This window comes from Mercurialis annua, linkage group LG3, assembly GCF_937616625.2.
Source record: "Mercurialis annua linkage group LG3, ddMerAnnu1.2, whole genome shotgun sequence".
Taxonomy (NCBI): Eukaryota; Viridiplantae; Streptophyta; class Magnoliopsida; order Malpighiales; family Euphorbiaceae; genus Mercurialis; species Mercurialis annua.
In genome coordinates this window covers 64,986,244-65,058,332 of record NC_065572.1, presented here as the reverse complement: position 1 = coordinate 65,058,332, position 72,089 = coordinate 64,986,244, and the positions used below count along the sequence as shown (strand labels likewise).

General features: G+C 32.7%; 5 protein-coding genes and 1 non-coding gene across 9 annotated transcripts in view; 1 reads left to right on the top strand and 5 right to left on the bottom strand.

The window, feature by feature from the left end:
- The window catches only part of LOC126671124 (uncharacterized), a 5,714-nt gene extending 168 nt beyond the window's left edge, over positions 1-5,546 (bottom strand). Inside the window, exons 1-2 of the mRNA XM_056104941.1 lie at positions 5,383-5,546; positions 1-2,152 (exon numbers count right to left, since the gene is read on the bottom strand). The exon at positions 1-2,152 is cut by the window's left edge and continues 168 nt beyond it. Coding sequence (XP_055960916.1) covers positions 1-1,756 — 1,756 coding nt within the window. The 5' untranslated portion in view covers positions 1,757-2,152; positions 5,383-5,546. The remainder of the gene's footprint in view (positions 2,153-5,382) is intronic.
- A 14,799-nt stretch (positions 5,547-20,345) lies between these two features.
- Positions 20,346-22,767, top strand: LOC126671125 (transcription factor TCP5). Its single transcript, XM_050364845.2, has 2 exons — positions 20,346-20,780; positions 21,397-22,767. The coding sequence occupies exon 2, from the start codon at positions 21,433-21,435 to the stop codon at positions 22,444-22,446; it is 1,014 nt and encodes a 337-aa protein (XP_050220802.1). The 5' UTR covers positions 20,346-20,780; positions 21,397-21,432; the 3' UTR covers positions 22,447-22,767.
- Positions 22,768-29,050: 6,283 nt separating this feature from the next.
- TRNAT-CGU (transfer RNA threonine (anticodon CGU)) lies at positions 29,051-29,122 on the bottom strand. Its single transcript has one exon. It is a non-coding gene; the product is annotated as a tRNA-Thr (tRNA).
- Positions 29,123-30,894: 1,772 nt separating this feature from the next.
- LOC126671122 (protein LONGIFOLIA 2) lies at positions 30,895-37,089 on the bottom strand. The gene is made up of 5 exons (XM_050364837.2): positions 35,867-37,089; positions 34,955-35,025; positions 32,665-34,740; positions 32,432-32,582; positions 30,895-31,954 (listed from the first exon to the last, which is right to left on the bottom strand). Exons 1-5 carry the CDS (start codon positions 36,015-36,017, stop codon positions 31,119-31,121), a joined length of 3,285 nt encoding a protein of 1,094 aa, XP_050220794.1. The 5' UTR covers positions 36,018-37,089; the 3' UTR covers positions 30,895-31,118.
- Positions 37,090-45,096: 8,007 nt separating this feature from the next.
- On the bottom strand, positions 45,097-50,916 carry LOC126671123 (uncharacterized). Of its 2 annotated transcripts, XM_050364838.2 has the most exons (7): positions 50,829-50,916; positions 47,822-50,613; positions 47,649-47,730; positions 47,414-47,480; positions 46,259-46,444; positions 46,090-46,150; positions 45,097-45,710 (listed from the first exon to the last, which is right to left on the bottom strand). In XM_050364838.2, exons 2-7 carry the CDS (start codon positions 50,412-50,414, stop codon positions 45,562-45,564), a joined length of 3,138 nt encoding a protein of 1,045 aa, XP_050220795.1. In that variant the 5' UTR covers positions 50,415-50,613; positions 50,829-50,916; the 3' UTR covers positions 45,097-45,561. The 2 variants fall into 2 exon arrangements, with proteins under 2 accessions (XP_050220795.1, XP_050220797.1); XM_050364840.2 differs by lacking the exons at positions 45,097-45,710; positions 46,090-46,150 and having other exon boundaries at positions 46,321-46,444; positions 47,632-47,730.
- A 6,676-nt stretch (positions 50,917-57,592) lies between these two features.
- LOC126671121 (uncharacterized) lies at positions 57,593-65,701 on the bottom strand. Of its 3 annotated transcripts, none has more exons than XR_007638935.2 (7): positions 65,524-65,701; positions 64,176-65,242; positions 63,031-63,228; positions 62,048-62,744; positions 59,365-61,936; positions 58,258-58,555; positions 57,593-57,712 (listed from the first exon to the last, which is right to left on the bottom strand). XR_007638935.2 is itself a non-coding variant. In XM_050364835.2 (7 exons), the coding sequence occupies exons 2-7, from the start codon at positions 65,185-65,187 to the stop codon at positions 58,526-58,528; spliced, it is 4,434 nt and encodes a 1,477-aa protein (XP_050220792.1). In that variant the 5' UTR covers positions 65,188-65,242; positions 65,524-65,701; the 3' UTR covers positions 58,127-58,525. The 3 variants fall into 3 exon arrangements, 2 of the variants coding, with proteins under 2 accessions (XP_050220792.1, XP_050220789.1); XM_050364835.2 differs by lacking the exon at positions 57,593-57,712 and having other exon boundaries at positions 58,127-58,555; positions 59,365-59,615; positions 59,691-61,936; XM_050364832.2 differs by lacking the exon at positions 57,593-57,712 and having other exon boundaries at positions 58,127-58,555.
- Between the last annotated feature and the right edge of the window lie 6,388 nt (positions 65,702-72,089).

The following is a 72,089-nucleotide window of genomic DNA, read 5'->3' as shown; positions in this document are numbered from 1 at the left end:
GCTCCGGAGGCCCTTCTAGGTCGGCCTCATAACCTTTCTCAAACAGCAGTAACTCTTCCTCAGAAGTTGAGTTGATGTCAGTTGCAACACCTTGATCCAGCATGTATCCTCTGACTCCAGGTTCGAACATAGCATGGAATGAGTCGCCAGATTCTTCGTCCGCATGAATCAGCAAAGGTAGATCCGGTACTACTTGATCACAGAAATCCTCCATTGGAGCGTATTGATGAGCAAAGTCAGTGGTTTGCAGCTTCCTCTTGCCTCTTTTTGTTTTCTTTGGTTCTAATGCGGTGCCTCTAGTGTCTTCAGTTTTCTTCTTTGCAGGTCTACCCCTTTTTTTCTTTGGCTCAGCAACAGTTGCCTGGGTTTCTGAAGTTGGAACCGTTGGTTCAGCTTGTTGTTCAGTTTGTTGTGGAGGTGCAATAATAGGGATGGGGCCACCTCTATAAATATCACTCAATAGTTCTCTGATTTCAGCAAGATCAACACTTGAGATACCTCCTTCATTGCTGCCTATGTATCCACTTGCATATAGATAATCGACCAATATGTCTGATTGCAGATCCTGACCCACAGTCACCATTGGAGATAGTTGCCGATACTCAGTTTGAACTCGTGGACTAAGAGCATTAACCATGTTTGGAGGTAGTCTCCACTCTCTCACCGGACTCAGTTCAGTCAAAGAAGGACAAGAAAATGGAGACATTGGTTCAAGCAGATTGTGTATCCCAGTTTGAGTAAGAGTAGAAAAAATAGGTTCAGTAGCACCATACATTGCAGGAATATTTGACTGCATAATATCAGACACCCTCCATTGTTCTAAATTAGACAACATAGTCACATCCACTTCAGTAGTACTAATTATTCTAGACAAGTAATTGGTACCAACAGAAACAACAACTGGAACTTCATTATCAGCCATAGAGACAACATAAGTTTGAGAAGAATTACCCATAGGAGGAGCTGGTGTAGGACTTGAGGATTGCATTTCAGGGACCTGTGATTGCTCTCTTTGCTGAGTTGCTTGATAATATCTGGTCCTGGCTCTAACCAAAGATAATTTGCTTGAATGCATCATAGCTGCAGTCCTCAGCTGAGGTCCGTACATCAAACTTCCCATAAAAACTTTGCCTTCTGTCTCTTCGTCAATTCTTTTAAGACAGAATTTAACTGTATGTCCCATGCATCCACAGAAGTAGCAAATATCTGGAAGTTTCTCGTATGTGAAATAAATCCATTCTGTGCCACCAGCATCAGTGACGTTATGAAACCCTGTCTTGAATGGCTCGGTATTGTTAACTCTAACCCGGATGCGCAGAAAATGTTGTCTCCATAAAGGGGCAAATTCATTTAAATCCACTTCAACAAAGCCACTAAATAATTCACCAATCATCTTACCATTCTCTTTTGTGATGAGATTTGGTGGAAGCCCATTAACATGCACCCAGAATAGAGATTCATCAAAATTAATTTTTGACAATGGGATATCATTTGGCCACTCCTGGATGTTGAAATGGTGATTCTGGATGTTCCAAGGCCTCTCTTCTAAAACACGTTTGTAGTCAAGTTGGTTATCAAATCTGATAGTGAACACATTATCTGGAAATCTGGCCATAGCAAATTCCCCTCTCAATCTCCACGATTGCTGAATGGTATTTCTGATTACCAGAATGTTAAACCTCCTTTGAGATATAATTTTTGCTGCCACTGTCCATTGCTGACTAAATTTCAAAAAATCTACTTTATCCATTAACATCAGGCAATTTACAAGGGGGTTACTGCACTTAACAGATTAGCTAGCTACGGATAAAATAAAAAGCACCGTATCATTATTCAAGGAAGCAAATTACATACATATTTTCGAGCTTCCTCAGAACTTTGCTGAGGTCGGAAAATAGGCTGTTGGAAAATTCATCTTGTTGAACTTTTTTATATTCTTGTGCAAAGAATATGCAAGCTTCATCAAGACCGAGCAGTCTGCCGCTGTTACTTTATCATCTATCCTCAAGAGTCAGCAGTTTGCAATACATTCAACCAATTCCCAAAGCTCCAATGCGCAGAAGCCACAAAGGTGGTCATCACAGCAAAACTCGACCAAAATCGTAATTAATGATGCTAACTTCTATCCTTTAGCATACTTATCTACATAGCCCTGAAAACATAATCACATGATCACACGATCCACACTATAAATAAATCAAGTTATTCAGAAGAAGAAAAAGAACTCTGCTACTGCCAGAAGAAAACAGTCGGTGGTTTCATTTTTTGGCTACATTAGAACTTGTAAATCACAGCAGATATAGTCGCTTTTCGTGATTATCTTGATTACTAAATACAATCTCGAGCTACTTTATAATCTAGATACAGGTGAAGTTTCAGATTGATAAAACATAATTGTGCATCTAACAAATTTACCCTATAACCTGCATTGCACTTTGAGTCAGTCTTATCTTATTTAAAGGATACGAGTCCTCGCAGCCCCTTTAAGATGGATCTTGTTATTAGATGTATTAATAAATAAACTGATGAAATTACTTCACAGAACAAACCTTCAGAATATACTACCTATATTTTGTAAACAGATGAAATATAATGTCCTGAGGAAACTTAAATATGTACATAAATATACATAGCAATGCATGCTAACCTATGTTTCTCAAACAATATTTTAGGTGAGGAGGTTGAAAAAATAACATATTCTTCTGACGGCCAGTCATCATCACAGTCAAATAAACTTATAAGTGGAGCTCATATTATGAGATCTCCATAGACCCATTGATCATAGATAAATAAGTCATACCCCCAGTTAGCTATTTTGGAAGTGGTAAATATATCTAAGAATAAATGAAAAATAAGCATGTTTTGACCTGATTTCAGTAAAACTTGTCAAGCAAAAACTTGGTGCAACACTAGATCTATTGGCATTTCCATATAGAACGGAAGACTGAAATGAGGATTTACCATCACTAGTTTAGTTAATTTCCTCTCTGATGAAATGATGTACTGATTTATCTTTGGCTTAGACTTGGGTATGCGGCGGCTCGACATAGCTCCTGCCACCTTATCAACAGTCTTCTTGACAACAGTCTTGAATATCTCCTTGCTCATGTTACTTTGTCTCCATGATGGCTTTAAAACCTCCTTTACAAAATCTGCAAGGCAAGCCTTGAAAAGTTTCGTTGATCGTGACTCCTTGTCATTCCCGCTCTTCCCTGTGGACTTGATCTGGTCAATCTCCATGTCACCAATATTTGTATACTCTAATGCATCAGGACTAGACTGGCTACCATTTTCGACATCACCAACTTCTGCATCTGCTGTCTCGCCAAAGTCCTCTTTATCAAGAGATGAAGCAAAAGTGATGCCACCAACCTCTTTCTTCTGATTGTTCTCTTCCACATCCAGTGTCTGGTTTGAACCTTCGGGCCTCAACATGATATTAGAATCAACGAAGGATTCCCATTTCTGAATATTATCAGATTTTTTGCACGAGTTTGATGATGGTTCAATGCTATCAAAGAGTGGATCACGGGCGAAGACATTACCTGTCTTGATCCAACACCTTGCGCATCAGCTGAAGCATGGCTCAAACTAAAAGGATGATCATGCTTGCCACCATAGGTTGTCTCTTTTTCCTGACTGAAGAAACCAGAACTGAATCTGGAGCTGAACGGCTTATCAAAAGTAGATGCAAAAGGATTAAAGTGAGTTGAACTTCTTGGTACTCCAAAGTCAGGCAGATGAACCCACAAACAAAAAGTGCAATTTGCTACAGAAAGAAGTGCAATAATGAAGTATATAGCAGCAAAAGGAAGAAATAATCATAATATCGGATCGCCACAACACCTGAGAATTATAACAAAAGAAAGAAATAATCATACAATTTAATGAAATGACTCAAAGCTTTTGGTGTAAGAAGTCCAGCATAATGACTTCTTATCACAACTCATTACATTTCGGCCATTGAGCATAACATCAATTTTCCTAAATGTTTTCAGCTCCAGATGATACTGAAACAACCCTACACCATCCCAATATATTAACAGCTGCCCGTTTGGGAGGTAAAAAAGCTTTATATAATAGTATTGATGTGTTACGGATGGGTACTGTCTCACGTCTAAATCAAGATTGACCCTATACCTCTTAGCCCAAAGCCATTTCGTAGAATCTTCAAGCACCCAAATCTTTATGAGTTTCACAGATATGCGAGTATATGCTAACCTGTTCTCCACATGTAAGAGTTGCAATTTTTGCTTATATCCGCAGCTAGAACATGCCGTCCCTGGATGAGCCATAACTCGGATTTCCTCAGTTTTCGTGTTGAATGCGATTATATATGCAGTGCATAGAGGAGGAATAGCAGCTGTATAATCTATTGCTTTAGTGTCAATCATCCAATAAACGAACCCATTTATGTTTACAGGACCATCCTTGAGAGGCGGCGCGAAAGTAGTTATAGGAAGCCGAAACCAGTTCGTCACGGTTAGAGCTGATGTTAGATAGGACCAGCAATGGGTAACGGCTTTGGGATTTTTAAATGTATAAATCGTCCTGTATTCTCCTGTCAAACTGTGAAAATAAATAGCACAGATGTAGCCTGTGTTATTATATGGCTTCTTCAAGTATACTTCTTGTTGTGTGATGGGGTTGTAAACAATGAAATACGAGGATAGCCGTGGAAAATAGGATGAAAAATAGGATAGATAATAGGATGCCTCTAATACAATGAATCCATTATAGCTAAAAAGGACACGAGGCAAGTAGTTCGCCCTTTTGAGAGTCGGATTCCTGCAAATTATTTTGACCATCTTAGCTCCTAGATCAATAAAAGTAAACTGCAATCCAGGCTCATTGAAGGGTTTTTCGTATGGAATATATTGTACTAAAACAACTGGAGAAGCTCTCGTAAGGTGGTAGCGCGAAAAATAGGGAGCGGAAACAACTGCCCTCCATTCCTCACAGACACTAAGGCATCTGAGCACTTCATCGGCCGGAAGCCTAGATAGTATTTCACAAACGATATCACTCGGAAGAGGTTCGACATTCTTTCGGAAGATGTTCGTTACCTGGTTCCACATGTGTCCAATCCATGACAAGCATTCAATTTCCATTCTGCCCTAATTTCCTGTATTCTCAGCAACAAATTCAATTGAACAGACTCCTATACCTACACAAATTCAATCACAAAGGATTTCAATTCAATTGAACAGACTCTATAAAGCATAAAACAGATTCAATCAATCGCACTAATTAATTACTGAATCTATCTGATTTTTTTCACCTAATCCACAAAAATAAATAAGAAACCACGGCTATGCACAATCTCAGATAAAAAGGCATCAAATCAATAAAAAAAAAGCAAAGAATAAAGGAATTAATTACCTTCAAATCCATGGTGCTCAGTTGAAAAAAATTATAGACAAAGGTAAGGCTAAATCTGAAGAAGAAGATAAGTTTTTGTACGTAACAATCCTAATTCCTTTAAGTGATGTTAATAAGAGAAAAAAACTCTTACAAAATCTAATTATATACTCTTCTACTAATGAAGTGTTTGATAACCCAATTTATCTGTAAATTTACAACATTAGCTTTTTAGTTTTAACAAAAATAATAATTCAATTAATTTCAATAAAAAATACATTTTTTAAATTATTATAGTTACATAAAAGACTTTAAAATTAGTTATTAGCTTTTAATTTTACAATTGTTTAATATGAAATTTATTAACTTTTGAAATTTTAGTGAAAATGAGTTTTTTGTTTAAATTTTAACATTGGATACTATTTAAAATATTTGTTGAAATACTATAAAATATTGATTTGAATTTTTTTCAGTAAAAAAGATGTCAATTTAATACTTTAAGGGTATAATTGACAGACGAAAGGTGGAAATGTGGACAAATTTGAAAACTTTACAAGAGCTGGGTGAAATCGAATTGGAGTTAGAAGGTGAGGGATTTTTAAGAAGATAATCTTTCAAAAATCATGCATATCAGACACTTCAAATCAAGAATTTGGCCGGCGATTTTCCTTCCGCTTATTCAATCTACACCGACGGTTTTTTTTCTTCCGCATTTTGAGCTGTCTACATCACCGGACGTAGCTATCGTTGACCGCTTTTAAAATTTTTATTTGTTTTGAAAATCACGTGTTTGATTAAAAAAATTTGCAATTTTTTAGATTTTGAAAGTGTTGTTCCAAAAAAACAAACATCGGTATATTTTTGGTAATGTTTCAACAGGGGTAATTGATCCTGAAAATCACTGAACTTTCGAATTTTTTTTATTTCAGTCACTAAACTATTTTTTTTTCATTTCGATCACTGAACTTTCATTTTTTTTTCATTTTGGTATTTCAGGCCAAAAATGCTTAGTTGGCAGCCGGAAGTTGACATGTGACATCCGGATTTTATAAGTTTTACTTTGAAAATTTATCACACATACATAATTTCATTTTGAAAATGACTTTTTGGATCAAATAATGCATATATAGCAACTTTTCAGATTAAAAAAATTAATTTCGGCTGCCACCTAAGTATTTTTGGCCGGAATATACCAAAATGAAAAAAAATGAAAGTTCAGTGATCAAAATGAAAATAATAATAATTTAGTGACTGAAATAAAAAAACTCTAAAATTCAGTGATCTTCAGGATTAATTACCCGTTTCAACAGATTTGGGTAGTTTTCAATTTTGCCCTTTTGTTTTTATCATTAAATAAAAAAATAAATATTTTCAAAGTATAATTTTAAAAATTTCCAAATCGCCCCGGGTATATCAGAATTCCCAATTGAACCCAAGAAATTCAGATTACACATTCAAACGAACCCCTCCATCAATTAATTCAACCTCGCTCTTAGAAATCTCAACAATGGCGAAACCAGCAACTGCAGCGGCCTCCTCTTTAATCCAAACCTTAAGAAAATACATAAAAAAGCCATGGGAAATTACCGGGCCATGCGCCGACCCGGAATACCGACCCTCGATTCCAAGCCCGCTGGAGTACCGTATCAATTGCCCGGCAACTACCAAAGCCAAAGCAATCGTACCCACATCCGACCCGGAAACCGTTTTCGATATCAAGTACTATGCCCGTGATCAGCGGCGTAATCGGCCTCCGATTAAACGCACCATTTTGAAGAAAGCCGACGTTGAAAAATTGATGAAGGAGACGACCTTTAATGTCTCTGATTTCCCCCCTGTTTATTTGACTGCTTTTGTTGAAGAGGATTATAATGCCAGAGGAGGTGGCTACCAGTAATCAATTAATTGGTGAGTTATTTTCTTAGGGTTTCTGTTTGTGTGATTGATTTGATTAATTTTAGGATTTGGGCATTTTGTAATTTGTGGTTTTTTATTAGCTAGGTTTGATTCTGTGCGTAAAGTTTGAAGCTTTGTTATGTTTACTTGGCGATCTGGAAATAGAGTAGGGGTTCAGTTAGATTAATATTATGAATTTTCTCAATTAAATTGTGGGTGTGTTACGCATATAGATTGAAGCTATATAGGGCGATCTGGAAGTATTGAAGAGGGTTGTTTTCTACCAGTGTTCCAGACAGTTAGGTTTATGCGGTATTGGTTTGCATTTTTCGGGTTCACATTTTATTGCCTTTGTCTATTTGTTTTGGTGGTTGAAATACTAGCATGGAAGCAATTAAGATTGGTATTTGAGAACTGAGCAATTTTCCATATTTTTTATCTGTTAAAGGTTACTTAAACCTGATTGTTTAGTGCGTAGTTGGTAGTCCAAGTTTTCTTTTTTGCTGAGGTATGAGGAGTGCATAGCTAGTGGTTTAGCTGGTTTTGGGATTTTGAAGGAGTGAATAAATAGTGCCAGACCATTATGTCTTTCTTTCTTCGAAGTTAGGTTCTTATGGCTCTTATGGTGTATTCAGGTTTAATGTGTTGTATATTAAATGCACATACAAGGTGATGCAAGATAGAAGCATACACTTTACAATCTTATGGTGACGTCGACATGAAAACTTTCCTGGGTTAGTTATGTTGATTAGAAAATGAAATGACATTTAGTTTCTATGAAGTCTGCATAATGTTGGAGATTAGTTTATTTATCAGAATTAGAACTGTGTAATTTTGGATATTGGAAGTTATTGTCGCATTCTATAGGAAAATTGTGGTTGTTTTTATATAAGATTGTAGAAGTCGATCCATTTTCATGAAATTATCTATTGTGTCAGTAATGGTCCAGTTCTTTTTTCTGCAGCTTCAGCATCTTCTTCATAGTCACCTGTTATTATATAATTTACATGTGTGTATAGATGTGTTAAGTTTCTTTACAGTATGTATATTTGAAGGGCATTGCAGAGCAGATGTCCGGCTGTGTATCTATTTCCTTATTTTGCATGTGCCTGCTAATGATGTTGGTCGTGTTATCATTTCGCAATCTGAATATCAATTAGGATCGCTGTCTTTATAAAAGAAAATAGTCTTTGAGCACAGGTTTATTCTAGCATCTAGGTGCATCTTATGCTGGAAAGAGAGTCCCATATATGATCCGATAGAATTAATATTAATCTTTGCAAGTGTAGTGAATCTTACATGCTTTTTGGAGTTGTCCTATCTTGATAACGGCGGTAATATGACAACCGCGGTAATGGTTTTCAAAGAAATCAGAGTCACCAAGCTGGCGAGCTCCTACACATTTGCATGCTATTAGATTAGTATTGCCATTGCATGAATTAATATTTGAACTTCTCTTTACAGTTTTTGTCCTGTGTAATGAAAATAATAGGACTCCGCGATGTTTTGGAAAGTCGTCCTAATATTCAGGATTTGAATTAACCTTTTGATACGACCTTAAGATAGGATTTCCATATATTATTTATGATACTCATATGCACCCAAAGGCCAAAAAAATGATTTGACCAATTTGAATGCACTAATAAAAAACATAAAAGTGAAATGAACAATTTTTTTTGCTACAATAATTTGATCTGTGGATGGACTGCGTAAATAAGTGAGAAAGAAACTTAATTTGAATTTTACAAGTGAAAGTTACATAATTGGTATGCGAGTATGTGATTGTTTCTGACAAAGATGAGTTGTAATTGCATGGCATTGATATTGAAGTCTGAAGGGCTTTTTTTAATAATCCATACCCATTTATAATCCTATAGCATGTAAAGGGTCTCTCACCTTGCTATTCCATCTGCTCTTGGGTTAATGATTTAAATGTCAACTGGTCAAGTCAGACATTCTTGGGCTATGACTACCTTCTGTTGTTGATTGCAGACATATTTGCTTTGCAGAGACCATGCTCTGATTTGATTTCTAGTTCTTGTTTAGGATATATATTTTTCCTGTTATGCATACACATTCTCATCAAATGCCTGCAGTCTTGACTCACTTTTCTTTTTCCTATGCCAAGTAATGGGAGAACTATAATATGATTTACTTTTACTGCTTAATTTTTCATTTTTAAACCATCTATGTTGCACAGTAACGGGAAATTGCGTAACAATATTTGTTCACGAAGTAGGTTATAAGTTTTAAAGTTTTGGAGTTTCAAAACACTTCTGAAAACGGAAACGAAACTCCAAAATGTTAGACTACGACAAGTTTTTGTGCAACATAGAATTTCAGCAGACTTATCATACTATCATGTTATTTTAATTTCTGCGCACTTGCTTGCAGCCTTTCTATTTCCTTGGGTAGGATATTTTTTAGATTCCTCAGTTATGAATCTCAGACTGTAAAGTTGATCTTTTATAACTGCCCTAAGATTTACTAATGATTTAGAATTTATGAATTTCATGATGAGATTATTAGTGTTTAACCCATTATTACTGATAAAAAAAACTGTTGGCTTCATGCAGGTTTGTTGAAAATTCTACATGCTTTGGCCTTCCTTTTGGCAGTCTGAAGAGATGCTGATGCTGTTAATTATCAAAATGTTAATCTTGGTTCTCCTCCACTCTAATGACTCTGGCTATTAATATCAATAAAGATAGTTGTCGGATATGAATTTCGTATGTTTTTTGTTCGGAATGTTCATGTATGTGTATAAAATCCAAATGCATTGCAGTTGGAGGTGGATGATTCAAATGATGTCTGAAACATCATTTGATTTTCTTGGCATGATTTTCTGCTTTGAACTTTGCTGGCCTGATTTTTCTGCTTAACTTTGTGAGCCTGCTTATTTTTTTCGAAAAATAAGGATCGACTTATTTCAGGTTAATGATTGTGCAAAAAATTAAAACAATTGTAAAAATATTTAAAATTGTAATTTTTCTTTGCTAAAATGTTAAATTCTAAACTCTATGTGCAACCACCTCCGGCCACATTTTAAATGTTTGGTCATCAAATGCAAATGATTAAATTGAAGTTGAAGAACCCCAGAGATGTATATACTGAAATCATTATTTCATCAAGTGCAACAGAGGTTAAACTTAGGTTAAATCCTGTGAAGGACAGAAAGGAAACAGTTGGAGGTAAAAGTCAATTATGATCAAAGGGTAAAAAACAATAAAAGCATTCCAGAAAACAGACAATTATGTGAATGTAGGATTAGAATGTCTGCTCGCAGACGGTTAAAAAAAATTTCCAGGCCTAGATACTCAAATTGTCATTGTTTGACTACATATACTACTAAACTATGGACCATCAAATTCATCTCTTTAATACATTAATTTGGGACAATGGGCACCACTTTCAAATATTTTTAACTTTTTATGGTATTATAACCTAATTTGAAAATGGTCTAATGCCTCAAAAAATCCTGACCTTTTAGGTCCTTTGGAATCTGGTCAATTTTAAAAATTGAAACGAGCAAAATAAGGTAAAATTGACCAGTTTTCAACGTCATAGTAGAATTGAAAAGGGGCTAAAAGATCGGAGTATTTTGAGGTATTAGGCCTTTAAAGATTGTCAGTAATTTTAAGGGTTGATCACTATTATTTCCATGAATTTGATTCGGACTACCGTTTCATTGTCAATTTTAAAAAATTACTATCTCTCTTGAGTTTTATGTTTAATAAAACCGGATACCTCTCTTATATGGGGGTGTTAGTTAAAGAGAATCAAAATGTTAAAAAGATAATAGTGAAACAGTAATTCAAACATAAACTCATAAGTCTATATTTGGTTCATGGAATGGAATAGTGTAGAATAAAATAGTATGTTTGGTTCATAGAATAAGTGCGGAATGGAATAACTATTCCGTATAAAATGACTATTGTTTGCTTTGGTTCAAGGGTAATTATTCTATAGAATTGCTATTACATGATTTTGTGGAATAAATACTCCTTTCAAATAATAAAGAATGACTATTTCATTTCCTATTACATGTTATTCTATTCCATGAACCAAATATGATCGTAATAGAATAAATACTCCACGAGTAATGGAATAACTATTCTGTACATTTTGAAAATAGTTATTCAACAAAATTACGGAATAACAATATGTATACGAGTTACTATTCCATGAACTAAAGAAATGAATATTTATTTTATACGGAATATCTATTCTATTCCGACTATTTCATGAAACATATATAGCCATACATAGTAATTAACCCTAATTTTAATAGGAAATGCATTTTCAAAAATTACTTAATTGACATGATGACGCGTTAAAAAATATATTTATACAAATTATACATATAAAATTATGAAATTAAAGTGATTTTTTTTAAAATTTGTATGTATAATTTTTCTTAATTAATCATTGAAAGTGATAAAAGTATATATCCATTTTTTTGTGAAACTAAAATACATATCAAATTGTATAGTTAGTCAGATCGGCTATAATTTTCAAAATTAATTTTTTTAGTCAAATATGTAATAAGGTGAAAATATTTGAATTTCTTTAAATAGTAAGAACATCATAAACACATCTTCAATTCTCCAATTAATACTGCTGTTCTGGATTCATGACAGTAGTAATATATATGCATTTACTTAAAAGTTTCTGATCAACGAGTAATTGTTTCAACCTAAATGTCTGCTATAATCACAATTTCTATTTGCTCCTGCTACCTATCAGGATCATTTAGGAAAAAATAAGAAAAATGTATTTTTTTGCAGGGGCGGCTCCAAACCTCTTTCTATAGAGTGTTTATCTCATGCATTGATTGTATCATATTATATTTACAACAAGCCAATGAACATTTGCAATAGAAAATCTTTTAATTATTATTTAATTTTTTTATTATTCATTTTTCCACCTGAGTATAACGCACCATTGGTTTGTTGCACGAATGATGTGGCATAACGGTTGCATGCAATAATTTTTTCCTCCTACATGTGTTAGGGGCGGTTTTTTCCTTATAGATACAAATGCAAATTACACATTTACAACGTGTTTACTGTTGTTTGATTTTTCTAAATAGCCAAAACCGAAAATTTTGGGGCACCCTGGGATCATTCCCTCATCCATACTAAACAATTTAACTATAGTTTCATGATCAATTTGCGTAAATTTTTTGTTTTTTTTTGATGAATTGTGTAAATTTCTTATTGTAACTTAGGTTATGAAACATTAATTTGTCTCAGTTTAGAAATTAATTTTTATAATTACAAGAAGCAATAATTTTTTTTAGTGATTTCGGACCTAATTGAGTGTATATAGCAATGAAATTCAAATGGTATAAACTCGGGCAATATTCCGCTAAGTATCAAATTATCACATGACAAAATAACACAAATTTATTCTTACACATAAAATAAAACAAGAAGTTTTGTAACCGTAAAAATATAATATCCACTATTGATGTATGAATAAATATGATATGGAAAAATCCGGCTGCTACATAATGAAGCAGGTCAATATAATGAAAATAAAAATTCAGAACTCCAATTGATTCAAATTGGAACAAAGGGTGAACGCGCGCTTTGAACTCGTGACACGGGGTCATTTATTTTCATTTATATTTTTTTTAGCAATTAGCCCCAAATTTTTGGGCTAGATTAGCCGATAATTTATATTTTTATTGAAAAAAATAGATTTAAGATAATATTATCGCAATAATTAGGAAATTTTCTAAAAAAAATTCGCATCCCTCACCCCCGATTTGTATTTTACGCGTTTAAAAATACAATTATGGGATAATTTGACCTAAAAATAAAGAGTTTTGGGGTTAGTTGTTAAAAAGAAATAGATATTAAATTTGATGACTCTGTGTTACAAATCCTGCAAACGCGCTGACCTTTTATTCATTCAAATTGAGTAGAGATTGCTAAAAATCCAAATTCATATGTATTTTTTTCTCTGCCACTAGGGGTTTAAACGGTCTGAGCCGAATCCGGTTTAGGCCAAGTTTGAGCTCGAGCTCGAGCTCAAACAGGCTTAAATTTTTATACTCGAGCTCGAACTCGAACAACATTCGAGCTACTCAAACTCGAGTTGAATTTAATAAAAATATAAAAAATCAAATTTGATGTATTTAAATTATTTTTCACTATATCTAATATAATTTAACCAATTTTTATGATGCATATTCAAATTTAGAGGTGTAAAAAATTAATATAGTGATAGTAAAATTATTATTATTATTTTATATTAAGGTCGTTTAGACCCGTTTAGGCTCGCGAGCCTCATTAGCCCCAGTAATTGATAATCGAGCTCGGCTCGAATTTTTCGAGCCAATCTCAAGTAACTCACGAGTAGCCCAACTCGTTTTCTATTTGCCTCCTTCCTCTCATCCTCTCTCTCAAATTACAAACACTTGGACGGACATTGTTTTTTATATTTACTCTAATGATTTGGTTTTACTGACGGACAATCTCTATTTTTATATTGCTTTAATTGCATAGTCATCTTTTTGTCATTTTTTTATTTTAACGAATTGAAATTTATGAGCTGTAATTCAAATGATATAAATAATGGACAACAAATTGTCAAGATCGTGACTTTAATTTTTCCCACAAATGTTTTTCCTCCCTAATTATCAAAAAAAAATCGAAAATAGATTGAAACACACTCTCTATAATAAAAAGTCTAAAATAACTCTTATCTTTTTCAACTCTTCAAATTAATATTTGAAAATTTCTAAACTTTGTTTTTCCAAATTTTTGAATATAAAACAATTAACCAACCACCATAGCCAGAAAAAGAATTCCGGCAACCGGAATATTTTTTCCACCGTCTCCGACAGACCCACCTGGGTTAGTTCAGGGGAAGAGCAAACCCATATGGATCTGCTCTTCACGATGAAAAGCAGTCCCCAGCGTTGCTCTTCTTCCAACCAGATTTTATTTTCCGGCAGTGGTCAATGGTATCCAGTGTGGGAAAAAATATCTGGCGTTGGTATCGGAATCCACGGCGGTTTCCGACAAGTGCAGCGCTTTCGACAGGTGCGTCGCTTTCCGGTGAAAATGAGGGGTAAATTGATCCGATTTTGTAAAATTTAGAGGGTGGTATTTCCACTCTCTTAAGGACGTTTTTTTATACGATTTGTCAAGTTTTGGATTTGTTTGATCCACTTTTACAAACTTGGATATATATATGATATTTCGTGCCAAATTCGGAGGTGAAATGATCCATTGTTAATATATATATATATATACTTGGGTATCTATATAGAGTTATTAGTTAGTTTAGAGCAAGATTGAAGATTAATTTAGCAAAACAAGCTTACTAGTTGAAGTGTAGATTAATGTCGGCAAATGTGCACGCAAATCTATGCGAGTGTTTTGGTTGCGCGTGAGAGAGCGATTAAGGAGAAAGAGACGGAAGCATTTGCGTTGGGCTTAGATCACAATAAGAGGGAGTAGTAGTAGTTCAACTTTTGTCTGCTGCGTAGCTTTTGTATTATTGAGTCACTGCACGCATTTATCTTCATCTACATTTCTAGGGTTTGGCGCTCTCATTTTCATGCTTTAATAACTTCATTCTCGCAGATAGAGACTGTCACCCTTTAATTAAAACAAAATAGAGCAAAGGGTCAACGCGCCCCCTAAACTTGTGAGACGGGGTCATCTAACCCAATTTATACTTTTTTGAGCAACTAACCCCAAAACTCTTCATTTTTGGGTCAAATAACCCCATAATTTATATTTTTATTTTAAAAAATAGATTTAGAATAATTATATCGCAACAATTAGGGAAATATCTAATTACCTTTTTGTATCTATCGCCTCCGCTTTATATTTTACACATTTTAAAAATATAATTATGAGTTGTTTGACCCAAAATTGAAGAGTTTTGGGGTTAATTGCTCAAAAAAGTATAAATTGGGTTAGATGACTCCGTGTTACAAGTTTAGGGGGCGCGTTGATCCTTTGTTCAAACAAAATATATGCAACTAAGAAAGAAAAAAAAATTTAAAATTTTGATACCCATACACCCTCAATACTATTTATAAGACAAAATATTCTTATATATCCACAACTAAGCTAAATTATCACATTTTCAAAATCATGTCACCTCGATCCCTTATTTATTCACTACGTGTCATCGAAACATGATTAATTTTCTTAAATAACAATATAAAACATTTTAAAACGGTGATGTTTTGACTCTCTCAAGGAAATAATGGGTATATTATCGAATAAATGATATATCAAACTAACACAATTTTAAAATCATAGTACGTATAAACTATAGTCGTGGATATATAAAAACATTTTGCATATTTATAATTATAATGAGAATTTGAAACTATTCTTTTAGAGGGATACTACAAGGATAAGATGAAAAGTCTGTCTTCTAAGTTCTAACCGCTAATTATCCGTAATTTTCGGTTATGTTTCTATTCAGTACTTGATATTTCTTTTCCTTCAATTGTCTCTTTAATTTTGATTTTTAAACTTTTCGGGTCATCAACTAATTTTTCTTCTTTCTCTACAAAATAAATTGGTCATGGTGATGATACATCATTAAGGCCACCCCAAGTAAGGAAAAAAAAGTGGGATAATTAATTATAAAGATAATTAGATATGTACCAATTTTAGTCCTATACAAGGATGTGGCAGCATTTTTTTCTAATTTTCGAGTTTAAGTTTTACTAGTTGTTTCTGATATAAGATAAAAAATAACAGAAACTGCAAGATCTTGAAAATAACAGGAATTAAGTGTCAAAATCATGCATTGAAAGAGGAGGTTAATTTCATTTACATTTATGTTAAGTCACTTTCTTCACTGAAATAGACTGTCTGTTTGCGAAATTAATGAGGATCACAGTCACTCACTGTTGAGATAAAAGATGTCATATAAAGCTTCATGCAAAGTCAGGGTTTATAAATTTGTAATTATAATTGAATAATATTTTATTTGGAATTTAATTGTGAGTTGCTATTTTAGCTAGCAACTACATATTATATAGTGTGGAAGTTCATAATTTAGTGGGACAAAAAATGAATGAGAAATTGGGGGTTTCATGCATATTGCCTCATCAAACATGCTTTCTGTCCCATCTATATGAATCTACTGATTCCTCCAAATCTTGTCAACTTGCTAATGAGGGAATTCCATGGAAAATAATACTCAGATTCTTTGATTCTATAAGGTTAAATGTTTTTAAAGTCACCAAATTATATCCATTTTACAAAATGGTTATTGAATAATAAAAAATTACAAAATAGTTATTAAACTATAATCTTTTTACAAAACGGTTACCGAACTATAAAAAATTACAAAACGGTTACCTAACTATTAAAATTTTACAAAAAGGTTCCCTTACTTTACACTTTTTCCTTGTCCACATTATAAAATGGTAACATTTTTTTAAAAAAATAATAGTTCGGTAACCGTTTTTCAAAAAAACTATAATTTGGTGACAATTTTGTTACTTGTCATAATTCGATGACCGTTTCTAAAAAACATGATAGTTCAGTGACCATAAAAAGATTTTACCCTGATTCTATATATACCTAGCTTTTTTTGTTTTTAAATTAAAGAGAATTGAAGGATTTTATCCTACACCTCAGCCTAACCTTTAAATTTTATTATCAACAACAAGTTAACATATTATTGGTAGTAAAAAAATGTTTAATCATTTGAAAATATTTATTTTGATAAATAATGGATGGTAGATCCACAAATGAGAAAGAAGAGTCTGAAAAATAATGCACACCAAGAAATATTGCAAAAGAAATCTATAATTCAAAAAATATCATTGCCAGAATACACAAGCATTTCAGATGATATGATTTGTAGAAGCAATTGAGAACATTAAAGTGCGATGTTGATTCAGCTTCTGAGCATAAATAACACAGTAGACATGCTGTGTAAGAACTCCGCGATAAACCAGAACTTCATTCGAAGATAGACGATTATAGATTTATTCATCATAAAAATATGTTTTGAGGCTAATATATTTTTTATATATTATTAGACCATTCAAAAAATTTATGTGTTGTTTATATAGAATTGATAAATTAGAAAAAATAGTGGACAAGATTGTCAATATTATTATTCGAGATATATTTAATAAACTCGCTATAATTTTAGATATATAAACGTCAGGTAGGATTAATATTATACACATAGATATATTAGGTGAACCGGATAAAATTGTGAGCATAATATTTATTTTGCCTTAAAACTATAATTTATTTGAAAAACCTATTAAAGTTGTAGATAGATAAATAAAACATTTTAGCCTGTTGACATATTGGGAAATATTTTTTTTTAGTTGCCCATCCGGTTTGTAGGATTTCGCCCTGACTAATCCGAATCCGACCTGCGTCTCGCGCATTTGGCATGGGCATGGTGGGTGAGTCTGCTAGCGGAAATTTTCAGCATTCACAAGACTGGATCCCGAGATCTTACTTAAGCGATATTAAACCGCTTACCACTTGGATCAACTCCTGTTGGTACATATTGGGAAATATTGAAACATATTGGGTCGACTTGCAAATTTGAAACCCTAACCAAATTTTAAATTATTAAGACTTGTACATACTGTTTCGAAAGGTAAAATTTATTTATTCATCTGATATAGTAGCTATAATCAGATAATTTCCATCAAAATTTTATTTGAGATTCTTTTAAAAAAAAAAATCAACGAAAATAAAGCTTCCTAGGGATTGAAAACAAAAAAACTTGTGATGGGGAAAGTGATCATCAATCGAGTTTCTTTTTAGGTGTTCTTGATAAGATTTTAACTCAAATTTCACAATTTCTTTTGTGGTCACCAAAACAGCTTTAGAAACTCTCTTTGCCAAGTGGGGTTTCTTCTTCTCTTCTTCGTTTACTCTTAACTTTTTGTTTCTGCTAAACATGGAAATCAAAAAGAAAAAAACATTAATTTCACAATATTGGTCCAGATTCTATCGAACCAAAAAATAAACCCTAGATATATTCCCCTATGTGGCAATTAATAAGAAGAACCAGTACTTTAATTTAACGATCAATAGTGAAAATTACGCTCCCACAAAAAGGAAAAAAAAAGAAATTAATTACCGGCTGTAGAAAGAACAGTGCTTTGTCTGGGATCTAGGGACCATTTTGCAATTTATGGTGAGAATCAGAACACTCTATAACCCTTTCTCGTGATGCCCACCACCAAATTCTGCTCCAATTCACAGTTTTTCTTTTGAACTTAAGCTTCAATTCACAGTTCAGTAACAGATAAACCCTAAAACAGAATTAGGGTTTCAGATCTCTTTTGCTTAATAGCTCTTTAGGGTTCATTTTTTTTTATTAGGGTTAGTTTATATAAGTAATTAAATGCCTTGATTCGATAAGATAAGGATATGTATAAAGTAGGGTTCAGCTTTTTGATGACTGGTGCAGCTGCAAATATAGAGTTTATTAGGGCTCAATTATTTCGGTGAAGATGTTCCAGTTTCTAGATTGTTAAGGTAACTTATAAAGATAAATGTTTAGTACTCTGAATTGTCTGAACCTCGATTCCACAGAAATGACCAACACTTTGAAATACGGAAATGTAGAAAAAACTATATTTAGCAAAATGCTTTTGACACTTCTCATACAAGTGTTGTTTCCTAAATTTAAGTTAAATTTTGGCACTATGTATTTCACGAATAACGTGCTGGAGTAAATCTACTTACGAATTTCTCATATCATATGCTCAAAAATTTGTTACTATCGTCCAATGTTTAGTTTTATCAAAAAAATATAAATGCGTGTGATATTTGTATATAACAAATTAACAATGAAAAATTCACAGTTTTTCTAATTTTTAGGGTTTAGGGTTTAGGATTACTTTTAGTTTAATTTTGTTAGAAAAATTCACAGTTTTTCTACTATTTTTGAAACGTTTATGAATTCTGAAAGTGTAATAACTTATAAGTCCAATGAAATTAATGTAACTTAATTAATTACTCTAGTGTTCTTGTGCTCAACTGTTCAAATTATGAACGGTTAAATACCTAACTTGTTAGGTTCAGGTCAGGTTGGTGACATTTTTTCTGCATGTGGGAGTAAATAATGAAACTGAAGACATGCGAAACTTCTAAAATTAGTAGTGTACTTAAATGGCATTAATTTTGAGTTTCAATTTATAACAATGAATGACGTAATAGAGTTAATTAGTACTAAAGTTAGGGTTACACCCAAAAGAAGTCTACTAGGATAATTATTCAGACTATCACTTTATATTTAGTAGCCAAATGTTGATTCGTTTTATTTAGATTATAAAACTTTTATTTCATTTCAACTGGAGGTTTTTCGTCAAAATGCATACATGACAACTACTTTTTACTTGAAAACGTGCCACATATGTATAATTTGGAGTATTAAATATGTTGCAAATTTTCAGATAAAAATAAACAAAACGTGATTCCTGCATATATATTTTCGGCTGAAAAATCTCTCGTTGATATAATATCAAAGTTTAATAATCAAAATAAATAAATCAAATTTCGGTCATCAAATTGAAATAAAGTGATATTTTGAGTATCCCGAGAATCATTTACCACGTAGATTGAATTAACTGGTGAAATTAACCATAAAACATCAAGATCAAGAAATTTCTAATTAATCTGTTGAATTAAAAATGTGGTTGTAGGCTGGGTTGAAGTTGAACTTCTGCTGAGCAAAATCTCACTGCTATATGAGCAAGTGGTCCTTTGATTCTGCTGTCTGTAGATGCTTTAAAGAACCTACGTTGGTCCCTCATCTACATCAAAATAGCTTAGCATACAGTTGATAATCTTCCATACTTTACACCACAACTTTCTAACCCACATTATTCAATGTAATTATCTACTATATAATTAATTAAAGTCTGTTTTAGTTACTTCTTGAATTAATTAAGTCGCTTAACTAAAATTATCCAAAAATTAACAGACACATTGTCCAACACAAGGATTATTATTGATTTATGCACCTTTATTCATCAAGGCATGCATTATAAAGGTATAGCTGTAGATGTCAATAAAGCATAACCCTTTCTTTTTCTAATACTAATGGATGGTCCCCTTTTGGAAAATAAAAACCTTAGTGTAAAATTTAACCAGCAAAACTTCACTATTAGGCAGGTGATTGTTCAGTATGTGGTATGAACAATTTCATTAAATCGCTATTAACTCGATCTAGTTGGCGCGCGTGTCAACGTGATCTGACAACACATGGTTGTCGATGCGCCATACCTTTATGCTTCTTTTCATCCGACGCGGTTAAATTATGGCATCTTTTATAAATTTTCTTAAGAGAATTTTTTGAAAAGGGTACTATTATTCTTCTCTTGCAATGAAATTTTGAAGACTTGACATAACTGAGAGTTTCATCAAGTTATTTCCCTTTCTGGCTACCATTCTTGTTCATCTTTCTTAGTCAAGCTAGACTTTCGAATAGCAAATAACAAAATAAAATCAGTTTGCCAGAGACAGCCTGCAGCTTTCTTTCTTCGTGATGTAAGTTTACACCTTGTATATACATATATATAACAGTTCTTGAAGTAGGAAGTTGAGCTATGTAGATAATGCCTACTATTTTCAAGAATTTAAGCTTTCTTAATTATCTAGTGTTTTCAGTTCTTTTTCTTCTTTTCTTGATTTTCATTTCAAGAATTTACACCTTATGTAAATATATATATACATCTCAATTCTTGAATTAGAAAATTGAGCTATATAGATAGTGCTTACCATTTTCAAGAATTTAAGCTTAATTTGTTCATCTAGTATTTTCAGTTCTTTTTCTTCTTTTCTTGATTTTCATTTCTTGATTATATATATCTCTCAATTCTTGAATTAGGAAATTGAGCTATATGCATATGCATAACCTTTTCCAAGAATTAAAGCTTTGTTTTTCTTTAGTATTTTCAGTACTTTTTCTTGTTTTCTTGATTTTGCATTTCATGAATCATATTTGTTATAGGTAATAATCTTGATATTCAGCTTAACCCTAGATTCAACTCAACAAATTAATACTTTCATAAGTTTGAACAATTATATTATCACCAAATCTGAATCTTGATTACAAATTTATCTTTTTCATTTTGTTTTATGTATTTGATACTCTTATTTGTAGATTGAGTAGTAATAACTCCATAATGAGTGAAGTAAGATGATTACAAATTCAAAAGAAAAGCAAGAAGGTGATGAAAACAACAATAATAACCACAAGAAGCTCACCAAAGCAGCATCAACCTCATCATCAAGACAATGGTCAGCATTTAGAAATCCAAGAATCGTTCGAGTTTCGCGTTCTTTTGGAGGAAAAGACAGGCACAGCAAGGTCTGCACAGTACGAGGATTAAGAGACAGAAGAATCAGACTGTCTGTACCAACAGCAATTCAGTTATACGATCTTCAAGATAGGCTTGGATTAAGTCAGCCTAGCAAAGTAATCGATTGGTTAATTGATGCAACTAAAAATGATATCGATAATCTTCCACCACTTCAAATGCCTCAAGGATTCGGTCATCATCCATTTCATCAACAAATGCTACTTTCCAATGATTTAAACTCATATCATCATTCTATTTCACCGTTATTCGACGCGAATTCGAGCAATTTCAACAAGGATATAGGGTTTCATTCATTAGGGATAAAGATGAATACTGCTGGTAGTACTCTTATCGATCAAGCCGAAGCAGAAACTTCAATGAGAGCAAGTGACAAAGGAAAATGGATCAGAAGTGTCAATATTGATCAAGAAAATAATCAAGAACACAAGTTGTTTCCTATAAACAATAATCCGATCATGCCTTTTAATCCCTACTATCATTATGATGCTTCAAGTCTATCTTTAGCGCAATTCGGAGCGAATACTCAACATGGATTTATGCCTCAAGCAGAAAACTCTAGCACTGTTTCATTGGCATCAGGCTCCCAGTTCTTTCTATGTCCGCCATTTTCGCAGTATTCTCCTTATGTTTCTGCTCCATTGGGGAATAATAATAATAACAATGAGTCAAGGGAGACAAATCATTTTCAGTGGTTGAATTCGTCTTCATCGGATAATAATCAACTCAAGAATTTCTCATTGGGTGTAAATCCAGGGTTTGTTCATCATCATTCTCAAAGGAATGGTGATAATGGAAGCCAGCCAGAGAAAGATCATAATGCTGATTCATAATCATTGTAGTGATGTATACTGAAACGTGGTCGAAGCGAAAAATGGTGCAGTTGATGTCTGATACTTAAGTTCATGTCTCAAGATTAATCATACATATACAAGCAATTGAAGGAAATGGAGATCTTAATGAAGTAATGCTTTTTTTTTCCTGTCTACAAATAATACAAGTAAGACTCTAAATACTTTAATTATCTTATGTGTTAGCTAGTTTCATTTATATGTATACAAAATTAATGTTTTGCAGGCTGAGATTTGGACAAGATAAAGTTTGTAATATGTAGATTTGATACTGGATTTTAATTAGTTTCCAATTTTTAGAGATGATTGGAAAATCTGTTTGATGATGCATAATTTTATGTCATTTGGTGGACCTGTGAATTAGAGATGACAAACTCTATGGCAGTAATTATACTACCAATGTTATGAACTTTAGCATTGTTACTATTTATATATATTTGAGTATGAAGTGAACAATCTACAAAGAATTTGACCAAAGTCTGTGATAACTTTCGGGCTAAGTAAATTCGCCAGTATATTTTTCCAACACGGTTATCGACGTTTCATATGTTATATTTTGATTGTCAAATTTTCATTTTTCTAATCCCAAAAGGTTATCCACTCAATTCCGACCAATAATTATTTACGTGGCCGGTGTATATAGTTGGATATCCAATTTTGTCACGTAGGCAATTATTGACTAAAATTAATTAGGTTAACTCTCGTTGTTGGAAAATACAAGTTCAGTTACCAAAATATAATGAAATGTCGTCAGTGCTAACCATTCTCTGCAAAGTGTATAATTCAGTACTTAATTTTTGCCCGCCTTGATGATGAATCATATGTTCTGTGTCCAACATTTCTATACAATCTTACATAACTCATTCTAGTTTGCATGTTTGTGCATATTTTGCTTCATACAGTTTTAGAAACTATGTGCTGCTTTTAGGGTTTTATATCGTAATCCAAAAAAAGTACTACTATTAGATATATCAATAATATATCATATATAATAACTGATATATAAAGAAGAAAAAATGTATGCATGCATGGCAGCACGAGACTGTAAGATTATTTATAGTTCTCTGCTAAATTTTGAAGTCTCCAACGCCTATATATATATAGTGATGGTCCAACATTGCAATCTAGCCCGTAGTGAACAATACGTATGCAATTCATCACTGCACAGAGAAATTAAAGGATACAGAATTAGGTTTTGTTTCTTCTTCCGTCTCTTTTCCCTTTCCCTGTCGAAGTTTGGGTTGGAAAGGGTTCGGATTATTTATACTAGTATACTAAAGTTTTTTTGGTGACGAGGACTCACTCTACTGAGCCGAAACTCAATATCATTGTCAAATCCCAAACCCCGAGATATGGACAGCCCGCAAGTCCACGTACCTGGCAATTCCGGTCTATAATGGTCAGCAATCCAACCTCAACCACTCCATATTAAGAAAGGGCGTAGCCGGAGTTCGAACCCACGACCTTTGGCGCCCAGATGGCTAAATCTTAGACCATTAGACCAAACCCGTGCGGGCTAGTATACTAAAGTTGTTTGTTGAACTTCTACTTTTTGGCTCGTACTAATGCACCAATGCCATTTTTCACTTACTATAGCAAGTTAATCAACCTCATTCGACATCCCGAAACAACCACTTGTTGCCTATTACATTCCGATGCGAGGCTTCCGGTATTAACTCCCAAATTTGATTATGCAGTAGGGCGTTTATCTCATCCGACATCACAATTAGAGGCATGTGTATAGCATGTTGGTTTCTCATCAAGAGAAGCTCAAGTTGCTAGAAATGTTTTTGGTTAGGTAAAACAATTTGCGGATACCAAACTATACATTTTTAACATAACGGTTACTGATGTGTTATTTATAAATTTTTAATGATTGAGCTGATATTTTTCAGCTTTGCCATGTCGATAAAAACTAAACTTTAAGAAGACCAAACGTTTTGAAACGTCTCCATAATATCCAAACGTTTAGCGCAAGTCTTTATAATGTCAAAACATTTGAAACTGTCTCGATAATGTCCAAATATATATCATGACGTGGCACGCGCAAACACGTCAGCTAAGCAACAAATCAACATTTTTGGATTTGGACCATTTTGAGATATTATCGAGACGATTTAAATATTTGAATATAATGTTAATTTTCGCTAAATGTTTAGTCTTTTTGGATCATTAGGTCCTCAAAATATATAAATTTGGTAGATAGGGTTCGGTTGGTACTGGGTTTGTAGTTGTAGTATTGGGTAAGGATTATGTTTGCTATGAAGTGTGACTGAGTGAATGGAATAGGAGACATCAGTCTAAATGTAGGAGCAGAAGATTGAAAATTTAATCACAATCAACTAAACTGGGCATAAATGGGGTTAATTAATATATAGTTAATGGTTGTATAGGTTATTAAAGTTGGTAAATATATATATTTGAGTATGAAGTGAACAAACATGTCTTGTCTTGATGGTTAGACACATGGACAAAGAGTGAGAGGTCATGGGTTTTATTCCTACTAATAGCAAATTTGTATTTACCAATAGGAGTTGGTTCAAGTGATAAGCGCCTTGGTATCGTTTAAGTAAGGTCCCGGGTTCGAGTCCTTATGAATGCAGAAAATTCCCACTGGCAGACTCACCCACCATGCCAGGTGCGCGACGCGGTCGGATCCGGATTGGTCAGGGCGAAGCCTTGGAAACCGGATGGGCTTACCAAAAATAAAATTGGTAAATATATAAAATCAAATTCAGATAGATATATGTTTAGGAATGATATATACTATTTAAACAAATGAATACATGTTTATACGGTCATGTATGAATAAATTAGGATAGATTAGCCGGATAATAAACATGAAATCTAATCAGGATAGATTAGACGAATAACAAAATAACAAAATATACATATATAAATTGTAGAAAACTTATATATTCTGACCACTATTATTGCATTTGGTTACTAGTAATTAATGAAGGAATCCAAATTTCATCACCTAGCTATTCCATGACCTCCGTGCTAGTTTCTATAATTAATAGCATAGTTTCAATTTTTGATTAATAATAACAGGCAAAAAAATACTTAAAAAAGCCCCACCTTTGACTTTGTTTTCAATTGCACCACCATGTAGGAGAATTTTCAATTACACCCTATTTAGGGTTTTCAGTTTTCATCTGTACCCCAATTGACTAAAATGACCTCTTTTTATTTAGAAAAAAGTTTAAATTAATCCTTCATATACTAATTTATTTGTTTTTTCAAATGTAAAAAATTATGATACAATCCCTCTATTTAGTTGGTTTTAATAATTTTATCATTAAATTAATTAAATTATCAATTTTTTTTATTTTGGGTTACAGATGAAAACTGAAAACCCTAAATAGGGTGCAATTGAGAATTCTCCTAAATGGTGGTGGAATTGAAAAAAAGTTCAAAGGTGGGGGAGTTTTCAGTATTTTTGCCATAATAATATTGTGATTGCTAAAATTCGGGAGAAGCATTTTATTACGCTGCTCACAATATTCTAAAATTAATTTGAACATTTTACTCCGTCAATTTTACCAATTAGAATAAATAAATCGAATTCTCCATTTAAATATATTTTCAAACACATATTTCAAAATTATATAAAAATAAAGGCTTAATCACCAAAAAGGCGCTTCACCTTTAGCCCTTTTCAGTTGCAATCCGACGTTGTAATTTTGTCCAATCCACCCAAATTCGCACCTTTGGGTTTCAATTCCACTCTCAAATATTAAATTGATCTCTTCTCCATTTGAAAAAGATTGAAATAAATCATTCATTTTTTACTTTTATGTGGAAAAGAGTTCAAACAAGTATTTTACAGGGATTTTTATGAATTTTTTCCGAATGGAAAAGAGTCCATTTTAATTTTGAGGTGGAATTGAAAACCAAATGAGTGAATTTGAATGGACAAAATTATAACGCCGGGATGCAACCTAAAAGGGACAAAGAGGTGAAGGGTTTTTTTGGTGATTAAGTCAAAAATAAATTTAAAATATAGGTATAATTTAAAAATTTGAAAGGAAAATTTCTCTGATATTGAGCGGATGATACATGTGAGATTTGGTATAGATCTAGAGGATTTGATAAATTACTACCGATTATTGCAGAAGGAGGCTGACAATTAGCAGGAAGAATATGATCTAGTGACACATATTGAGGGGAGTATCTTATTTTAATTTAAGCTTAATGCCTTAAAAATTCCGACCTTTTATTTTCTTTTCAATCCTATTTTAACGTTAAAAATTTGTCAATTTTACCCCATTTTATATTTTTTTCATTTCAATTGCACCTTAAAGTATAAAATTGATCTTTATTTACTTGATAAAAGTTCAAAACAATTCTTCGAAAATGGTCAAATTGATGTAAAAAGTTAATCTAACGCAAAAGGATCAATTTAGAGAATTTTCACCGAATAAAAAAGATCAATTTTATGCTTTAGGATACAATTGAAATGAAAAACAAAATAGGGTACAATTGACTGATTTACAACGTCAAGGTAAAATTGAAAAAGAGATAAAGTCAGAGTTTTTTTAAGACATTATGCCTTTAATTTATTGTTATATTTAACATCTATTTATATCTTATCTACGAGATTTGCATATTCTGCTTCTCTATCTTTCTTTGTTTTCTTATATATACTATATATCCATTCATATACATTTAAGTTTATTGAAAAGGAAGGAGTGGATAAAGAAAAGAAACAAGCAAAGCAAAGCAAAGCAAGCTAAGTCCTTTCAATATCATCAACATGTGTCGCTAGATCCAAGAAATTAACATTAAAGGACTCGCTCTCTTATTGCAAGTTCCCTACATTTATGTTTATGGTGGTCGATTATATATATATATCTCAAATATGCTCTCCCCGGTCTTTTTATTGCCCATCCGATTTTCAGGACTTCGCCTTGATTAATCCGGATCTGACCCATGTCACACACATGACATGGTGGATGAGTCTGTCAGAAAAAAAATTATGCATTACAAAATTCGAAACCGAGACTTTGCTTTAGCGATATCAAGCCGTTTACCATTTAAACTAACCCTTATTTGTCGTTTTTTTTAATTGTTCATCTAGCAAAATATATATGTATATCTTTATTTATTCATTCATTTAAAATTTCAATATAACTCTTTAGATAATATCTTTCAAATTTAATTCTCCCTAATAAATGACTCTATTGATCAATTTATAATACGTTTATAAATTAATAGAGTTATATTAGTACTTACTCTTACAATTTAAGACAAAACACCCCCTTAATATGAACAATTTTAAATAAATGGACAAATAAAGAAGAACGGAGGCGGTATTTGTTATATATATATATATATATATATATATATATATATATATATATATATATATATATATATATATATATATATATATATATATAAGTTTGTGGGAGTAATTGAACTCACGAACTTAACAGTTTTATGCTGAACATTTAAACCATTTGAATTATATCTCGTTAGTAAACATATTTGCTTTTATTTTATCAATTCTAACAAAAAGAATTCTTATTTAATTAAAGTATTATTTAAATTATAGTCGAATCCGCTCAATTTAATCAGTTGAATTTAATTTTGCTTGCTTAATGATATTTTTGTCTAGTATTTATCTTTTTATTTTAATTTAATTGGGTGGATTAACTCTAATAAACTAACATTCAATGAAGGATAAATGAATAAAATTATATTTAATCAAGAAGACATAGCTATAGTTAAAATAAAACCATTTGAATCAAAACATAATAAACAAAATTTAAAAAAGTTGATTTTGTTGGAAAGTTAAAATGGAGGATAATAAAAGGAGCATGCACAAGTTAAGGAGGAAATGATTAGTCTCAAATGATGGCATCTTCATTGGCGTGCATGCTTCTTCCATATATATGCCTACCACTCTGCAACTTATTTTCAAGTCGGGACCATATATACCCTACAAATGTGCACTCCATTCAAATAAAATCTAATCCACCTGGATTAATTTTTATATTTTAAAATCAAATCGACTTAAAATTTTAAAGAAATTAGAACTTCTAAATTGAATTGAACAAAATTAATCAACTGGGTGGTTATTTTAGTTCGACGTATCTTAAAACTGATTAATTAAATTTTTTTATGTCAAAATTGAATCATACCAAACTAAAAAAAAATAAATTATAATTCTATTGGATTTTGATTTAATTTTACCTTAGCCCTATATCCACAAACACACATTAGTAATAAAAAAAGATTTATATTATAAGATATCAGCCTTTTGTTATCATACTTCCAAACGAGTTAGCTATTTTCATATAAAACTCAAATTCCTTGAGTCTCTTTGGTTTATTATTTTTTTATAAGTATCATAAAGGAATGTCAATGTATGCACGTACATATTTTTAGAAAATTTTATTTGGAATCGAGATTTGAATTATTATTAATGAGTATTTTTTTTTAAGTATAGTAAATATTAAAAAAAAGATGATGAAATGAACCTTCTTTTCTCTTTTTGTGGGAAAAAAAAAACGAGAAGGGCCAGTAAGCCCACAACGTTAGTCCCCGCAACTAAAAAATGAGGAAACAAAACAAAGAGAGCCCCCAGCGAGGATCGAACTCGCGACCTTTCGCTTACGAAGCGAACGCACTACCACTATGCTACGGAGGCTTGATGTTAACATTACGTCGTATTGTTTAATTAACCAAGATATTAAAAGAGAGAAGATAAATTCGCGGACAATCGGCTATAAAATAAAGAAATGAAGACGATCTGCGACAATAGAAGACGTCAATTTATTAATTTCTTGTGTGAACACTAGGTCATGATTATTTATTTATGGCCTTCGATAATATGGCAAATATTGAGAATATTTTTTACAAATTATAGTTACATGAAAATACACCAATCTAGATAACGTATTATTTGTTAAGACACAAGAAGTAGCAAAATATGCTAATCCATTTTTATACATTACTAGTTTTTTTGGCCACGTGCTACGCACGTTAACGATATCTATATGACCCGTTATTTAATATTATAATTGTATATTTTTTTAACAATATATTATTATTTAAATTTTATTAGACTTGTATATTTTTATTTGTTTTGTTGAATTATTTTATAAAATTTTAATTTCTTTTATTGAAAATGTTAAAAGTTAGAATTAAGCAATAGATTTAATTTTTGATATTGTTATTATTAAAAATTGATTATATAATTGAAGCAAATTTATATATTTTTCATAGTAAATAACTAATAAATATAAAAAATATTAAAGGTTTAACACAAATATTATAATATAATTATAATGAAACTTGTTATATTCTTTTTATATATAGTGATATATCTGTGCAATACCTATTAGGATTAGGAATTTAACACATAATGATAGTTGTTGCACACTTTCTTTTAGGATTAGAAATTTAATACATAATGGTAGCTACTGCGATAATTATTTTTAATATGTTTCCTTTATGGATTGGGAAAGTTATCGTTCTATTTATTAAGCACAAATATTCTTATATGTCACAATTAGGAATATCAATTTGAATAAAATATGTAGAGGGTATTTTTGTCCGTGAATGGAAGTGTTCCCCCCGCGAATACACTTTTATATTTGTTATAGATGTATCTTTCAAATCCAAAATATTTAAACAATCAGAAATCGGTCTGATTAATGAAAATTGTAAAGTTTTAAATTCGACTTTCCACACTGCTGCATTTATATGATCAGATGAGAGTTAGGTAGCACGGAAACGGAAGCGGAAAACGGAAACGATACGAAACGGACACGGGGAAACGAAAGTTTTTCAAAATGAAGGACACGAAACGTGGAGAAAACGTGTAAATAATAAAAATTTAGGGATATATTTATAAAAATATTATTTAAATATTTATGATAATTAACAAAATAATTTATTTTAATATACTAAATATTTAAAATTTTATAAAAAAATAAAAAAATATAATATAATTCACCATAAATAAGTATATTTAATGTATTGTGGGCAATGCGAATGTAAAATTTATGGGTCACTAGTTAGATTTTTTTATGTGGAATAATTTTAAAATTTTTTACAAATTTTTAATTTTTATTATTTACGGAAACGGCCCGAAACGTTTCGTACGGGTGTCCAAGAGTTTCCGGTTTCCGAAACGTTTCCGAAACGGTTAACACAACTTTGTCGAAGTTTCCATGCTTCTTATCATGAGAGTTATCATTTTTATAATGATTGTAAGGGAATGGCATATTCTCATTGTAGAAGCTCACACGTCGAGCCTCCAACAATCTATATAAAAAAAAATTCAAAATACTTCCACGTTCTTGATTCTTGGAGACCTGAAAATTTGCTTCTTACATTTCAAATTTGTAATCCTGACAATATGTAAGACATGAAATGACCAACAAAATACCAAATCAAGAAATCTGCATTCAAGAATTTGACAAAAAAAAGTTCTGCATATAGCATTCTTATGTGTATAATGTCACAATCTGAGAAATTAATTTCTTTACAATCAATCCAACATTACACAGAGCATTCCATTTCATACCCAAGATTTATTTTCTTCTAAATATATATATAAATCAGACAAAAGATAGAATGAAAGAAAGACAAAAAGGTGAAATCAAGAATTAGAACAAGCTACTTTGCAGATTGATAAGCTACTTAGCAAACAGCTGCCTACGTCTACCCGGTTTGGCACGCGAACTAGCTGCTTCGCCAATAACAATCTCGTCAACTAAATCTTTAAAGATTGATCTTTCAACATCTAATACTACACCAGATAGTTCATTATGAAAGTCCGTCCAGCTCTCGGACCGACGCATCACATCATCCGACAAAATGCCTTTTATATCATCCTCCTCATCATCTATGCTGCATTCAGATCTCTTGGCTTGAAGCTGTTCAATCTCTGAGCACAGCTCCTTTAGTAGCTTTTGAGCACTGAGGGTCTTTTTCGCCAGTTTTCCAGATTTCAACCATGGCTCGGAAGACTGCCTCATTAATGCTAATTTATTAATGATCATCTCGTTAACAGCATCAAATATGAGCTTCCGGTGAAACCTTTCCGGGTTTGATTTCAAACGGTAGTTCTTTCCAGGGCTGCACTCTTGTTTTGACATTAAAGTGCTGGCCTTTGTTTGCTCCAATACGAAGAATAACTCGGGGTTGATGGGGTGACCTGATGCGTGGAGCTGAAATGTTGTCATGCCAGAGCCAAGATCCCGGAGTAGGAGGCCTGAAGCTAACAAGATCTCAGAAATGTATCTGTGGTCTGGATTTGTATTCTCACAAAGTGATGCAATGTAATCTGTGCTTGCTTCATCATGCGTAGAGTTAAGTCGTCTTAGTTTCTTTACCAGATTCTCAACATTCTGCAGTTTCTTGCGACTGACTTCTGAGGTAAGACCAGATGCCACACTGCTCGGTAAGAACTTTTCCACGGAGTGCCACTCACTTTCACTCTGTTGATCCTTTGAATCTTCATTAGCATCATCTGTTACATGAAAGAATATTCATGAAATACAAGACAGGCCTTAACATTTCTTTCATGTGGATAGTAATAATGAAACTGTTTTATTTATCCAATCTTTTCTTTCTTTCATTGTCGAACAATGTCGAGATCGAGAAAATTCAATTTTGCTACCTAAGCTGTGTGACTGGCAACTTATTCGGACTTCAAATCCACTTTGGGTTTCATGTTGTGGCATGCCAAGGAAACATAAAATGCAGGCTAAAAGAAATTTAAGGGAGAACAGAGAAATTGCAAGTTGTAACAAACGACAGTTAAAAGCGAACTTGCACAAGGAGAAACAAGAACAGGTTTACATTATTTCTACTGCAAGTCAAAAAGAAAAATTAGCCCCAATAGTATACTCAAGTTAAAAAGAAAAACTAGTCCCAATAGTATACTGTTCCCTTATATGGGTGAACTGAATATGTAACTGAACTGGTCTGGATTGAGGAGCTTTACCTTGAGGCATACTTGGTATCTGCTTCACTGGAGACAATTCGTCATCTCTATACACCGAAGCATCAAGAACAGAGATGGGACTAGGATGCTCTGGCATATCAACGACGAATTCAGTTGATGATCTATCTTCTTCTACTCCTGATTTTGAATTCTAAAATAGGAAAACCAAATATTAGCATTACTACTTTATGATCAGAGAAACAAAGGACTAAATTAAAAAAAACACTTCCTACTTTATGATTAACAGCCTTCATGGATGGAATATGATCACTATTGAGCTCAGTAGGCTGTTCAGAACTGTCAATTTCCATATCTGTCTTTGAATCAAAAACAGCAGTGCTGTCGGACTGCAAAGATGCGTCGTCCCCTTGCTGACTCGAAGTTCTTGATTCATTACTTATCTGACTGAGTTGGTCATCACTTGGTGGCAATTTGTGAGATTTTAGTCTGTTTTTCCCACCAGGAGAATTTAACTCATTTGACATCTTATTAGATTGTCTTCTAGGCTTGTTTGAATCAGAAGGAGGAGTAGGTGGACGAGATCGTCTCTCGAGCTCAAGTTTCTTCTGTTGCAGTCTTGGACTCACAGATGATCCCGAGCTTTTTACTGAGCTTGCGGTGCTTTCTTTTGGCAATTGTTGTGGTCGTGTAAAAGATTGAGTTGTTTTAATCCTCACATTGGCTTTCTTATCACTGGAGTTAGCAGCAGTCTCCCTATAACTGATTCTAGGAGATGGATCTTTCGCTGTTCGGTTATTATCTAATCTGTTTTTAACATCTGCATGCCCACTGCTTCGAATTTTATGAAGACTAGACAGGCTATCTATTGGAATTACTGAGGAAGCATGAATACCAGATTTCTCAAGTAATTTGGCTGGTTTCATGATAACAATGGGGGATTCATAAGTCCTCAATGAATCAGAGCCTCTAGCAGAGGAACCACTAACTTGGTTGCTCGGCTGGTTACGTTGGCTTAACAATCTCGGCTTCTGACCAGGACTAGTACAGCTTGGTTCATAATCCCTTTGAGATCCAAAGTTTGAACCTTGTTCTTCTTTTCTAGTTTCCAAAAGTCCTTTAGTCTGCATTGCTTCAAGAATTTGTTTAAGAGCTCTAAGATCCTTCCCAGATTGATTGAACTCAAGATCCTTCAATCTCTTCTCAATCTCACTGTAAACTGTAGGAAAGGGGTTTTCCATCTTCGCTGAAAGTTTTACAGGTTTTTTTGAAGCTCGACTTCCGTCCATCTGCTTCCAAGGAGCTGGCTCAATTGGCAACCTCGAAACCGGTTTCATGATTAGATCAGGATTTTTCCACCTTGGCGAAATTGGCTCTTTCGGTAAGCTTCTTGGAGATTTTTGAATCCAGACTGGCCTGTTAAAATCAATTGCTTTCGCTGGTGCTGAGAATGTATCACTATGTTCGACAGGGAAGGTCTTGGTTACGCCTGACTGACTAGAACTGGTTGATCCAGAATCAGGCAAAGCTTCTAAACCCATCAACTTGGCTACCACATTAGAAGGCCGCTTCTGAGTTCCTAATGATTGTACATTGCACGCCTTTTCATTTGAATTTCCACCATTTCTTAAATCTTTAGAAATATAACTTGCTTTTGATTCGGAATTGGACCCTCGCATTGAAATGTCTCTACTGTCCAGCGATAGTCTGGGCGTCTCTTTTAGCTTTAGAGTCGACTTGATGGTATCTCTTGATTCAAAAGATGAACGATTCATCTCCCTTCCATCACAAGAAAACCGATGAGCATCTTTAGAAAGCATATGTGGATATCCATCTTTTGATTCATGCGATGATCTTGGCCGTTCTCTAGTTTCATTGTAATACCAAGGTGCTTCTCGAAGTTTAGCAAGAACTCTAAGGGACTCATTGAGATCAGGAGCATTTACATTTTGTTTGCCCTTAGTCCCATTTCCATAAGATCCATCCGTAGATCTGGAGAGCTGTAAGGGCCTTGGAGAGTCTTTATGCTTCATTGGATGGCCTATTCCTTCCTCTTTAGTAGTAGTTTTCACAGAGAGCCCTCGGGCTTCCCTATACATTGAATCCTTCACAACATCTCGAAGATCAAGGGATTGCCGCCCAAAATGTGGTGATGTACTTGGCTGAGATATAACAGCATCCCTTGAGGGTGTTTCCGGAAAAATGATTCTGTCAAAGGAAGAGGCTTCTGGTTGAGCTGGTTTATTACAATCCATAGAAGACATGGATGAACAAGAGGATGAGAAAGATGGTCTTGCCGACTCCATGGAAGATCTATGCTTCTCATTTAAATTCTTGTTTATGTTCATTTCCTGCGATAACAAGTTCACATTAGCTCAGAAATGCACAACATTAACAGTTCTACATTAAAACTGGAAGGCGTATAAATAAGACTATTTCAGAATACTTATGACATTCAAAAACTTGATCACGATTTGTCAGTTACGCGCAGTTAATATCTGTTAAATAAAGTTCCCGGACTTTGCAAGGAAAGAATGGAAGAAACTCAAAATTGAATGTGCTTACATTTGCAGCAGCCCAACGATAGGCATTTAAAGTTTCCCTTTCTGAGCTGCCATTGTTTGAATGTGAATTGCCTGCATTACTAGAGAAGCATTAGAAATCTTATGATTGTATCAAGCTTACAAAATAACCAAAACAGTAACAATATTAAAGCCAAAGTTCTTCTCGTGATGCCATTATAAAATTGGTAAACAACTATACATAAATGATGGAGTTTATTACAAAATAAAATTAGATAGCTGCAGAGAGTAACAAGTTATCAAGAAACTCATGAAAGCTGGTACTGGCCTACACATACATGTTTGTTAGAGTCATGAACTTTTGTCAATTGTAAGATGAACAAGTACAAGAATCTACCTGAACTTATCATTGCACAAGCAAAGATACAGTTGAAACCATTTATACTCTGCCGAAATCACATACATCATAAACATATAATGCGAAACTAACGCACGTTACTATAACATTACCTATTTAGCTATGTCACACAAGAACATAAATACTGAAACAGGATACGTTAAAACAGACAACGGCAAAGATGCAAAGTATAGAGTTTCAGAAGCATTCCGACAATAAAAACAACACGCCGAAATGTAGGACTCAACAAGTTTTCATGCAGCATATTCTAATTGATGAAATCGGAATTCCAAGAAGTTATTCTCAATTAGAAGTTATAGCCATTCAGATATTCATGTTTCTTTTCTTCCCGATGCCATTATAGGCCATTAATAATACCTTTTAAGAACATAAACAAAAGAAATTATGTCTATTATAGATATACGCAAGTATAAAAGGAACAAGATAAGCCATGGATCATCATAACACAGGAAAGAAGGACATTTGAATCATGATGAAATGAATATAGTAATAAACATTACTTCAAAGCTAAGCAAAATTTTCATTCAATAAAATCACCTGGAGAAGAAAGCCTCCGATGACTGAGACGCCTACCGGCGGTAAGGGTAGGGTGGCGATCAAAAAGCTGAAAAATACCAGTCATGCATCCTATTTGCTTCTGCAAATCAGGATTATCATCTGCTAAAGAATGTAAAAGTTTTGCTGCCATTTCCTCAACTAATGTAATTCAATACTTAAATTTTTCACAATTTCATAACCCTTTTTCCAAACTAATCACAACCTCTCAACCTCTATCTTCATCACCTTAATATAAAGGTCTTAATCATGTGTTGGACACAAACTATTGAGACCACAAGTCCACAAAGCAATTATTTGGAAACACAATTAATAAAAACTGATTTTCAGGCAAATTCACAGTCTTTTTTGCTTCAATTCACTACAAGTCAAATTCCAACATTGAACTTAATCATCTCCTATTTATTTTCCCTTCCTTTTTGTTTTTCTCTTCCTGTCAAAAACCGTTAAAACTGCAAATTTACCAACTCCAAGAACCTAAACAAGATAAAGAACTTTCCATATATATCATACATTTCCAAATACAGAACCTTATCACTAAATCAAAAACGGTCACTTTTTTAAATCCATCTCTCAGAAACACCCACTAAATTTTTCCAGCTGAGAAGTCAAAAGAACAAAAATTTAGCAATTGTCATCCACGAACATGAACACCCAAAAAGAAAAAAATAATCAAGATCTGTCCTTTATTGATCCAAATCAAAATCAAACAACTTCTCCTACTAAAACATAAGTGCCCATTTAAAGATTTTGCAAGAATTGCTCAAAGATTTAAACTTTAGCAAGAATCAAGCAAGAAAACAAAAGTGAAAAGTAAAGCAAAAGGGGAAAAATTGAAAGTGAATCTAAGAGAGGTGCTTAATTAGGTTTTTGAAAGGACAAATCTTTGAAGTGAAAAGGCAAATGATGAAGAGGAATGAGGAGGAAGGGACCCAATAAGAAACAGTGATTAGAAAACTAATAATAATTACCCAAAAGAATGTACCCACAAACCAAAAAACTGTAAGAAAAGAATTTCTCACAGTTTCCAACCTCAAGATCCAATAAAAAATTACAAATGGGGAAGACAGACAGACAGGCACAAGTAGATTAAAGTAAGCTGGTAATAATTTGATTGATCAAAGGCAAAAATGAAAAAAAGGAGCTGGCATTTTTGTAATATTTAATTGTATTTGAAGAATCAAGAATGTGTCAATGTGAGGAATGTGTGGGGCAGATGTCCTAAAGGGAGAAAGGGTGTTCCATGTGGGTGAAGTATGTGAGTAGGGTCTCTATTTCACATGTGTTTTTGTCACTAACTGACAGAAGAAGAGCTGAAATTTTATCAACAAAAATTGATCTTGAATTCTCATTGGTATGAAAAAATCGTCGATTAATGTTTGATCTAATGGTCTGAGTCTCGTCCATTTAAATATTATTATGGTTCCGAGTTTAAACTCCGGCTGAACGTCAGCCGTTATAGTCCGGAATTATCGGATACTCATATTTCGAAATTTAAGTCCTTGTCATCAAAATTAAAAACCGTAGATTAGTATTTAATCACCATAGTTTGCCCTACTAACAATATTTTCTAGCTATTATTATGACAATGTATCCAAATACCCTTTTACTAACGGAAAGGAACAGAAATGATTGTCTCATATTAATTTGCCTTCTTCTCCACCTGCTTTCTTCTTCTTATCAGATTGTATGACAAGCTTATTCCATTCTTGACTTTTAGTTGTCACTTGTAACTTGCAATGCAAGCCACTTGTTATTCATAAGCTTACAAGATTATGCATTTATATGCTCATTTTTAGAGTTTTATGATGTCCATATGGGGAAGGATAATTCTAAGGTTTTTTTATTAAGAAATTCATTGAAGTCAAGTTGGTAACAATTACATAGAATACAGAAAAATTAGTTGTCCATTTTCCGTGAACACGACGCAAGAATATACGCAACATCTTTCGCAGACTGCCTTGTAAAAAATTAAAAATAAATTAAATAATTGTTTGGCTAACTTAAGGCAACCGTCCATAAAAAGTCGGATCCCTTCATAATTGACTGCTTTATGTCTACAATTACCTCCGACGCATCAAATTTGAACTATACTACGATAATTCTAGTTCATAATATTAAATATGAATTTAACTAGATTTAAATTTATCCACTAAAAAACTAATCAAATTTAAACTTTTAATTTCTTAATTGAATTTTTTAATTATTTTGTCTCAATTTTAAAATTTGTTTATTCTAACTTTAATAAATAAATAAATTATGTGGATCCCCAAAGAAAGCTTTCCTCTATTTATATCCATAAAGTTGCTTTTTAATATCACATCATGCTGGAAAAGGGCATACAAATTGGTAATAAGTTTTGGGGCAGACTAATAATTCTGCTGCTCAAACAATCCACAAAATGTATAAAATATATAACATGCTCTACTACAGTTTAATCAAAAGAAAATAAAGTTTTGGTATAAGATCTTAATTTTGAGTTCTAATATATATATTTTGAAATTAAAAAGAAAAGTTTAAAATTGATCAATATTTTTAATTGATAAAATATTAAAAATAAGGTCAACTCCCTCTTAGTTTAATGGTGTTATGTGTCCTTCAAAATGCTAGTAGAAGATGGAATAAACTTCTTGACAAAAGACGATATAAATTTTCTCATTTTACCTAATCCATGTCGGCTTTCTTTGTTCTGGTTTCCTTTTCCTTTTGTCAAGACAAAAATGGATTTAATCTATTTTAAGATCTTTCAATTTTACATTTTTTTTGTTTATCGGGTTTCTAAATTTTTATTTGGTCTTATCTAGTCCATAAACTAATTAATCAGCAAACATAAAAGATCTTTAATTTTAGTTTATAATTAAGATCAAAACATTATCAAAAATCCTTTTAATCTCTTAAATAAAAATAAGCATTTGATTGCTTCTATTTGTTAAATATGATTATACAATAGACTAGAAATGGAAAATGCTTTTGTCACAATCACTAGGTGCCAATGATCTCTAACTCAGTTGGTTAAGGAGTGAGGCATCAAATTCCAAAGGTTTTGGATTCGAACCTCCTCGTGGATCAAAAAAAAAATAAAGATTATTGAAGATTTATGGAGAAGGCTACAAACGTTAGAAGCGACGGATGCGGCATCGTTCCGCCAAAATGGTGAATCCCGTAAAGCGATGTATTCAACTTAACACGGCGTGGATGGCGTGAATAGCATAATTTGTTCACATTTGTAATGTTGTATGTGTACTTAGCTTATATATATATATATATATATATCTATCGCCGTTAAAAAAAATCACTACGTACATTTGTTTTGCCGGGAAGATTGTAACCTTCATTAAGAATCAACTATAAAAGTCTCAAATCACTAGGTACATGGCTCATTTGTTTTTCAACCTAATAATTCTATCTCAGCTAATTCTCTATAGAAATAACAACAAAAATGTCTCTTCATGCGGCAATAGCATGAAATTATTATATATTATGTTTCTATAATGTGTTTTTTAGCATACTAGGGTTTATACTACTAACAACCCTTTATAATGTGAGCTTCCAAGAATAATCATGGCAAATTAAGAAAATGCAATATGTACTTTTATGAGAGAATTGTGTAGGGCAAAAAACACATGATACCATAGCCAAATATATAAAATAGTATCTCCCATTTACATTTTATAATTAAGTTTTAGTTAAAATAAAACTATTTAAATTAGACTAAAATTATATTAGTCAGAGTACCATAATGTTTGAAAGTTTTTATAAACATGAAATATATGTATTTTCTTAGTATGTGTCTTCATCTTGTGTGTTTCAAATTAATTTAGCTAATCATAGATTAATATAAACAAGATTGAAAAGGTGGTAATGATGAATGTAAAGAAAGGGAAAATATCCAAATATAATAAAATGTATGTATCTTACCACTCCCACATGCATAAAGTGAAAATGCTCACATGTGGAGTGCTTGACCAACTAACCAATCTCAATCATTAAAATGATTAAATTGTGAAAAATGTACTATGAATTGTATTTTGTTTATAAGACCTTGCACACTCTTTTTATGATTGCAATAAAGACTTTTAATATCCATTAATCAAAATTAACGAATGATAAAATTATAAATGTATGGACTCAATTAAACACAAATAAAAATGGAGGACTCAATTACAAAAATAGTTAAAGTTCAAGAACCCCATTATGTTTCTAGCCAAATTTTAATAAATATGTACCTTCCCAAATGCATAAAGTGAAAATGCTCACATGTGGTATGCTTGGCCAATTAAAAGTAAAATTAAATTATTATGGTTTTTTAGTTTGGCCATATTATACAATTTTATTTATAATTAATTTAAAAATAAAAAAATTTATTTTAAATTGATCAAAATAGTTGAGAGTGAATAATTTGATCATAACTTATAAATTTAAGAATTAGATTGACATTTTATTTATAATAATAACGTTATTTTGTATATCAGACCTCGCATACTCTTTTTTATGATTGTAATAAATATTTTTTATATCCTTTAATCAAGATAAATGAATGATTAGGCAATTAAATAGAAATAAAGTTAAAGGACTCAATTACAACAATTACACAACTTTAAGAACCTTTTGCCAAATTCTAATAAGATGTATGCATCTTCCCAAATGCATAAAGTGAAAATGGTCACACATGTGGTATGCTTGACCAACTAACTAACCAATCTCAATCATTATAATCCATGTTTCAAGGAACCTTTACTCATTCTTCCCCTTGATTGCCACATTATGCCTTACTATATCAAACCCTAATCCCCACATAATCCTAAAATGGTGCAAGTTTATCCATTACTCAATTATTATACTAAAAATATTGTGATGTAAATTGAGAAAGAACAAGTTCATGGTTTCCTAAAAAGTATGCTAGATTATAAGTTTGGCTTAAGGTCTAAAAAACTACCGACCTTTCAAGTTTTTTTCAATAGCACCCTCACCTTGTAATTTTTTCAATAGCACCCTATTTTGTATTTCTGGCTTTCAATAACACTCTAAATTAAAAAAATTAGATGATTTGATTACTATAAGGATGAAAAATTTCAAAAAAACTAAATTTAAAGGTGAAATCATACTTTTTTCTAATTGGACACTTTTAAACAAGTCCTTTAACTTAAAAAAAAATCAAATAAGTTCTCGATGAATGAGTTTAATTTGATGATTTATGGTGCTATTGAAAGTCAAAAATAAAAAATAGGATAAAATTGACTGTTTTACAAGGTCGGGGTGCTATTGAAAGCCAAAAATACGAAATAGGGTGCTATTGAAGAAATTACAAGGTGAGGGTGCAATTGAAAAAAATTTGAAAGGTCGGTAGTTTTTCAGACCTTAAGCCTTATAAGTTTATAGATGAAACAAGTAGGATCTTCTTGTTGGAGGCAAACTGAACTAGGGTTTGCATTTGGGTCCCTCTCATTACCACCATCTCCATTTTACTCAACATTTAAATGCATGCACAAATGAATAGTGATATGGTTTTCAAGATTTTAACTTGTGGTATAAGATAAGTAAAACTTCTATTGTAAATGTCACATTTTCTTTCTTCTTTCTTCTTCTTGGTATAATACTACAATTTTTGTGTTAACAAGTTTTTTTCCGTCCCAAATTAATAGTCTATATTTAAATTTTTTTTCATCAAATTATAAGTAGTCTTTTATTATTTGAATGATTGGCTGTCATTTATATATATTTTCATTAATTATATAATAGAGTGAATACATTAAAAAAATTATACCAAAAACATTAAAAGCTGCAACAATATTATATAAAGATAACTCTAATATTTTTTTATAAATAAACTCATTTTATTTAGATGAACTAAATTTTAAGATATTTAAATTTATTTACCAAGTTGGAGCGGATGAAATAGTATAGGCTAATATGCTGAAAAATCCCTGACCTTTGTTTTGATTTTCAATTCTACCCCGACGTTGCAATTTTTTCAATTTTACTCTATTTTGCATTTTTAATTTTCAATTGCATCCTGAGGCATTCAATTGAACTCTTTTTATTTGGATAATATTCAAAATAGATCCTTTATATTTATCAAAAAAATTAAATATTTTTTAAAGTTATAAATTATACAAAAAGGTCGTCTTCTCAATAAAATAAAAATAAATAAATTAAATTAAATTAAAAATAATCTTTTTAAAAATTTCCAGAGGAGGAGCAGCTGCTCCTTGCCGGAGGAGCATTTTCTCCTCTGGTGAGGAGCAGAAGCGGAGGAGCAGAGGCGGAGGAGCAGACTGAAGAGGAGGGACTTTGACGGCAAAAAAAAATAAAAAATTCCGGTGGTTTTCGATGGTAGGTGATAAGCGGAGTTCGGTCGATTGGTGATGGTGGGTTCGATGAAAGCGGAGTGAGGTGTATTAAAAATTAATAATGAATTATATTAAGATTTTATTATGGATTTATTTGAAATTTTTTTAAGTTTAAGGATTTATTGAATTTTTTCCATATAAAAAAAGTATGAAATGATCCTTTAATATAATTATTTTATATATTTTAATTTTTATAATAATAAAATTATTTAACTTTTTTATCTAAAGGTACAATTGAAAACTAAAAATACAAAATAGCTAAGATAAAATTAAAAAAATTGCAATATCATAATGGAATGGAAAATTAAAAGAAAGGTCGAGGTTTTTTCAGTCTATTAGCAATAGTATACTATAAAGCACTATCTTTTTACACTGAATAATGAACAATAGTTATTCATAGTCGTTAAGAAGTAGGAGATACATTTCGTTCAAATCGAAAAACCAAACCAATTTAAATTAAAATGCTAAATTTCAAAATCAAACTAAAATATCTAATTTTATATATTTTAAACAGAATTGAACCAACTGATCATTTTAATTATTTTAGTTTGGTTTGCGTTAAAAACAATTTAATAATTTTTACAATCCAATTGAACAAATAATATTTTGTTTTTATAATTTCGAATGAAACCGAATTAATCGATTCAATATTATTATTCATTTTGACTCATTTGTCTTCACACTCCTACTAATTAAAAAGCATATAGTAGGCAAAGTTGTAACCCTTTCCTAGTTTAATATCATTGGCTCCACTTGCATCTATATATTCTTTAACTAGGCAGCTAAATCCACTACTAATAAATTGGTGATCACTTAATGAGCATCAGAGAGTTTGATAGGTTGAGTTGTGTAATAATATTTTCAGCTATTTTATTAATTGATCTCTATTTTTAAGTCAAGTAAGAATAAAATTATAAAATTACAACAAAAAAGGATCTAAATAATCTAATTTTATTCTTAATTAATCTGAAAAATAGCGAATATATCTTTAACTGATTTAAAATAACAATATTATTATCAATCAAATTGGCTGATAATAAATCTTTTTAATCTCAAATCACAAATCTGAACGACTGAATACTCTCCGTCAAAGATCAAGCTATAGTCTAATGAAATCGTGTTTTGGTGTCCTTACCGAGTCTCTAGTTAAGATCGAACCACATAAGTTGTCTTTTCCTTTAGGAACTGAACAACTAAATGTATGAAAAATGTCATAGATGATACAAAAGTACACCTTTTAGACTAAAATGTAAAATATATTGTGCAATAAAAGTCATTAAATTGAGTTGCTATCACTTCCTATCGGTCAGTTATCAATTATATTTAATATTATTAATAATATTATTTTATCTCTTTAATCGTTTCGTTGCGTTCCATTCAATTTTTAATTGTTTTTCATCTCGTTTCGCTTTATCTTTTCTTATTTTAGTTGCACTACTAACATCCACTATATACATATTCATGGTTTAAGTTTGAACCCAAATCCAACTAGACTTGATTTTTTAAAATGTAAATTCAAATCCGACTCAAATCCAATTTGGATCTAATATTTATTTTTCAAACTCGGTCCATATAATAAATTTATGCAGCTTTGCACCGCATTTCTGTTATTTACATAGAAATTTGATCAAAATAAAAATGTAACGTCACGTGTAAAAAAAAGTGGATCTATATGAATCTGAATTCATACTGAATTTAATAAATAAAATAAATATCGGAATCCGGCCTAAGCAGACCGTATTTAAACGGAGAAGACAGACATCCAACCCAATGATCAACTCCACCATCCACCATTGTTGCTTGGTGAATTATGAACAGAATCTAAATTGCACATGACTAGTTGATGATGATAATTAGATGATCACCAACCATCATAATTAGTGAGTAATTAGAGCTGAGTTTATTTAGAAAGATGAGCAGAAATGACAAAAAAACCATGGGTTTAATGGGCTCTATCCTAGCTGGCTATAGGGCCCAGTAACCATTATGGGGGACCAATCTCTAAAATGAATGTAATGTAGTGGGTCCAAATTAAAATAAATAAACAGCAAAGCAATAAAACTGCCCTCTAAGACAGGTTAAGCACATGGGACCTTAAATAATTTTGCATGCTAGAAAGTGGTAAAACCTGCTATATTTATTTTTATTATAATCACATGAGATCTTATAAAGATGTTACTAAACATGGGTGGTTGGTTCGGAGTCACAGAAATATTTATTTCTTCAATACCAACCACCTGCATTAAGATTATGATTGTGATAGTGACGAGGATGACATTTTTTTTTATTATGATTTGTGAATTTTATTGTGTAAAATTGTCAGCTACTTCTGATCCATTAATGCAATTTGTAGGGTTCAATTTGGATGAGAAAGATGAAGTGTGTAGGGTTTTTTCATTTGGTTGAAATCGAATCGGATTAAGTTTTTAATTTTATGTTTAGATTACATTGACACGATTATATAAAAAAAATTAAATGTTTCAAATTGAATTAGTCGGGTTAAAGTTCTGCTACGATTTTGTAAAAAAATAGATATTTAATTCAAAGTTCTGCTATGCAAAAGTTAATGAGATTACGACCCGAGTGGGAAGATAAAGACGAGGTCGAAAAAGAATATGGAGCCTATTCTTTATTTCGCATTATCCCGAGCAGCGTCGGTAGGGACCCAGAGAGCTGCCTTCGCTTTTGGCGTTCCTTCGTAGATCTTAGGCTTGATGTATAGAAAACAAAAACATAACACGTCCAACCTGACTCGGTCTGAATTAATTGGAACAGTTGCTCCAAACATCAAATGGTACCTAAACATAAAAAATGGAATCAACCTGATACTCATCATTGTGCAGGGATCCTAGCCATTGTAAGTGTCAAGAAAAACATAACACAATTTAAAACCAAAATTTCATTTTCCTGTTACAGCCTAAGAGCGACAACAAAAAAATACGTCTGCTCGAATGGTTTACATGTTGCGAGACCTAATAAGGTCGGCAAAGATCAAATTCTCATCTAGAAATACAAAAAAAAAATTGAGAGCATCTCAAGATCGGTAAGGTCGGACAGGAGCAGTACTCTTGTGTGCTATCAGAATAACTGCAGTTACAACAAGCAATAAAAAATCTAAACCAGCAGGAACATGTCTGGGTTTTCTCATGTAACCAATCTGGTCAGAGAGAAAATGCAGCAGCATTCTGCAACAACAATGCAGCATTTTGCAGCGGCTTCAAATTACATCACTCGAGGACAAAAAATACGAGAGAGCATTTTTATAGGTCATTCAGAGTCGATTTTCCACCGAATATATTGCCGGAGCTAAAAAAAATTATAGGTCATTCAGGCCCTTAAAATCTTTTGATAGAAACCCCATGAAGGGTCTGATTTGGTTATAGCTCGCTGGCCAAATGGATTTTTGGCAACAAAATCTTGAACATTTGGGGCTTCGGCTAATTTTTCGAGATACACGCGAAGGTCGCCTCCAGGCCCTGTTAAAAATATATGCATGATAAGACTATTAGTACCATGATATAAAAAGAACCTGTGCCACTTTTCTTGCCATTACATGCAAAATCGGAGCATTGGATAAAAATCAGACGGCGGGGCAGCTCCTAAAGAACTAAAATGACATCCAGATAGGGCCTAGTCCCAACTCACAGGTAAAAGGTAATAGCTCCAAAAAAGTAAAAACACATACTTAAAAGAAAGGTGATAGATTTAGCAAAGATATCAGTAACATATGCAGTTAAAATCAACTACGTTTCTCGATGCATTTCATGAACGTGTAGTAGTATTGAAGTGGCTTGTTGCACTATTACCAGAAAGCATGTGTCCAATAATCGATAATAAGAGTTTCTCGTGTCTCACCTAAGGAAGAATCTTCAGCATCTTTGTAGCTATACGAAGGAGGAAAGATAGCAGTGTGCGGCTAAACAAAGAAAAAAGAAGCATGATTAAAAAATGATGAGGTAAGTATCTAAACCACGAGTTGGTCAATTCACACCAAATGAGAGAAGAAAAAAATTGTGGAACATACTGGATTTCCCAACGCCTTGTACGGCGAATCATCCAACAATAACGTATTAGATTCATCAAAATCACCCTTATTCCATGGAAGATGACGATCAAGTTTTAGCCATAATTTTCTTAATTCCTTCAACACCATAGGTTTGCTACTATTCTCAACAGTGGTGAATCCTGTATCAGTACACTGTGATTGATGCTGCATAAAAACAATCATCATACATGAAATGCTATACATGGAGCACCTGCAGGTTAGAATTCAACGACAAAGAGACATGGTGTCTAACACATAGTTACCAGATTCGCGGTACGGGAACGGGTACTTAATTCGCTTGTAGTCGGGGAATCCGATACTCCGGGGGTAGGACTCTTCGGTTCGCTTTTTGGGGACGCGGTACTCCGAAAAAATATTATGGATTCGATGGTCAATAATATATTTCTAATTTATTTTTAGAATAGGAAAGGTTTTTAAATTATTAAATATATTAAATATTTGCTGAGAATATTTAGAGTCCAGTTTCCAATTCCTCACAAAACAAGAAATTCTAATTCGAGAGAGAAAAAAACGGTACATGTACAGTATAGAAAAAGTCATCACTATTTTATTTAGCTTTTTAGAAAGCCCATTCATTAAACCTAATGGGCTCATTTGATATACCAAAAGTCCAAATAATTAATGATTTCAAACGGGAAACACCTTCATCTTCTTCTATTATTCTTCTTCTGCAATTAAAAACCCTAAAAACCTCTAACTTCAACCTCAACAATGGCCGGCGAATCGGACCATTTCTCTGGCGAATCAATACGCGTCCCAAGGCGAATCAGAGCGCCGGAGTACCGCGAACTGGTACGTACTAACTAATACGCGGTTCTCGGGGGGGAGGAGCGAATCTGGTAACTATGGTCTAACACCTAAAAATTACTCGAACTACATAGAAGAAGATATAATCATGCAAATTCATGCTGTAGTACTCAACTGTACTATCTCAATTTAGACTGGGTCTTTTAACCAAAGAAAAATTTGGTTTGATCTTAAAAAAATCTCCAAACAGTATTAAATCAAACTGCAGCTATGCCTAAAGAAATTTGTGCATATGATAATGCGGATCTTAGCATAACATACCCACAAAAATTAAAATAACATACTCGACTCATAGCGCATACTTACCCAACAAAAAAGCAACTTATGTTTAGAATCTCCCGTAAGAAATTTTATCACAGCGTCCACATTTTTCCTGCAATTGGCACATATATATATATATATATAGAGAGAGAGAGAGAGAGTAAGGATCGAATGAAGATTAAAAGGAATTACAAATAATATGAATAATCGTGCAGAGCAATAAATAAACTATGATTAAGAAATGAAGTAAAAAGTTTAATCACTTAAAAGAAGACGATACTTGGTTCTTGATGACCAAACCCCGACATTAAACTTCTCAAAGCAAAACTGTAAAAAGTCGTCACAGAATGGCCTTTTAAAAACTGAAAGACAGCAAAAGCAAAGTTAATTTAGGTGATAAATCGAGAAATACAAACATGATGCAAATATAAAGACGAATGTACATAGTGTAACCTGATTTCCTCGCTATTGTAATGTGGGCCTTCTTTGATGTTTCACCATATGGAAGTATATCAGCTAGAAGTCCATTGACATCAAGGATAAGTAGCTTTTTATCAGGATAGACAACACGGAGTCCTGCTATTGAAGAGTGCGATGCTTGAGGAAGATTGTCCTCAATTTGATAATCGAAATCAACATCTTCGGCAACTTTAATTGAAGTAGCACATGCCCCGCTTTGCAAACTCTCTACCTCATTCTCTGGGATTTTTAATGAAGGCACTTCATTTGAATCTGGTGAAGTTTGTATAGAGCCCGTAACAGGTTCAACTTTCTCCTCAGAGTCTGAGGACTGTCTTTTTCTTCTTTGATGGTTATTTGAATTGACATTCATATGATAGGATTTAAAATTTTCCTTTTGAACCACAAGATCGCCCTCACCATTATTATCATGTTCCTTCACCAAACTGGTGCTTGGACTTCCTGGCGAATCACTTGGTTGTTCCAATTTCAAAATATTTTCCTCCATCTTTATCAAATTCAACTCACCAAAAGGAACATGAGCTTTATCATCAGCCATGGATGAATTAAGCTTCCGCTTCTTTTTTGTTCTCTTCCTTTCTGACTTGCTCAATTCTGATACTGCGGAATCACTTTGTTTTTCAGAATTTAAAGCATTTTCATCTATCTTTATGAAGTCCAACTCAGCAAGAGGAAAATGAGCTTTATTATCAATCACAGATGCAGAAAGCTTCTGCTCCTTTTTTAATCTCTTCTTCTCCGACTTGCTCAATACTGGCCCTGGGGAATCACTTTGCTTTTCAGAATTTAAAGCAGTTTCATTTATCTTTATCAAGTCCAACACGGCATAAGGAACGTGCTCTTTATCATCAACCACGGATGCATTAATCTTCCGCTCCTTTTTTAATCTCTTCCTTTCTGACTTGCTCAATTCTGGTACTACGGGATAACTTTGTTTTTCAGAATTTAAAGCATTTTCATCTATCTTAATAAAGTCCAACTCAGCAAGAGGAACATGAGCTTTATCATCAACCACAGGTGCAGAAAGCTTCTGCTCCTTCTTTAATCTCTTCTTCTCCGACTTGCTCAATACTGGTCCTGGGGAATCCCTTTGTTTTTCAGAATTTAAAGCATTTTCATTTATCTTTATCAAGTCCAACACGGTATGAGGAATGTGCTCTTTATCGTCAACCACAGATGCAGTAAGCTTCTGCTCCTTTTTTAATCTCTTCCTTTCTGACTTGCTCAATACTGGTCCTAGGGAATCCCTTTGTTTTTCAGAATTTAATGCATTTTCACCTATCTTTATAAAATCCAACTCCGCAAGAGGAACATGAGCTTTATCATCAAACGTAGATGCAGTAAGCTTATGCTCCTTCTTTAATCTCTTCCTCTCTGACTTGGTCAATTCTGGTACTGGGGAATCCCTTTGTTTTTCAGAATTTAACGCATTTCCATCTATCTTTATCAAGTCCAAATCAACAACACGGTTATCATCAACCAAGGATGCATTAAGCTTCTGCTTCTTTTTTCTTCCTTTCTTCTCCAACTTGCTCAATTCTGGATCTCCAGGACAACCACTCTGTTGTTCAGATTTTAAAGCATTTCCGTCTATCTTTATCAGGTCCAACCCAGCAAGATGAACACGAGCTTTATCCTCAGTCAGAGATGCAGCAAACTTTGGCTTTGTTTCAATTTTCTTCCCCTCTGACTTGCTCAATTCCGGACTTCTTGGGTTATCACCTTGCTTTTCAGACTTTAAAGCATTTTCATCCATCTTCTTCGAACCCAAGTCAGTAACAGGAACATGAGCTTTATCATCAATCACAGATGCATTACGCTTGAGCTTCCTTTTCATTCTTAGCCTTTGGGACCTGCTCAATTTCGAACTTCTTGGGTTATCACTTTGTTTTTCAGATTTTGAAGCATTCTCATCCCTCTTTGTCAAATCCAAGTCAGTAACAAGAACATGAGCTTTATCATCAGTCACAGATGCATTACGCTCGAGCTCCATTTTCATTTTTATCCTTTGGGACCTTCTCAATTTCGGACGTTTCGGGTTATCACTTTGTTTTTCAGAATTTAAAGCACTCCCATCCATTTTTTTCGAATCCAAGTCGGTAGCAGGAACACGAGCTTTATCATCAATCACAGATGCGCTACGCTTGCGCTTTCTCCTCATCTTTTTCTTTTGGGACTTGCTCAACTCCGGAAGTGGAGCTACTTCCAAATCAGTCTTTCCATTAGTAACAACTACAGATTTATCGTGTGAATTTGGTTTAACGAAATCTTCCTTAACCAAAGAAGCGTCCCCTTGAATGTCTAATCGGCCTTTCTGCATAAGATCTGCTAGCTTTCTCCGTATCCACCTCCTCCCCTTCTGTTTATTTGTGTCTGAACAATTTGCATCCAAATTACATTGAGACTCTCTAACATCTAACTCTACTGTATTGCTGATTGGAGGATCTCCACCTGCAACTCTTTGCAAAGATGCATTTATCATTGAACGAGAATCGCGCTGCTCAATTGAGTTACTTATTTTCCCCAAATCCTCACACGGTACAGTTCCTCCATTACACGACCCCATTTCTCTCTAGACAGGTCTCCTTACTGGCATTACTATGTTCACCTAAAACAGTCCGCTCAACCAACTTACTTCAGGAGACTTCCTTTAAATCTCGATTACGAATAGACTACCAATCACCCGACGTAAACTTTCCTATCAGGGTTAAGATATATAATAGTTCTTCTACCACCTAATTCACCCTAATTAATATAATAATAACCTGCAATATATCATTAAAGCTATCAATAAACATACAAAAGATCGCGAGTAAAAAGAAGAACAATAGCAATAGATGGGGAATTCATTAAATTCAATACATATATCTAACTACCAAAAGAAAAATTAGCATTAGTAGAGCTGCCTAATGAAGTAAATTAATAAAAAAAATAGCAGTTTAAAATTCACAGGCAATGCTAGCAAGAATTAGCGACGAACCTGATATTGCTTCAAGAATTGGTAAAGGAGAAAATAAAGGGAAAAAATGGAGATGGTGGTGAGTGAAAATAAGTTTTTTTTTTTTTTGGAGAATTGAGTGAAAATAAGTTAATTAAGGTTGTAGAGTTAAGGGTCTGTTTGGTTAAGACTTAGGTTTGTTTCTAGGTTTAAGCCCCATGTGTAATGTGTTGCTCCATGTCCTGGTTTGTGACTTTTGTCCAGATGGGCTGCGTACTTATTGGGCCTCGGCCTACATTGGGCCGCATGATTTGAGGGATTTTTAGACAAATGTATACCAAACAGCAAAATAATCTCAGAAATACAGGTTGACTAAGATCATTAAAATAATACGATTTGACCAAGTTTCTTTGCAAAAATATGTTTCCTAGTTTAGACAAATACGATTCCCTTAAATAGGAAACAAACTCAGTTCAAAAGCATAATCAGAAATTCCATCAAACACATTCGACGATTTTTCTCAAATTTTTCTCAAATTCAGAGAACGATTTCTCTCAAAACTTCGATTAATCACAGTTCTAACACAATAAATCAAATAACAGAGCATCAATCGATCACAGTTCATAAAAATCAATCAAAATTTCAGTAAAAAGAGGATAACCAATCAGAAACTCAAAGAAAAAGTGAAGAATCACGACGGCATGAGTTTTCCAAACGGTTCCGGTGAGTGTAATCAATCACAATCACGACGGCAGGTTTTCCAAACAATTCCGGTGCGTGTAATCAATCACAATTGTGTTCACTTTCAATTGTATTTATGATTTTAAATTTAGCTAAATAACTGTATTAATTTAGCTCAAATGTTTGATTTTATTTGCTAATGTGTCGTAAATATTCAAATTTATGTTTGATATCAGTCTTGTAATTGATTTTTTTACTAACTTTAGATATAAATCTTATTGCTTTCAAACTGTTTGTTTATATGCTTCAATCAATAGATTTTTGTTTATATCTGTTTTGGAATTGACCTTCCAACCTTGCTAGATCAAGAGATTAATCCAGCGAGTTTCAGGCATATGTTTAGTGCTAACAACTCTGTATTTTCCATTTGGGTTCCAAACTTCATTTTGAACAGGTCCTTGGCTTTTATTATCTATATTAGCTTTCTATGTATAATAAAATTAGAAACAGAAAATTGTCTTTTGTCCCAATGGGATCGGCTGCTGACATCTTCAATTTTATGTAAGTTCATTTATTTTCAAATTCTTGAATATGTTCATTGTGTATGTGTAGTTAGTCTATCAATTTTATTAACGCTAATATGCAGTTTTTTTTTGTAAATAGGAATTTGAGGTCCGACACTTTGATTATGAATTATGCTAAGATTGAAAAGAAGAAATATGTACAACCAATCAACCATCAACATCCAGTATCAACATTTAAGGAAATAGACCTTAAGGAGCTGCAAAATCTTATAAAACTTTTTTGTTTACCAATAGTAAACTAACTATTTTCTATATGTAAGTTGTACTACTAATTATTTGTTTACACAGAGTACACCATCAATTACACATTTGTACAGCGTGCATGAAGGTGATAAGACATTTATAGTAAAGCTGAAAGAAAGAAAGAAACCGCATATGTGGAAGATTTCAAGTGGATGGGATTTCTGGTTTCAACTTGTTACAATTTATGCCTCAACTATTAAGCATTTGCCTATTCTTTTGTAATGTTAGAGATGCTCATGAAGTTGTACATTTTGTATAATTATTAAGAATTATGTAATCTTTTATCAAAAATTAAGAGCTTACTAATAATGAACTATCAGTTTGCTATCTATATATATAAAAAAATTCATTGTTAATTTTACAATCGGTTTACTAATATTTAACTATCGGTTTACTAAAAATTTACTAACAGTCAACTATCGATTTACTATCGATATACAAAAAAGTCATTATTAGTTTCTAATTGGTATAATAATAGTGAACTTTCGTTTTACTATCGATATATAAAAAAATTCATTGTTAATTTTACTAATATATAACTATCAGTCTACTAAAAATTTACTGACAGTCGACTATTGGTTTACTATTAATATACAAAAAATAATCATTATTAGTTTATAATCGGTTTAATAATAGTGAACTTCGGTCTAGTATCAATTAACTAATAGGTAGTTAACTATTGGTCTACTATCAGTTAACTAATAGGTAGTTAACTATTGGTCTACTATCAGTTAACTAATAGGTAGTTAACTATTGGTCTACTGTCAATTTACTAACGGTCTACTATTAGTTAACTAATAGGTAGTTAACTATTGGTCTACTATCAATTACTATATTTGTTAGTCCTTTACGATTGCGACTTTGCTGGCTATTTTTTTTAAAAGAGGGAAATAATATTTTGGTAAAAAGATACATTTTTTACTATCAATTTATTAAAACATAAATTTACTATTGATTTACTATCAGTATTATAAATATATATAAAATTAGTTTATCTTTTGGTTTACTAAACGAGTAGTTAACTAACGGTCTACTATCAGTTAACTAATAGATAATTAACTATTGATCTACTATCAATTTACTAACGGTCTGCTATCAGTTAACTAATAAATAGTTAACTATTGGTCTACTATCAATTTACTATATTTGTTTGTCCTTTACGATTGCGACTTGCTGGCTATTTTTCTTAAAAGATGGAAATCATATTTTGGAAATTAACTATAAATTTATCGACGGTTTACTCACGGTTAACTAACGGTGTACTATCACAAAATTTATATTAAATTCTTAAAAGATGGAAATTAACTATAAATTTATCGACGGTTTACTCACGGTTAACTAAAGATGTACTAAAAATAAATTTATTAATTTTTTTTAAGTACAGTATGTTTAAAATACATAATTCAAGTTTACCAACAATTTATTAACCATATAATCATAATAAAATTTATAACAAGTTTCCAACGGTTAACCAACAGTGTATTACAAACAAAATTATTGGTGTATCATTAGTAAACCATTGGTTAACCAACAAAAAAAAATTACAAAATTTTATTATAAACCCATCTGCCTTCACCACCGCAACAGCATCTGTAAAAAAAAACTAAATCGTTTTTTTTAATCTAAAATTTTTGGTTAACCAACGGCAAAACTGTTCATAAAAATTACAAATCAAAAACTTCCTTCATCACCAAAATACTTGGCTCAACCATCAAATAACAACATCCAATATGTGGCTCACTAACGATAGCTGCAGCAGTAAACAAAGCCGTCGCACAACCGCTTATTCTAGCTTTAATGCAGGAACTCAACTTACTTCCAGGTCTAGATACTGGAATCTACATCCAAACTCAGCTCCAACAGCAAATAAATATATTAGCATTATATAATTGCGGCACCTCCTATAACACCAACATTTAAGAGCATAATCATAGGGTTTTTAGACTTTGAAATCCTTCATACTGCCCCTAAAGCATCAATCTTCAAAAAAAAATTAATGCATGACTAATTACAGAGCTACAATTTCTATTATTACTCAAAGAAGCTATGTGCTTATAAGCATTTGTGTGGTAATGATTTAAGATCAGAAGTACCAATATTTATCTTATAACCCATTATTTTTACAACAGGAGCTTTCCTATTCAGAAAATACACATTTATCTCAATTGATGCACGTAATTGGCATAATCAAAGTGTCGACCTCAATATCAATTAACTGAGATTGAAATAAAGAAGAGATTAATTACAACGAATTTAATTGAAAGCCCATTTGACAAAAAAATAATAATTGAAACCCTGATAATAGGTTTTGAGAAGAAATCAAAAATGAGAAATTGAAATCATTAACAACAACGAATCAACACAGAGATGAGTTACGCCGATACCAATAATCGACGATTGAAACTGAAATTGAAGTTAATAATAGCGTTGAATTTGAAATCGACTAGAGAAACACCGCAGTACAACACATGTACTCAATGAAATTGACAGTAAATTCAAATCCTTTAAACTCAAATAATCATCACCAGCTTTCTTTCCTACTGAATGTATATTTCAATAGACTAAATCGCAAAAACATTAAATAAAAGAGTAAAAAGGAAAGAAAGAAGAAGATTTTGTATTTTTGTAGCGAGACAAAACCATCCGTATTAGTGGGAATATTTTAGTGTTTAATGGTGCCTTGTCTAATTTCCTCATGATTTAATTGGACTAATGGTTCAAGTATTTGATGAAGAAAGTACATGAATACATACAAGCACGCACCCGTACATATATAAAAAATTATATTTAATAAATAATATTACTATTTATTCACTATTTTAAACTATCAACCCCTTAAATTTAAATTTAAAATTATTTTTTGCCGACTTTTTAAGAAGAATTTTAATTATCTAACACTTATAAAAAATAGTAAATTTTTAAGGAGAAAATTAGCTCAGATACTGTCTTGGGTTAAAATATTTAGATTTTTACTGTGACAAAAATTAAATTTGACTTATACGGTTGGAAACTTTTAATTTTGAATTATAACTTTATGTTTTACACAAATAAACTTTTGAATTTGACAACATACAAATCTGTTAATTTGGTAACACCCACAATCATCAAGCACTTTCCTATTTCTTTTAGATTTCCCCAAGATTCTTGCTGACTTTAATTATCTCTCATTAACCAAATATTTTTCCATTTTTGTTTGAATTTAAATTTGGTTGTCCTTTTTATTTATCATTTCTTTCATTTTTCTACCTCAACCACATTTAAAGCCGCCGCCGCTGGAGCCCAACCAACTCAACGAAATTTCTAAGAAGAGAAAGATGATGCCGGTCGGCGGGAGGTCGTGGCGGTGGTGGGTTGTTTTTCTTCTTCTACAATTCATTTTTAAAGTTTTTGAATCGTCTTTATTTTTTTATATTGAAGTTCATGTAGAAGAAGAAGGGAGTGACAGTGATTTCGAAAATTTCACTGTCAATGTCGTGAAAAAGAACAAACCGATTGCTCCTCCGCCCGTTTATATCAAGGTAATTGTTCTAAAAATTCCTTTTATGTTATTGTTTTTAGAGTTCAGAATTTCGCATCGTCTTTAATTAAAATTCTTTTGATCTTATAATAAACAACAACCTTCAACGTTGTCACTGTTGCATTTTTTAAAAATAATTACTGCCAGTATCCATGTTAGTTAACCATTAGGTCACTATTAGTACACTATTAGTTAATTTATAACAGAAACTTTAATTCTGCAAGCATTTCTAAAGTTTTGAATCGTCTTTGTTATTTTTTTATTTGCAGTTTTTTTCTGTCGAACTGATGAAAAAAAAACGATAAACGAAGGCGGTTTGAGTTGAACGAAGAAATCAGTCGTTGGAGTGGGATGAAGATAGGCGAACGATGAACGAAGGTGCGGCGGCTTTAACAGCTGTTGTCTTTTTTTATTGTAATTAGAATATTAGCAATGATGTAAAAATAATTAAGGTTAACTATATGTTTTCTAATGGTTAATTAATAGTTAACTAACTTTGTATGATTTTTTATATAAAACATGAATATATATTGATAATTACTTTTTTTTAATTATAGTTAACTAATATGTGACTAATAGTTAACTAACAGTTATTTTTATACGTATGATTATTTTTAAAATAATTGAAATTTGATGTTCATTTGTTTTTTTGTTATATTTGAATAATTTTGAAAATAATTACGGGGTAATTATATGTTTCCTAACAGTTAACTATTAGTTAACTATACTTGTGTTGGTTATCTAAAAACATGAATACATAATGTTAATTATTTTTTTATTAGTTAAAGTTAACTAACAAGTGACTACTGGTTAACTGGCAGTTAACTAATTTGGTGTACTGTTAATTTTAGGATATATTATTGTTAGATTTATCTAAAAATGATTTTATGATGTTAATAATTTTTTATTAAATTTAATTTATTAATGGTTAACTACATGTAAACTAGTATATCAGTTTTTTTTTTACAAAGAAATGAATTTATATTATGTATTCACATTTGTTGATTGTTTATGATGAGTTGATGAATTTCTTGTTTTGCTGGATTTTTTTTGTTTTTCAAATGCTTGTTGTTTTCATTTTTTTAATCATTTTATTTTTTTGGTTTCCCTTTTTTCGTTTATGGCATATAATTCAAATTATCAGTTGCTATAATTAAGGATTATTAAAGATTCTTGAATATTAATTGTTATATATTTATGCTTTGAGATTTTATAGGAGATTTTGATTCTTATAACCATTTCCTTCCTTTTTTATAGTTGACAGTAATCCTCAAATATCATAAAGTTATTTGTGCAATTTGAAAACTTAAAAAGTATGTCATCAACTTTTTTTTAGTCAACAGTAAAAATCTAATTAATTATAGTCATGTAGGGTACTTATTAATTTTTCTCATTTTTAAGATGCAAGAGAAAAACAATAATTTTGACTTAATCTGAGAGATCAATAGTAATTATTTCAAATATATAATACTAATTTCAAATTTATAACTTTTTACCTATAAAAATATGAGTTTGACTTTTTATTTATAAAAACCATCACCTTTGTAATTTATGTAAGCAGTAAGCCTATCCTTGATCTTAAACCATTACAAAAGAAACCTTCTTTAGATGTACAACAAATATATTTACTCATGTTCATTCAGTTCCAAAAACCCAAATTTTGCTTCGGTTTTTTTTTTAACCAAGCCGAACAAAAGATTTAAGAAATTAATTTTTTTAAAACTGAACTAAACTAGTCAGCTCAGCTCGGTCAATTTCTTGGATCAGTTTACTAAATCCAAACTAAACCAAAAAATGGCGAGTTTTCTTATAATATCAAACCGAACCAAATTTATAATTTTGATTTTTCACTACCTTACTAACTAGCACCCACCTGGATCTTCCATTAATCCTCCAGGGCTCTGCATTGCAATGTACTGTAAATAACATTCCACCAAAATTTCCAAAAGCAAAATGTTTAAAACAAACAAGTTAATAGCAAGAACATAATAATGAGATCAAAATCTCACATAATTGTCATGGTGTCTAGTTTTCTGCAGCCAATTTGTGTGGTTTAGTTAAAGAAGCATAAAATTAGGTAAAGATTTTAGGTCTGCAACTAGTTACATGGTTCAAACTGAAATGTAATAAAAGTTCAAATTAAAGATGATTATAGAATTGCATCAAAATGTAATGACATGCAATTTTCATAAAAAGAAATAGTAGAATCATGACAAAAGATGATGAATCCCTCTTGTTTTCTCAACTTAATCTTTTTCATTGTCTGCTGTTTCCTATTTGGGCATAAGTTTTCCAAAAAATGTCTAGTTAATGAATTAAATTTCAAAAATCTACTTTATCCATTAACATCAGGCAATTTACAAGGGGCTTACTGCACTTAACAGATTAGCTAGCTACGGATAAAATAAAAGCACCATATCATTATTCAAGGTAGCAAATTACATACATATTTTCGAGCTTCCTCAGAACTTTGCTGAGGTCGGAAAATAGGCTGTTGGAAAATTCATCTCGTTGAACTTTTTTATATTCTTGTGCAAAGAATATGCAAGCTTCATCAAGACCGAGCAATCTGCCGCTGTTACTTTATCGTCTACCCTCACAAGTCAGCAGTTTGCAATACATTCAACCAATTTCCAAAGCTCCAATGCGCAGAAGCCACAAAGGTGGTCATCACAGCAAAACTCGACCAAAATCGTAATTAATGATGCCAACTTCTACCCTTTAGCATACTTATCTACATAGCCCTGAAAACATAATCACATGATCACACGATCCACACTATAAATAAATCATTTATTCAGAAGGAAAAAAAAACTCTGCTACTGCCAGAAGAAAACAGTCGGTAGTTTCAATTTTTGGCTACATTAAAACTAGTAAATCACAGCAGAAATAGTCGCTTTTCGTGATTATCTTGATTACTAAATACAATCTCGAGCTACTTTATAATCTAGAAACAGGTGAAGTTTCAGATTGATAAAACATAATTGTGCATCTAACAAATTTACCCTATAACCTGCATTGCACTTTGGATCAGTCTTATCTTATTTAAAGGATAGGAGTCCTTGCAGCCCCTTTAAGATGGATCTTGTTATTAGATGTATTAATAAATAAACTGATGAAATTATTTCACAGAGCAAACCTTCAGAATGTACTACCTATATTTTGTAAACAGATGAAATATAATGTCCTGAGGAAACTTAAATATGTACATAAATATACATAGCAATGCATGCTAACCTATGTTTCTCAAACAATATTTTAGATGAGAAGGTTGAAAAAATAACATATTCTTCTGACGGCCAGTCATCATCACAGTCAAATAAACTTATAAGTGGAGCTCATATTATGAGATCTCTATCAACCCATTGATCATAGATAAATAAGTCATACCCCCCAGTTAGCTATTTTGGAAGTGGTAAATGTATCTAAGAATAAATGAAAAATAAGCATGTTTTGACCTGATTTCAGTAAAACTTGACAAGCACAAACTTGGTGCAACACTAGATCTATTAGCATTTCCATATAAGAACGGAAGACTGAAATGAGGATTTACCATCACTAGTTTAGTTAATTTCCTCTCTGATGAGTTGATGTACTGATTTATCTTTGGCTTAGACTTGGGTATGCGGCGCCTCGACATAGCTCCTGCCACCTTATCAACAGTCTTCTTGACAACAGTCTTGAATATCTCCTTGCTCATGTTACCTTGTCTCCATGATGGCTTTAAAACCTCCTTTACAAAATCTGCAAGGCAAGCCTTGAAAAGTTTCGTTGATCGTGACTCCTTGTCATTCCCGCTCTTCCCTGTGGACTTGATCTGGTCAATCTCCATGTCACCAATATTTGTATCCTCTAATGCATCAGAACTAGACTGGCTACCATTTTCGACATCACCAACTTCTGCATCTGCTGTCTCGCCAAAGTCCTCTTTATCAAGAGATGAAGCAAGAGTGATGCCACCAACCTCTTTCTTCTGATTGTTCTCTTCCACATCCAGTGTCTGGTTTGAACCTTCGGGCCTCGACATGATATTAGCATCACCGAAGGATTCCCATTTCTGAATATTATCAGATTTTTTGCACGAGTTTGATGATGGTTCAATGCTATCAAAGAGTGGATCATACTGGTCTCCACCTGACCCAGGAATAACCTTCGCAAGTCCTTTAGCAGACACTGGCGAAGACATTACCTGTCTTGATCCAACACCTTGCGCATCAGCTGAAGCATGGCTCAAACTAAAAGGATGATCATGCTTGCCACCATAGGTTGTCTCTTTTTCCTGACTGAAGAAACCAGAACTGAATCTGGAACTGAACGGCTTATCAAAAGTAGATGCAAAAGGATTAAAGTGAGTTGAACTTCTTGGTACTCCAAAGTCAGGCAGATGAACAGATTGGTTTATCTCTTGATGGTCTGGTGGGTATCTAGATGAAGAGCTAACTTTTCCAGGCAATCCATGGAAGTTATCAGAAACAGAATGATGTAAATCACTTGATGGCTGTTGCTGCTGCAAATATGGAAGAATCTGAGAAGAAGAATTCAAAATCCCTCCTGGAAGTAAACTTTCACCAGGGAAGGACTGCATTCTCATTGCAGGTAATTCCTGTGAAAAGGACATAGACTGAGGGTAATTGTTGCTCCGTGTAAAGGAACCCAAAGTACTTAAAGAACTTAAACCCTGTATAGGAAGTTGTTTTAAATGATCTACAGAAGTACCAATATTAACAAATTGTTGACAGGATGGGTTGCTTCCAGGTAGAGTCTTGAACCTAGAATCTTCTGCATGTAATAGAGATCGATGTAGTTCTTGCAGCGGAGGGTTGGCTGGAGGCTGAAACTCACCAACCTGAGAATTGTTAGACAACTCAGTTAAGTAGGGTGGCCTTAGGAACCTCTGGGAATTGAATTCACTCCTTGGAGGCAAGCAACTCGGTTGAAATTGCAAAGAGACACCTAGCTGTTCAACTTTTCCATCTATGGTCGGGACTTGGGGTGGCAATATTGCTGGACGTGGCGGCAATGAGACAGAAAAAGAATTCAAAGCTACTGGAAAAAGAGAACTTTGATTGGGCAACATATAAGAAGGATAACTTTCCAAAGCAGCAGTTTCAGATTGAGATGCTACTTTCTGCGGCATGGAATTATAATCCCTTGACAGCTGTGCCACAGGCATAGTGATATGCTCCTCTGAATTTAGGGTAGAATGAGGAAAGGAGGGGATATGAGGAGGATAATGTAAGGAATCTGTTGAAGTATGAAGAGCTTTGCTACTAGGAAGCTTCTTTGGAGAAGTTGTATATACTTTATCAGGTGATGAGTGAGAGATGGAAGAATCATCAGTTTGTTCAGCATGATCGGCATCTTCAAGCACTGGATGTGATGATACGGGATCAGATTGCTGGACCATAGTTTCCTTCATCGAAGAAAATGCAACCTTAGATGCCTCACCATGGGATTCCAGAATTTTAGTATCAATGGCAAGTGTAGAAGGAAAACTACCAACAACCATTGGCAGGTCAGATTTAACCGACTCCGGAAAATTCTCATCCATACAAATAGGAGCATTTTCTGACCTTGCTTGAAGTACTTTAGTTTCTAGAATTTCAGCAGCAGCCTCTCTTATGCTGCCAGAGTTAATTCTGTCAGTATCAACTGATGCATTGTTAAGAGTATCTCTTCTGTTACACATAACTATGTCAGCTTTTGCAGCAGGAATACTGCTAGCTCGAATATCACGGTTGTGTTGCCCTTCCTGGTTCATGATTTCCTGGTCATGATCTGATACTCTTAGTGAGCTTTTCTTGCTACCTTCACGTGTATTATCATTCTTTGATTTAGGATGAAGTTCCATATATTGCTGCTTGCTCCTATGATGCCTTGGTTTATCATTTTTCTCGGAATTATGGTGCACATAGCGACAGGATGCCCCACGGTAGCACTTACCCCGGCTAAAATCGAAACAAGCTTGCGTCTGACCTTTGTCCCGTCTCATACTGCCACTAACTAGCTCCCTTGCATGCCTAAAGGAGGGAGACCTGCTCCTACTTCGATTCCTGGGAGACCTGCTCTTACTTATCCGGCTCCTTGGGGACCTGCTCCTACTTCTTCGATTCCTAGGAGACCAGCTAAAACAAAAACCAAGATATTTAGTTGCATCAACACACAAAAATTAATATACATTATGCCATGAATGTAAAATGTCGTAAGTAGACTAGAATACTAAGAAAGTTCCTTACCTGCGAGATCTACTTCTATTTCCTCTTCTCCTATGACGACTTCTCCTCCTTCTTCTCCTATCTATAGGTGACAGACTCCGACTCCGACTCCTGCTTCTCCTTCTTTTGCTACGCCTCCTATCATGTCGTGAATCATCAGAGTCGCTACCACTACCACCTTTTCTAACCAATCTTCCAAACTCATCTATCTTCTGTGTATTTGAAGTAAATTTTGCAGTTTTATCTTCATTCTTATTCTCATATGTACCACTTTGAGCAATATTCCCTACACCTCCATAGGCATCTTCTTTAGGTAAACTCTTGGAATCAACAGCATGGTTGGTAGATAATTGGTTTTGCTTAGTATCAATATATTTAGTGCTCACAGCAACTAATTGAGAAACTATTTCAGAGTTGGCATCTTTTAAACATGAACCCTCATCATTTTCCGAGCTGTCATTAGAAGCATAATCTTGCAAAAGTTTGAATGGGCTACTGCCAATCATAAGTTCACCAGGATATTTGTTAGAACTGATGGCTTCAACAGCCTCAGCAGCTCTAGATGAACTTTTATCATCACCAAGGGTTGCAGCAGAAATATCTCTGTCATCGACAAAGGGATGTTGAGTAGCTTGAGCTGAATCAGTAACTAGGGTCTGAACTTTGGACACTAGCGTCCCAAAATTCAAGTTATCACAATTGGAGACCAATTTTTGCCCTGTATATTAATTCACATTTAGTTCAATAAATAAGCAACAGAGCTTTCATTCTAGTAAGTTCAACATAAATATCTCGTATCAGAAGCACAGCTTCCATGAAATGTTCTTGAGTCACTGGTAAGTAAAAATGAACAGGTATTATAAATATAGAAAAAATTGCAAATGAAGCAAATTTAATTAATAAAAAATGAGAAACGAAAGTAAGATATTAAAGCTTGCCTCAGAAAGGAGCAGAATTATGTATAACTTCATGAACGAAAAATTGTTCGTGATGGTAAGAAATACCTTGCTCATCCAGTCTTAGGGAGTCAGAGATTAACTCTTTATCAGATAAAAACACTGTGGCTGCATCGGTTTCTACTATAGCTGGCGGCGTATTTAACTTTTTTTCAGCATCCTTGCTGCTTTTTGGAATACTACCTTGAGTTGATGCTTCAAAAGGCTGATTCACTGCCTGGTCAATGTCAGACCCAGTGATATCATCTAAGAAACATAAGACCATTAAAATGTGTGAGAGAACATCAGACACACCTATCAATCTGAAAAGCAAGAAAATAACAAGAACTGTCAAGATATTACAGATAAAGTCGGTATATATATGTTCAAAATGTAACATTGATTTTCAAAAGTGCATTTTGGACATGAATTTTACTTTTCTATAACAGATGTATTAATATAGGTTCGGACTTCTAAACAAGGAGGAAGATATATGAATATAATTTCGAGACAAAATTTGAAATTCTATATTTTTAAACGTCTCAGTCATTCTTGAATAATTGAATTCAATTTCCAGTCATAACTTTAATTAACCAAAAGAAAACATGCAGATTATTAAATCTAAAAATGGCAATCGAAACTAAAATATAAAATCCAGAATCAGCTCAAATCACCCCTTTTCCAACCCAGGAATACTTCCAGTGAAGAAAAGCTTAACAACATAAGAGTATAATCACAAACTGAAGTGCATTCAATCATTCAAAGAGGGAGTATCTAAGCTTTGCTAAAAACGCCGAAACATAGATAATGGTTCTTTCCCAAGACTACAATTATCAAATGCAGTATCCAAATCACCAAAGGTGTGACATAGGAGCTTGTTTTTGTTGCTATTCTTCTGATGGGAAGGATACAAACATCATAGATTTTCATTCACAGGCCGTTAAGAAGGCATTGAACTATTTTTAGTATCTCTTAAAGTTGTACCTCCTCCCTAAGACTCATATATGCACGCACTAGACTTTTAAGGTTAAATGACATAAGAACTCTACATGTTTTATAGAACCTATATTGTATCATTTTGTATAAATATAAGCAATGAGAAGTCCAAAATTTTGGTTGTCTGGGTATAATTAAAAGTTCGAAAATCTTAGCAAACAAGAGCCAGACAAGACACCTTGAAATTACAAAGATAATATAAAAACGGATATACTAACCTTCCATTTCCATGTCATAATCAGTAAGTGATTGAGACACAGTAGCAACTACCATTGGGTTTGTTGGCATTGCAAACACAACTCCTTCCAGTTCATATTTCTTCTTCATCCATAAAAAATACTCGTGCCCAACAGCAGCTTCACTACCTAGCTCACCTCCAAACAAGAATTTGAAAGATGGATTCTTGGTTTCCTGTTGACGAACCATATCCTCGTAAGAAGAACCATTCTTAGCAATAAGTTGGCACAACTCTTCAATCTTCTGAACAGTTTCTTCTGCTGGCTTAGGTGGAGGAGAACCTGATTTTCTGCCAGAAACGGTAGGCGAAGAAGGTAGAATGGAAGGTATTGAAGGATATGGAGGTGGGGATGGAGGTAACGGCGGTGGAGGCAGGGGTGGTGGAGGTAGCGGTGGCAGCAAAGCTATGGATGACATGTGGGAGTTCCCAATAGTTGACTCTATTGTACTTCCAGGCAGCGCGGAAGTTGGAAAACCAGAAGTCGGCATTGGAGGTGGAGGTGGAGGTGGAAGTGGCGGAATTTGCTGCAAACCCTGCATAGCACCTGGCTCCCTAGGCGGCTGATTAATTGGATGTCTATACAACATCTGACCTTGTGGAGGAGCAAGAGGCAAACTTCTAGGAGGACCAGGTATCAAATGAGAAAGCTGTGGATTTTGTTGTGCATTTATATACATATGAGGCAAAGGAGCAGATCCATGAGCAGTAGGCGGCCGATGCAAATAAGGCTGACCAGGGCTTCGGATCCCACTGGAAGCAGGAATTTGGCCAACCCCAAAATGCGGGGCAGGCGGAGGACGCTGATATATGGGAAATCCCGGCTGACCAGGGCCAGGTGGGAGTTGAGGCAATGGTAGTAAAGGACCTTGTTGGAAAGCCGGAGGAGGAGGTGGAGGCCGCGAATGCGGGTGTAAATACGGAGGAGGAGGCGGCAACCGAGGTTTCTGAGGACCCTGTCCAGATTGAGAATTATAACTCCCTTGACTAAACATCTTCACTTCTTCTGCAACTTAATTACTTTCTTATGGAAATATCATATTTATGTAACTGAAACACAAACAAAAAATAAGCTTCTTGTTAACTGTGTACTCATTAGCTTATTATACAACTTCATCATGCAAAATGCGCCAACTCTAGTAATCAATCACATACAATAACTAAAAAATAACCACAAAAAAACATGTGAATACGCATAAAAATACGAATTCATACACTATAAAAACACAAACATTATAAAAATAAATCACTATTTTGTGAGTAATTAAGCATGAATTGAGTGACTAAAAATCCTCAATGAGAAGATTAACACAAGTGTGAAGTAAGCTTACCCAGCCAAATTAGAAATAGGAAAACCTAGAAATGGATGATTGGAAGAATTGGAGAGTAAATTCTAGGGTTTGTAGATGGGGATTGAATAGTGTTTGATTTTGATTTTGATAAACCCAAATGAGCAGGAACAAGCAATTGCTCTCATGCTTATGTGTGTGTAGTGAAACATTTTTCTAAAATCTAACATCAATTTGAACTTATATTTAACTTTTTTATTCTTTTCAACTTGATTACATTTAAAATAAATAAAAAATCATATATAAATTAAAATTTCGAGAATATTATAAAAAATTATCAACTTTATACGTTTTCTTAATTTAATTATATTGTTTAAATTTTGTCATAAATATACTTCAACTTTCTTTTCTTTTTTTCAAATTCATACATGGTTCTGTAATTGCTGAGGTGAAGGTCAGTTTCACTCAAAAAAAAATGAATGTCACATCAATACCGTGTATGGATTTGAAAAAATTAATAATTAATGTATATTTATGATAAATTTTAAAAGGCGTGATTCTTTTGAAAAAACATGTATATTGCTGAATTTTTATGATATTACCTCTTAAAATTTTACTACAAATTAATGTTATCTTATTTATTTTAAATTAATTAATGTAAATTTATATTGTCTCAAATTAAATAAATTATTCAAAAGCATGTTGATCAATGTTAAATATTTAACTAACGATAACTACAAAAAGTTTCAGTTGATTATTTTTATTTGAATAATTAAATATTAGTAATTTTAAACTAAACCAATAATATGAAAATCAATATAAAACATAAAATTACTCATGAAATGATTGAAAACTTCACTAGAGTTTCGCCGTGAAATTTTCCAATAGCTGGAATCTCACAAAAAAATTCCGACCGGCGACGGTCAATGGTGGCCAATAGCGCGAAAGATAAACAATCCAACTTAGAATGAATGATTTCCGAAAAATAATATAATTTGAATTTAATTGAACATTTTTAAAGTTTCGTAATCAATATATGATTTTACAAGTTGATTTTGATCTTTATAAAAAATTTAGGGGTCAAATTGCAATTTTACGCACCTAAATACATACTTTCGAAGTTAATTGGTAATTTTACGTATTTAATTGTGGTCTTTTAAAATTTTAGTGGGTGAATTTTAAATTATCTAAAGTAAAGAAAAAATATTCTTTTATTATCTCTTAATTTATTAATTAATTTAATTATTTATAAATACGATAAAGATATAGAATTTAATATATCAAATATTTTTGTCTTAAATTTAAATAAAAAAAGAATTTATAAGATATATATGGTTATTGGTAGCAATAACTTTTACCTTCGAACTATGATGGTTTTGACGATCGTCCTTGTCGCTGAGTTCCCACCTGTCAAGATCAACAAGTTAGAAAAATTCGAGCCGGTGTTGGCTCGAACACCCTCCGATGCCTAAGTCAGTCTTTGATGGAGTCTCAGTGAGAATAATAATATATTACCTGGCTTAGGCCTCTCTATATATATATTTTGTGGTCTTTGTGTTGTAGTATAATTGTTCCTCATTGATCTTGGTTATCTCTTTGTTGAGATTTGCCTCTATCTCTGATTTCAAGGAATCTCGGTATTATCTTGACTTATCATATATTGATGCAGTTATAGTTGCGTACTGGGTTATGGGTTAGTCAGGTTGGTCTCTGGGTCTATGACATGAGCCATTATTGTGAGTGTTGTGTGTTGTTATGGTCCTTTATCCATCAGGACTATTAAAAGTTAAGTGTGTATATTCATTTGAAGAGAGACAGATTATTAAAGAAAGAAAAAAACACGTAAAGTTATTTAAAAAATATAGAAAACTTTTCAAAACATATAAATACAAAAACTTTATATTTTCTTATATTCAAAGCAACAAGTAAAGGATCTTGATTCATTATAATGAAGAACTACGTTCCGTTCTAATGGCATATCTCCCATTAGTTAAGAATGAACTCTTTATTAGGTTTATAGACAAGAACTCCATTTTTAAATTTGGGTCCTAAAGGATGTCTAATTTTGTGAGTGGAATATGAGTTAAATCTTTCTTGATTTACGAGGCGCGCGAGCCATCTGTCCGTCGGTTGACCGGTTGGTCTGATATGGTCAAGTAAGGTCCGGTTTGGCCGGTGGGGCACTTACTCTACTGTTTTTATTTTTGAAACGTTATATTTTTTGTAACGCTTTATACAACAATGCTCCACAATCATGATAACAGTTTTATTCAGTATTAAACTTATTATCATTTTTTGGTTTTCACTTTTTTATATAAAGACAGCCTTATGTTCTTCACTTTTTATATGCAAGATACACAGTCTTTTGCAAACATTTTTCTCAAATATATCATCATCTTCTTTATTTCTCTTCTTTAGGAGCTATACTCATTCTCTAATTATAGTTTGAAATTTGTTGAATTATATTCAAAGTTCAAGTTCTCTATTAGTGTACATTTATTTCAATTTGTTTTATTTGATTATTATGAAATTGGAATTGAGATTGGATTGGATTGGATTAGGTGCTGCGTGTTGACCTTTATTTTATTAATCCATTAAATTATGTTTCGCTGGATCTCTTTGTAATTTGTAACTTTGTTTTGATATATTTCTTTATTGGCACCTGGCTACGCTTTGTTTTGTTGTCTTGCATCACTTGCTTATAAATATATGAAACTGGAACATTTCTATAATAGTTAGTAATGTGTTTTTTTTTTAAATTTTAAAAAAATAGGAACAAAAGGACGTGCTTTTAACGTAAACACAGCATAAATATAGAGCCAATCAAAGGAACACAGAAGAAAACACAATTACCATCTCATTCTTCATTTTCTCATCGCAATCTTTTAAATTTATTCCATAATGACATAACCATTTTTGTTGGATTTGTTGAATGAGTTGTTCGTAAAAATCATATGTAGTGTTGCATCTTCATCTACATGTTTTGCTAATCTATTAAGCGTCAAACGTAGGTAAATACACATATAGTTTTATTTTGACATTTCATGTGGTGGTATAAATGATGTGTTAATGGTTATACATTTGCTAGGGTTTATATGAAGCGGTTAAAAATGAGAGGATATATAGAGCCATATTGTTGGATTTAATTCCAATCAGTTCAGGGTAATGACGGAATAATAATTAACTCTTTTAGAGAAATGTAGGAAGAATCAGAATCCAGAATTTTTATTTAGAGAAGAAGTGGTATGCATTTTAATTACATTTAATTAATGATTGTATGTATATAAAAAAACTATTTGTTATTATGGCAAATGAAATATTTTGAATGGAATCCAAAACCCGAACAGGGTCTGACATTTCTACGGAAAGCGGCAGCATTTGGATATTATAGCGCTTCATTAGACATGTTCGTAGGCCGGGCTCGGGTCGTACCTACCGAGCTTTTTGATTTTTTAAGTAAATCCAAGACTGACACAAGACCAGACCAAACTTCATTTTTACTATTCAAACTCGGCCCTTGCACTCTATTTCTGAGGGCTCGGACCGAGCTTTTTCGGGCCTACATATAAAATTGATAAAAATAGAAGCTCGAGCAACCTACGAAATATCAAACTTTTTTGAGTTCGGGCTCGGGCCAGGTTTGGAACAAAAAATTAGTGTCAAAATCGGACTCTGAGGATGGGTCGGGCGGGTAACCATGGCCATGAAAAGGCCTAAACTTCATACATACTTGAAACTATTTTGTTATGTAGTGAAGATAAGTGCAAATAAGATAAGAGGATGAAATTAATTGATCATGAGATGAAGAATAAAAAGCTAACAGAGAGAGAAAAATTGAGAGATATTTTACATAACATGTGGTGAGATAGTTTAAAATTAGAAGCAAGACCCGATGCTTGTCCCATGAGAAATCAACATGAAAAAAGGGCGAGAGCCTTTGAATGTTGAGTTTAACGAGATGAGCTGCCGGGAATGTGGTTGCATTCGTGAAGCTAAATATTGTGTAGAATGTTCAAAGGCTACTAATTATTTATGTTAGGTTCAAGTTTTTATTTTTTTAATCAATATTTTATGCAGGATGTGTTGAGATTATTATTGAATTTAAAAAGAAAATCGCAAATACTTTATGTGTGAGTAGAAACACCACTTGTAGGTGTGTGTAAGTGTGAGAATCCTGCATCCTACATTGGTTAAGAATGAACTCTTTATTAATATAGAAGAACTCCACCCTTTGGATTTGGGCCCCTACGAGTAGCCAATTTTATGAGTGGGGGTAGAAGTTAAATCTTTTCCAATTTACCGCGCGCGCGACGTCTGTCTCGGCCGGTTAGGTCTGGTTTAATGTTGGACACTTATTTCTACCGTTTTAAATTTTGAAACATTATATTTTTATAACATTTTATACAATAATGTTCTACGATAATAATAGCAGCTTTAGTCGGCATTTAAAGTATTATCTTTTTTTTATTTCACTTTTCTATATAAAGACAACTTATCTTCTTTATTTTTTAAATGTAAAATATACAGTGTTTTGCAAAAACACTTTCCTCAAACATGTCATCGTCATTTTTTTGTTTATTTCTCTTTTTAGGGGTTTTAAGTCACTCTTAATAATGAAGCAAGGCTTAAAATTCCTACCTCTATTTGTTCAAATTTCTTATTACTATTTGGTAAAGACCTAAAGATGATCGTTCAAGAATATTAATAAAATTAGAGTTTTTGTGTTTAATCGGTGGTCATGTTGAAGGATTGTTAATTTTGTACAGGTACTGTAAATTTATTAAAGTATTTTATAGTTTGGATTTTATTGAAGGGTTAATTACATATAAAATCATCACCTTTACACAAATTTTCAAAAATAACACGACCTTTAAAATGTGTCAATTCAGGGCATCACCTTTCATTTCTTTTCAAAAATAACATGGGCACGTTTTTAGATAAAATTTTGCTGACTTGGATACCCGATGTGAGTGACACGTGTCATGCCACGTCAGGAAAAATGCCACAAAAAATACGTCCATGTTGTTTTTGAAAAGAAATGAAAGGTGGTGCCCTAAATTGCCACGTTTTAAAGGTTGTGTTATTTTTATAATTTTGTGTAAATGTGGTGATTTTATATGTAATTAACCCTTTATTGAATTATATGCAAAGTTCAAGTTCACTCTATTAATGTGCATTTATTTCAGTTTATTTATTTGATTGTTGAGGGATTGGATTGGTTAAGTGTTGCATGTTGACCCTTAATTTACCAATGCAATAAACTATATTTCGTTGAAAGTTTTAGTAATTTGTAAATTATTTTGACATATTTCTTTGCTGGCATATGGGTATGTTTTGTTTTGCTGTATTCCATCACTTGCTTATAAAGATATGAAATCGGATGTTTTCATAATACTCCCTCCATTTGCAATTAGTTGACGTTTTAGGGAAACAAATTTGTTTGAAAATAGTTGACGTGTTGCAATTCCCATGCAATTTCAAATTTTACATTTCATATATACCCTTATGGTCCACTTTCATAAATGAACTTATTTGAAACTACTAAAATGTGTGCTTTTCATAAAAGTCTTTCCGATTTTAGGATTAAATTAGTCATTTTTATCTATATTTTAGGCAAATTCATTAACTTCTTAATATGTGACCCACTGCCAAAAACATCAACTAATTGCAAATGGAAGGAGTAATTAGTACTCTCTCCGTCGTCCTACAAAGATAGGCAAAGTGTTTATTTTAAGTGTCCCAAAATATAGGCAAAATTACATTAATAAAATGAAAATGTCTTTTTTCTCCTTTATTAATGTCAATTATCTTCTTTTAATGATAATAATAATTAATAGTCACTTATTTCAATAAAACAGTCAATTTATTTTTCAATATATATTCTCAATTATAATACCAAAAAACATTAATAGGTGTGTTTCTCAATAATTTTTTTTATGGGCTTTTATATTATGGCTTTTGATTATATTATCTCTACTAAACTTTTCCACACAAAACTATCGGTATTCTATTCACATTCTTATAATAACCACTGATTATTTTAATAGCAAGTTAGTTTAAATTTTGGAGCCAAACTAATTTTTTTAGATTTTAGTCATATATGTTCCGCCACTTTAAGTTGGTATATCTTCAGTTTATATTTTTAACTCAAAAATAATCTTTATCATCAAACCTTAATTAGACATTGGAAAGTTCAAAACAAATTGCAATTTTTAAAAAATGAGTAATGGAATGTTTGATATATTAATTAAGACTTCAATTATAGGTAGAATAGGAAAATAAGTAAAAATAACCAACTTTAACTAATTGAACCACAATTTTTTAATTCTTGTGTAAACCCTACTTTGCCTATCTTTGTAGGATGGAGGAAGTAATATGTTTTTTTTTAATTTGAAAAGACAAGAACAGAAGGACGCGCTCTTGAGACAAACACAACAGAAATATAGAGACAATTAAAAGAACAAAAAAAAACATAATCTCCATCTCATTTTTCTTTTTCTCATCATAATCTTTTAATTTTATCCCAAAATGGCATAACCATCTTGTTGGATCTGCCGAATGAATTGACTTAAAAATGCTTATGTAGCGTTGCATCTTCATTTTCATGT

Coding starts and splice junctions, on each gene's coding strand:
- LOC126671122 (XM_050364837.2), bottom strand. CDS start 36,017: ATGGCAGCAAAACTTTTACATTCTTTAGCAGATGATAATCCTGATTTG. Junction 32,583..32,664: donor TGAAGGCTGTTAATCATAAA/GTAGGAAGTGTT, acceptor TTCCTATTTTAG/AATTCAAAATCAGGAGTAGA. Junction 31,955..32,431: donor GATACCAAGTATGCCTCAAG/GTAAAGCTCCTC, acceptor TTCATGTAACAG/ATGATGCTAATGAAGATTCA.
- LOC126671123 (XM_050364838.2), bottom strand. CDS start 50,414: ATGGGGTCGTGTAATGGAGGAACTGTACCGTGTGAGGATTTGGGGAAA. Junction 46,445..47,413: donor ATAAGTTGCTTTTTTGTTGG/GTAAGTATGCGC, acceptor GTTTTTATGCAG/CATCAATCACAGTGTACTGA. Junction 46,151..46,258: donor ACAAGGCGTTGGGAAATCCA/GTATGTTCCACA, acceptor TTCTTTGTTTAG/CCGCACACTGCTATCTTTCC.
- LOC126671121 (XM_050364832.2), bottom strand. CDS start 65,187: ATGTTTAGTCAAGGGAGTTATAATTCTCAATCTGGACAGGGTCCTCAG. Junction 61,937..62,047: donor AATAGAAGTAGATCTCGCAG/GTAAGGAACTTT, acceptor TTTTTGTTTTAG/CTGGTCTCCTAGGAATCGAA. Junction 58,556..59,364: donor AATTAACTAAACTAGTGATG/GTAAATCCTCAT, acceptor TTATGTTTTCAG/GGCTATGTAGATAAGTATGC.
- LOC126671125 (XM_050364845.2), top strand. CDS start 21,433: ATGATTACAAATTCAAAAGAAAAGCAAGAAGGTGATGAAAACAACAAT.